Genomic DNA, 72089 nt, shown 5'->3' with positions numbered 1-72089 from the left:
ATAAACCAGTATACAAATCTCGATGCAGTATAGAGGTCTCATAAACCAGTATACAAATCTCGATGCAGTATACAGGTCTCCTAAACCAGTATACAAATCTCAATGCAGTGTGCAGGTCCCATAAACCAGTATACAAATCTCGATGCAGTATAGAGATCTCATAAACCAGTATACAAATCTCGATGCAGTATACAGGTCTCCTAAACCAGTATACAAATCTCGATGCAGTGTGCAGGTCTCATAAACCAGTATACAAATCTCAATGCAGTACAGAGGTCTCATAAACCAGTATACAAATCTCGATGCAGTGTGCAGGTCTCATAAACCAGTATACAAATCTCAATGCAGTGTGCAGGTCTCCTAAACCAGTATACAAATCTCGATGCAGTGTGCAGGTCACATAAACCAGTATACAAATCTCAATGCAGTATAGAGGTCTCATAAACCAGTATACAAATCTCGAAGCAGTGTGCAGGTCTCATAAACCAGTATACAAATCTTGATGCAGTGGGCAGGTCTCATAAACCAGTATACAAATCTCAATGCAGTGTGCAGGTCTCATAAACCAGTATACAAATCTTGATGCAGTATAGAGGTCTCATAAACCAGTATACAAATCTCGATGCAGTATAGAGGTCTCATAAACCAGTATACAAATCTCGATGCAGTATAGAGGTCTCATAAACCAGTATACAAATCTCGATGCAGTATAGAGGTCTCATAAACCAGTATACAAATCTCGATGCAGTATAGAGGTCTCATAAACCAGTATACAAATCTCAATGCAGTATAGAGATCTCATAAACCAGTACACAAATCACGATACAGTATAGAGGTCTCATAAACCAGTATACAAATCTCAATGCAGTGTGCAGGTCTCATAAACCAGTATACAAATCTTGATGCAGTGGGCAGGTCTCATAAACCAGTATACAAATCTAGATGCAGTATAGAGGTCTCATAAACCAGTATACAAATCTCGATGCAGTGTGCAGGTCTCATAAACCAGTATACAAATCTTGATGCAGTGTGCAGGTCTCATAAACCAGTGTACAAATCTTGATGCAGTGGGCAGGTCTCATAAACCAGTATACAAATCTCGGTGCAGTATAGAGGTCTCATAAACCAGTATGCAAATCTCAATGCAGTATAGAGATCTCATAAACCAGTATACAAATCTCAATGCAGTGTGCAGGTCTCATAAACCAGTATACAAATCTCGATGCAGTGTGCAGGTCTCATAAACCAGTATACAAATCTCGATGCAGTATAGAGATCTCATAAACCAGTATACAAATCTCAATGCAGTATAGAGGTCTCATAAACCAGTATACAAATCTCGATGCAGTATAGAGGTCTCATAAACCAGTATACAAATCTCGATGCAGTGTGCAGGTCTCATAAACCAGTATACAAATCTCGATGCAGTATAGAGGTCTCATAAACCAGTATACAAATCTCGATGCAGTGTGCAGGTCTCATAAACCAGTATACAAATCTCGATGCGGTATAGAGGTCTCATAAACCAGTATACAAATCTCAATGCAGTGTGCAGGTCTCATAAAATAGTATACAAATCTCAATGCAGTGTGCAGGTCAAATAAACCAGTATACAAATCTCGATGCAGTATAGAGGTCTCATAAACCAGTATACAAATCTCGATGCAGTATAGAGGTCTCATAAACCAGTATACAAATCTCGATGCAGTATAGAGGTCTCATAAACCAGTATACAAATCTCGATGCAGTGTGCAGGTCTCATAAACCAGTATACAAATCTCGATGCAGTGTGCAGGTCTCATAAACCAGTATACAAATCTCGATGCAGTGTGCAGGTCTCATAAACCAGTATACAAATCTCGATGCAGTATAGAGGTCTCATAAACCAGTATACAAATCTCGATGCAGTGTGCAGGTCTCATAAACCAGTATACAAATCTCGATGCAGTGTGCAGGTCTCATAAACCAGTATACAAATCTCGGTGCAGTATAGAGGTCTCATAAACCAGTATACAAATCTCAATGCAGTGTGCAGGTCTCATAAACCAGTATACAAATCTCGATGCAGTCTCGAGGTCTCATAAACCAGTATACAAATCTCGATGCAGTATAGAGGTCTCATAAACCAGTATACAAATCTTGATGCAGTGTGCAGGTCTCATAAACCAGTATACAAATCTCGGTGCAGTATAGAGGTCTCATAAACCAGTATGCAAATCTCAATGCAGTATAGAGATCTCATAAACCAGTATACAAATCTCAATGCAGTGTGCAGGTCTCATAAACCAGTATACAAATCTCGATGCAGTGTGCAGGTCTCATAAACCAGTATACAAATCTCGATGCAGTATAGAGATCTCATAAACCAGTATACAAATCTCAATGCAGTATAGAGGTCTCATAAACCAGTATACAAATCTCGATGCAGTATAGAGGTCTCATAAACCAGTATACAAATCTCGATGCAGTGTGCAGGTCTCATAAACCAGTATACAAATCTCGATGCAGTATAGAGGTCTCATAAACCAGTATACAAATCTCGATGCAGTGTGCAGGTCTCATAAACCAGTATACAAATCTCGATGCGGTATAGAGGTCTCATAAACCAGTATACAAATCTCAATGCAGTGTGCAGGTCTCATAAAATAGTATACAAATCTCAATGCAGTGTGCAGGTCAAATAAACCAGTATACAAATCTCGATGCAGTATAGAGGTCTCATAAACCAGTATACAAATCTCGATGCAGTATAGAGGTCTCATAAACCAGTATACAAATCTCGATGCAGTATAGAGGTCTCATAAACCAGTATACAAATCTCGATGCAGTGTGCAGGTCTCATAAACCAGTATACAAATCTCGATGCAGTGTGCAGGTCTCATAAACCAGTATACAAATCTCGATGCAGTGTGCAGGTCTCATAAACCAGTATACAAAGCTCGATGCAGTATAGAGGTCTCATAAACCAGTATACAAATCTCGATGCAGTGTGCAGGTCTCATAAACCAGTATACAAATCTCGATGCAGTGTGCAGGTCTCATAAACCAGTATACAAATCTCGGTGCAGTATAGAGGTCTCATAAACCAGTATACAAATCTCAATGCAGTGTGCAGGTCTCATAAACCAGTATACAAATCTCGATGCAGTCTCGAGGTCTCATAAACCAGTATACAAATCTCGATGCAGTATAGAGGTCTCATAAACCAGTATACAAATCTCAATGCAGTATAGAGGTCTCATAAACCAGTATACAAATCTCAATGCAGTGTGCAGGTCTCATAAACCAGTATACAAATCTCAATGCAGTGTGCAGGTCTCATAAACCAGTATACAAATCTCAATGCAGTGTGCAGGTCTCATAAACCAGTATACAAATCTCGATGCAGTCTCGAGGTCTCATAAACCAGTATACAAATCTCAATGCAGTGTGCAGGTCTCATAAACCAGAATACAAATCTCAATGCAGTATAGAGGTCTCATAAACCAGTATACAAATCTCAATGCAGTATAGAGGTCTCATAAACCAGTATACAAATCTCAATGCAGTGTGCAGGTCTCATAAACCAGTATACAAATCTCAATGCAGTATAGAGGTCTCATAAACCAGTATACAAATCTCGATGCAGTGTGCAGGTCTCATAAACCAGTATACAAATCTCAATGCAGTGTGCAGGTCTCATAAACCAGTATACAAATCTCGATGCAGTGTGCAGGTCTCATAAACCAGTATACAAATCTCGATGCAGTGTGCAGGTCTCATAAACCAGTATACAAATCTCAATGCAGTATAGAGGTCTCATAAACCAGTATACAAATCTCAATGCAGTGTGCAGGTCTCATAAACCAGTATACAAATCTCAATGCAGTGTGCAGGTCTCATAAACCAGTATACAAATCTCAATGCAGTGTGCAGGTCTCATAAACCAGTATACAAATCTCAATGCAGTATAGAGGTCTCATAAACCAGTATACAAATCTCGATGCAGTATAGAGGTCTCATAAACCAGTATACAAATCTCAATGCAGTGTGCAGGTCTCATAAACCAGTATACAAATCTCAATGCAGTATAGAGGTCTCATAAACCAGTATACAATTCTCAATGCAGTATAGAGGTCTCATAAACCAGTATACAAATCTCAATGCAGTATAGAGGTCTCATAAACCAGTATACAAATCTCGATGCAGTATAGAGGTCTCATAAACCAGTATACAAATCTCAATGCAGTGTGCAGGTCTCATAAACCAGTATACAAATCTCGATGCAGTATAGAGGTCTCATAAACCAGTATACAAATCTCGATGCAGTATAGAGGTCTCATAAACCAGTATACAAATCTCGAGGCAGTGTGCAGGTCTCATAAACCAGTATACAAATCTCGATGCAGTATAGAGGTCTCATAAACCAGTATACAAATCTCGATGCATTCTCGAGGTCTCATAAACCAGTATACAAATCTCAATGCAGTGTGCAGGTCTCATAAACCAGTATACAAATCTCGATGCAGTGTGCAGGTCTCATAAACCAGTATACAAATCTCAATGCAGTGTGCAGGTCTCATAAACCAGTATACAAATCTCAATGCAGTATAGAGGTCTCATAAACCAGTATACAAATCTCGATGCAGTATAGAGGTCTCATAAACCAGTATACAAATCTCAATGCAGTGTGCAGGTCTCATAAACCAGTATACAAATCTTGATGCAGTGGGCAGGTCTCATAAACCAGTATACAAATCTTGATGCAGTATAGAGGTCTCATAAACCAGTATACAAATCTCAATGCAGTGTGCAGGTCTCATAAACCAGTATACAAATCTTGATGCAGTATAGAGGTCTCATCAACCAGTATACAAATCTCGATGCAGTATAGAGGTCTCATAAACCAGTATACAAATCACGATGCAGTATAGAGGTCTCATAAACCAGTATACAAATCTCAATGCAGTGTGCAGGTCTCATAAACCAGTATACAAATCTCGATGCAGTATAGAGGTCTCATCAACCAGTATACAAATCTCGATGCAGTATAGAGGTCTCATAAACCAGTATACAAATCACGATGCAGTATAGAGGTCTCATAAACCAGTATACAAATCTCAATGCAGTATAGAGATCTCATAAACCAGTATACAAATCTCAATGCAGTGTGCAGGTCTCATAAACCAGTATACAAATCTCGATGCAGTGTGCAGGTCTCATAAACCAGTATACAAATCTCGATGCAGTATAGAGATCTCATAAACCAGTATACAAATCTCAATGCAGTGTGCAGGTCTCATAAACCAGTATACAAATCTCGATGCGGTATAGAGGTCTCATAAACCAGTATACAAATCTCAATGCAGTGTGCAGGTCTCATAAACCAGTATACAAATCTCGATGCAGTATAGAGGTCTCATAAACCAGTATACAAATCTCGATGCAGTCTCGAGGTCTCATAAACCAGTATACAAATCTCGATGCAGTGTGCAGGTCTCATAAACCAGTATACAAATCTCAATGCAGTGTGCAGGTCTCATAAACCGGTATACAAATCTCAATGCAGTATAGAGGTCTCATAAACCAGTATACAAATCTCAAAGCAGTGTGCAGGTCTCATAAACCAGTATACAAATCTCGATGCAGTGTGCAGGTCTCATAAACCAGTATACAAATCTCAATGCAGTGTGCAGGTCTCATAAACCAGTATATAAATCTCAATGCAGTATAGAGGTCTCATAAACCAGTATACAAATCTCGATGCAGTATAGAGGTCTCATAAACCAGTATACAAATCTCAATGCAGTATAGAGGTCTCATAAACCAGTATACAAATCTCGATGCAGTGTGCAGGTCTCATAAACCAGTATATAAATCTCAATGCAGTATAGAGGTCTCATAAACCAGTATACAAATCTCGATGCAGTATAGAGGTCTCATAAACCAGTATACAAATCTCGATGCAGTATAGAGGTCTCATGAACCAGTATACAAATCTCGATGCAGTGTGCAGGTCTCATAAACCAGTATACAAATCTCGATGCAGTGTGCAGGTCTCATAAACCAGTGTACAAATCTCGATGCAGTATAGAGGTCTCATAAACCAGTATACAAATCTCGATGCAGTGTGCAGGTCTCATAAACCAGTATACAAATCTCGATGCAGTGTGCAGGTCTCATAAACCAGTATACAAATCTCAATGCAGTGTGCAGGTCTCATAAACCAGTATACAAATCACGATGCAGTATAGAGGTCTCATAAACCAGCATACAAATCTCAATGCAGTGTGCAGGTCTCATAAACCAGTATACAAATCTCAATGCAGTGTGCAGCTCTCATAAACCAGTATACAAATCTCAATGCAGTGTGCAGGTCTCATAAACCAGTATACAAATCTCGGTGCAGTATAGAGGTCTCATAAACCAGTATACAAATCTCGATGTAGTGTGCAGGTCTCATAAACCAGTATACAAATCTCGATGCAGTATAGAGGTCTCATAAACCAGTATACAAATCTCGATGCAGTATAGAGGTCTCATAAACCAGTATACAAATCTCAATGCAGTGTTCAGCTCTCATAAACCAGTATACAAATCTCGGTGCAGTATAGAGGTCTCATAAACCAGTATACAAATCTCAATGCAGTGTGCAGGTCTCATAAACCAGTATACAAATCTCAATGTAGTGTGCAGGTCTCATAAACCAGTATACAGATCTCGATGCAGTATAGAGGTCTCATAAACCAGTATACAAATCTCGATGCAGTATAGAGGTCTCATAAACCAGTATACAAATCTCAATGCAGTGTGCAGCTCTCATAAACCAGTATACAAATCTCGGTGCAGTATAGAGGTCTCATAAACCAGTATACAAATCTCAATGTAGTGTGCAGGTCTCATAAACCAGTATACAAATCTCGATGCAGTATAGAGGTCTCATAAACCAGTATACAAATCTCAATGCAGTGTGCAGCTCTCATAAACCAGTATACAAATCTCGGTGCAGTATAGAGGTCTCATAAACCAAGTTACAAATCTCAATGTAGTGTGCAGGTCTCATTAACCAGTATACAAATCTCGATGCAGTATAGAGGTCTCATAAACCAGTATACAAATCTCAATGCAGTATAGAGGTCTCATAAACCAGTATACAAATCTCAATGTAGTGTGCAGGTCTCATAAACCAGTATACAAATCTCGAGGCAGTATAGAGGTCTCATAAACCAGTATACAAATCTCGATGCAGTATAGAGGTCTCATAAACCAGTATACAAATCTCAATGCAGTGTGCAGGTCTCATAAACCAGTATGCAAATCTCAATGCAGTGTGCAGGTCTCATAAACCAGTATACAAATCTCAATGCAGTATAGAGGTCTCATAAACCAGTATACAAATCTCGATGCAGTATAGAGGTCTCATAAACCAGTATACAAATCTCGATGCAGTATAGAGGTCTCATAAACCAGTATACAAATCTCGATGCAGTATAGAGGTCTCATAAACCAGTATACAAATCTCGATGCAGTATAGAGGTCTCATAAACCAGTATACAAATCTCAATGCAGTGTGCAGGTCTCATAAACCAGTATACAAATCTCGGTGCAGTGTGCAGGTCTCATAAACCAGTATACAAATCTCGATGCAGTATAGAGGTCTCATAAACCAGTATACAAATCTCGATGCGGTATAGAGGTCTCATAAACCAGTATACAAATCTCAATGCAGTGTGCAGGTCTCATAAACCAGTATACAAATCTCAATGCAGTATAGAGGTCTCATAAACCAGTATACAAATCTCGATGCAGTATAGAGGTCTCATAAACCAGTATACAAATCTCGATGCAGTGTAGAGGTCTCATAAACCAGTATACAAATCTCGATGCAGTATAGAGGTCTCATAAACCAGTATACAAATCTCGATGCAGTATAGAGGTCTCATAAACCAGTATACAAATCTCGATGCAGTGTGCAGGTCTCATAATCCAGTATACAAATCTCGATGCAGTGTGCAGGTCTCATAAACCAGTATACAAATCTCAATGCAGTATAGAGGTCTCATAAACCAGTATACAAATCTCGATGCAGTGTGCAGGTCTCATAAACCAGTATACAAATCTCAATGCAGTGTGCAGGTCTCATAAACCAGTATACAAATCTCGATGCAGTGTGCAGGTCTCATAAACCAGTATACAAATCTCAATGCAGTCTCGAGGTCTCATAAACCAGTATACAAATCTCGATGCAGTATAGAGGTCTCATAAACCAGTGTACAAATCTCGATGCAGTGTGCAGGTCTCATAAACCAGTATACAAATCTCGATGCAGTATAGAGGTCTCATAAACCAGTATACAAATCTCGATGCAGTGTGCAGGTCTCATAAACCAGTATACAAATCTCGATGCAGTATAGAGGTCTCATAAACCAGTATACAAATCTCAATGCAGTATAGAGGTCTCATAAACCAGTATACAAATCTCAATGCAGTATAGAGGTCTCATAAACCAGTATACAAATCTCGATGCAGTATAGAGGTCTCATAAACCAGTATACAAATCTCGATGCAGTGTGCAGGTCTCATAAACCAGTATACAAATCTCGATGCAGTATAGAGGTCTCATAAACCAGTATACAAATCTCGATGCAGTATAGAGGTCTCATAAACCAGTATACAAATCTCAATGCAGTGTGCAGGTCTCATAAACCAGTATACAAATCTCGATGCAGTATAGAGGTCTCATAAACCAGTATACAAATCTCAATGCAGTGTGCAGGTCTCATCAACCAGTATACAAATCTCGATGCAGTGTGCAGGTCTCATAAACCAGTGTACAAATCTCAATGCAGTATAGAGGTCTCATAAACCAGTATACAAATCTCAATGCAGTGTGCAGGTCTCATAAACCAGTATACAAATCTCGATGCAGTATAGAGGTCTCATAAACCAGTATACAAATCTCGATGCAGTATAGAGGTCTCATAAACCAGTATACAAATCTCAATGCAGTATAGAGGTCTCATAAACCAGTGTACAAATCTCAATGCAGTGTGCAGGTCTCATAAACCAGTATATAAATCTCAATGCAGTGTGCAGGTCTCATAAACCAGTATACAAATCTCGATGCAGTGTGCAGGGCTCATAAACCAGTATACAAATCTCAATGCAGTATAGAGGTCTCATAAACCAGTATACAAATCTCAATGCAGTGTGCAGGTCTCATAAATCAGTATACAAATCTTGATGCAGTGGGCAGGTCTCATAAACCAGTATACAAATCTTGATGCAGTATAGAGGTCTCATAAACCAGTATACAAATCTCAATGCAGTGTGCAGGTCTCATAAACCAGTATACAAATCTTGATGCAGTATAGAGGTCTCATCAACCAGTATACAAATCTCGATGCAGTATAGAGGTCTCATAAACCAGTATACAAATCACGATGCAGTATAGAGGTCTCATAAACCAGTATACAAATCTCAATGCAGTGTGCAGGTCTCATAAACCAGTATACAAATCTCGATGCAGTATAGAGGTCTCATCAACCAGTATACAAATCTCGATGCAGTGTGCAGGTCTCATAATCCAGTATACAAATCTCGATGCAGTGTGCAGGTCTCATAAACCAGTATACAAATCTCAATGCAGTATAGAGGTCTCATAAACCAGTATACAAATCTCGATGCAGTGTGCAGGTCTCATAAACCAGTATACAAATCTCAATGCAGTGTGCAGGTCTCATAAACCAGTATACAAATCTCGATGCAGTGTGCAGGTCTCATAAACCAGTATACAAATCTCAATGCAGTCTCGAGGTCTCATAAACCAGTATACAAATCTCGATGCAGTATAGAGGTCTCATAAACCAGTGTACAAATCTCGATGCAGTGTGCAGGTCTCATAAACCAGTATACAAATCTCGATGCAGTATAGAGGTCTCATAAACCAGTATACAAATCTCGATGCAGTGTGCAGGTCTCATAAACCAGTATACAAATCTCGATGCAGTATAGAGGTCTCATAAACCAGTATACAAATCTCAATGCAGTATAGAGGTCTCATAAACCAGTATACAAATCTCAATGCAGTATAGAGGTCTCATAAACCAGTATACAAATCTCGATGCAGTATAGAGGTCTCATAAACCAGTATACAAATCTCGATGCAGTGTGCAGGTCTCATAAACCAGTATACAAATCTCGATGCAGTATAGAGGTCTCATAAACCAGTATACAAATCTCGATGCAGTATAGAGGTCTCATAAACCAGTATACAAATCTCAATGCAGTGTGCAGGTCTCATAAACCAGTATACAAATCTCGATGCAGTATAGAGGTCTCATAAACCAGTATACAAATCTCAATGCAGTGTGCAGGTCTCATCAACCAGTATACAAATCTCGATGCAGTGTGCAGGTCTCATAAACCAGTGTACAAATCTCAATGCAGTATAGAGGTCTCATAAACCAGTATACAAATCTCAATGCAGTGTGCAGGTCTCATAAACCAGTATACAAATCTCGATGCAGTATAGAGGTCTCATAAACCAGTATACAAATCTCGATGCAGTATAGAGGTCTCATAAACCAGTATACAAATCTCAATGCAGTATAGAGGTCTCATAAACCAGTGTACAAATCTCAATGCAGTGTGCAGGTCTCATAAACCAGTATATAAATCTCAATGCAGTGTGCAGGTCTCATAAACCAGTATACAAATCTCGATGCAGTGTGCAGGGCTCATAAACCAGTATACAAATCTCAATGCAGTATAGAGGTCTCATAAACCAGTATACAAATCTCAATGCAGTGTGCAGGTCTCATAAATCAGTATACAAATCTTGATGCAGTGGGCAGGTCTCATAAACCAGTATACAAATCTTGATGCAGTATAGAGGTCTCATAAACCAGTATACAAATCTCAATGCAGTGTGCAGGTCTCATAAACCAGTATACAAATCTTGATGCAGTATAGAGGTCTCATCAACCAGTATACAAATCTCGATGCAGTATAGAGGTCTCATAAACCAGTATACAAATCACGATGCAGTATAGAGGTCTCATAAACCAGTATACAAATCTCAATGCAGTGTGCAGGTCTCATAAACCAGTATACAAATCTCGATGCAGTATAGAGGTCTCATCAACCAGTATACAAATCTCGATGCAGTATAGAGGTCTCATAAACCAGTATACAAATCACGATGCAGTATAGAGGTCTCATAAACCAGTATACAAATCTCAATGCAGTATAGAGATCTCATAAACCAGTATACAAATCTCAATGCAGTGTGCAGGTCTCATAAACCAGTATACAAATCTCGATGCAGTGTGCAGGTCTCATAAACCAGTATACAAATCTCGATGCAGTATAGAGATCTCATAAACCAGTATACAAATCTCAATGCAGTGTGCAGGTCTCATAAACCAGTATACAAATCTCGATGCGGTATAGAGGTCTCATAAACCAGTATACAAATCTCAATGCAGTGTGCAGGTCTCATAAACCAGTATACAAATCTCGATGCAGTATAGAGGTCTCATAAACCAGTATACAAATCTCGATGCAGTCTCGAGGTCTCATAAACCAGTATACAAATCTCGATGCAGTGTGCAGGTCTCATAAACCAGTATACAAATCTCAATGCAGTGTGCAGGTCTCATAAACCGGTATACAAATCTCAATGCAGTATAGAGGTCTCATAAACCAGTATACAAATCTCAATGCAGTGTGCAGGTCTCATAAACCAGTATACAAATCTCGATGCAGTGTGCAGGTCTCATAAACCAGTATACAAATCTCAATGCAGTGTGCAGGTCTCATAAACCAGTATATAAATCTCAATGCAGTATAGAGGTCTCATAAACCAGTATACAAATCTCGATGCAGTATAGAGGTCTCATAAACCAGTATACAAATCTCAATGCAGTATAGAGGTCTCATAAACCAGTATACAAATCTCGATGCAGTGTGCAGGTCTCATAAACCAGTATATAAATCTCAATGCAGTATAGAGGTCTCATAAACCAGTATACAAATCTCGATGCAGTATAGAGGTCTCATAAACCAGTATACAAATCTCGATGCAGTATAGAGGTCTCATGAACCAGTATACAAATCTCGATGCAGTGTGCAGGTCTCATAAACCAGTATACAAATCTCGATGCAGTGTGCAGGTCTCATAAACCAGTGTACAAATCTCGATGCAGTATAGAGGTCTCATAAACCAGTATACAAATCTCGATGCAGTGTGCAGGTCTCATAAACCAGTATACAAATCTCGATGCAGTGTGCAGGTCTCATAAACCAGTATACAAATCTCAATGCAGTGTGCAGGTCTCATAAACCAGTATACAAATCACGATGCAGTATAGAGGTCTCATAAACCAGCATACAAATCTCAATGCAGTGTGCAGGTCTCATAAACCAGTATACAAATCTCAATGCAGTGTGCAGCTCTCATAAACCAGTATACAAATCTCAATGCAGTGTGCAGGTCTCATAAACCAGTATACAAATCTCGGTGCAGTATAGAGGTCTCATAAACCAGTATACAAATCTCGATGTAGTGTGCAGGTCTCATAAACCAGTATACAAATCTCGATGCAGTATAGAGGTCTCATAAACCAGTATACAAATCTCGATGCAGTATAGAGGTCTCATAAACCAGTATACAAATCTCAATGCAGTGTTCAGCTCTCATAAACCAGTATACAAATCTCGGTGCAGTATAGAGGTCTCATAAACCAGTATACAAATCTCAATGCAGTGTGCAGGTCTCATAAACCAGTATACAAATCTCAATGTAGTGTGCAGGTCTCATAAACCAGTATACAGATCTCGATGCAGTATAGAGGTCTCATAAACCAGTATACAAATCTCGATGCAGTATAGAGGTCTCATAAACCAGTATACAAATCTCAATGCAGTGTGCAGCTCTCATAAACCAGTATACAAATCTCGGTGCAGTATAGAGGTCTCATAAACCAGTATACAAATCTCAATGTAGTGTGCAGGTCTCATAAACCAGTATACAAATCTCGATGCAGTATAGAGGTCTCATAAACCAGTATACGAATCTCAATGCAGTGTGCAGCTCTCATAAACCAGTATACAAATCTCGGTGCAGTATAGAGGTCTCATAAACCAGTATACAAATCTCAATGTAGTGTGCAGGTCTCATTAACCAGTATACAAATCTCGATGCAGTATAGAGGTCTCATAAACCAGTATACAAATCTCAATGCAGTATAGAGGTCTCATAAACCAGTATACAAATCTCAATGTAGTGTGCAGGTCTCATTAACCAGTATACAAATCTCGAGGCAGTATAGAGGTCTCATAAACCAGTATACAAATCTCGATGCAGTATAGAGGTCTCATAAACCAGTATACAAATCTCAATGCAGTGTGCAGGTCTCATAAACCAGTATGCAAATCTCAATGCAGTGTGCAGGTCTCATAAACCAGTATACAAATCTCAATGCAGTATAGAGGTCTCATAAACCAGTATACAAATCTCGATGCAGTATAGAGGTCTCATAAACCAGTATACAAATCTCGATGCAGTATAGAGGTCTCATAAACCAGTATACAAATCTCGATGCAGTATAGAGGTCTCATAAACCAGTATACAAATCTCGATGCAGTATAGAGGTCTCATAAACCAGTATACAAATCTCAATGCAGTGTGCAGGTCTCATAAACCAGTATACAAATCTCGGTGCAGTGTGCAGGTCTCATAAACCAGTATACAAATCTCGATGCAGTATAGAGGTCTCATAAACCAGTATACAAATCTCGATGCGGTATAGAGGTCTCATAAACCAGTATACAAATCTCAATGCAGTGTGCAGGTCTCATAAACCAGTATACAAATCTCAATGCAGTATAGAGGTCTCATAAACCAGTATACAAATCTCGATGCAGTATAGAGGTCTCATAAACCAGTATACAAATCTCGATGCAGTATAGAGGTCTCATAAACCAGTATACAAATCTCGATGCAGTATAGAGGTCTCATAAACCAGTATACAAATCTCGATGCAGTATAGAGGTCTCATAAACCAGTATACAAATCTCGATGCAGTGTGCAGGTCTCATAATCCAGTATACAAATCTCGATGCAGTGTGCAGGTCTCATAAACCAGTATACAAATCTCAATGCAGTATAGAGGTCTCATAAACCAGTATACAAATCTCGATGCAGTGTGCAGGTCTCATAAACCAGTATACAAATCTCAATGCAGTGTGCAGGTCTCATAAACCAGTATACAAATCTCGATGCAGTGTGCAGGTCTCATAAACCAGTATACAAATCTCAATGCAGTCTCGAGGTCTCATAAACCAGTATACAAATCTCGATGCAGTATAGAGGTCTCATAAACCAGTGTACAAATCTCGATGCAGTGTGCAGGTCTCATAAACCAGTATACAAATCTCGATGCAGTATAGAGGTCTCATAAACCAGTATACAAATCTCGATGCAGTGTGCAGGTCTCATAAACCAGTATACAAATCTCGATGCAGTATAGAGGTCTCATAAACCAGTATACAAATCTCAATGCAGTATAGAGGTCTCATAAACCAGTATACAAATCTCAATGCAGTGTAGAGGTCTCATAAACCAGTATACAAATCTCGATGCAGTATAGAGGTCTCATAAACCAGTATACAAATCTCGATGCAGTGTGCAGGTCTCATAAACCAGTATACAAATCTCGATGCAGTATAGAGGTCTCATAAACCAGTATACAAATCTCGATGCAGTATAGAGGTCTCATAAACCAGTATACAAATCTCAATGCAGTGTGCAGGTCTCATAAACCAGTATACAAATCTCGATGCAGTATAGAGGTCTCATAAACCAGTATACAAATCTCAATGCAGTGTGCAGGTCTCATCAACCAGTATACAAATCTCGATGCAGTGTGCAGGTCTCATAAACCAGTGTACAAATCTCAATGCAGTATAGAGGTCTCATAAACCAGTATACAAATCTCAATGCAGTGTGCAGGTCTCATAAACCAGTATACAAATCTCGATGCAGTATAGAGGTCTCATAAACCAGTATACAAATCTCGATGCAGTATAGAGGTCTCATAAACCAGTATACAAATCTCAATGCAGTATAGAGGTCTCATAAACCAGTGTACAAATCTCAATGCAGTGTGCAGGTCTCATAAACCAGTATATAAATCTCAATGCAGTGTGCAGGTCTCATAAACCAGTATACAAATCTCGATGCAGTGTGCAGGGCTCATAAACCAGTATACAAATCTCAATGCAGTATAGAGGTCTCATAAACCAGTATACAAATCTCAATGCAGTGTGCAGGTCTCATAAACCAGTATATAAATCTCAATGCAGTGTGCAGGTCTCATAAACCAGTATACAAATCTCAATGCAGTATAGAGGTCCCATAAACCAGTATACAAATCTCGATGCAGTATAGAGGTCTCATAAACCAGTATACAAATCTCAATGCAGTATAGAGGTCTCATAAACCAGTATACAAATCTCGATGCAGTGTGCAGGTCTCATAAACCAGTATACAAATCTCAATGCAGTGTGCAGGTCTCATAAACCAGTATACAAATCTCGATGCAGTGTGCAGGTCTCATAAACCAGTATACAAATCTCAATGCAGTATAGAGGTCTCATAAACCAGTATACAAATCTCAATGCAGTGTGCAGGTCTCATAAACCAGTATACAAATCTCAATGCAGTATAGAGGTCTCATAAACCAGTATACAAATCTCGATGCAGTATAGAGGTCTCATAAACCAGTATACAAATCTCAATGCAGTCTCGAGGTCTCATAAACCAGTTTACAAATCTCGATGCAGTATAGAGGTCTCATAAACCAGTATACAAATCTCGATGCAGTGTGCAGGTCTCATAAACCAGTATACAAATCTCGATGCAGTATAGAGGTCTCATAAACCAGTTTACAAATCTCGATGCAGTATAGAGGTCTCATAAACCAGTATACAAATCTCAATGCAGTCTCGAGGTCTCATAAACCAGTATACAAATCTCGATGCAGTATAGAGGTCTCATAAACCAGTATACAAATCTCAATGCAGTATAGAGGTCTCATAAACCAGTATACAAATCTCGATGCAGTATAGAGGTCTCATAAACCAGTATACAAATCACGATGCAGTATAGAGGTCTCAAAAACCAGTATACAAATCTCAATGCAGTATAGAGGTCTCATAAACCAGTATACAAATCTCGATGCAGTGTGCAGGTCTCATAAACCAGTATACAAATCTCGATGCAGTGTGCAGGTCTCATAAACCAGTATACAAATCTCGATGCAGTATAGAGATCTCATAAACCAGTATACAAATCTCAATGCAGTGTGCAGGTCTCATAAACCAGTATACAAATCTCGATGCGGTATAGAGGTCTCATAAACCAGTATACAAATCTCAATGCAGTGTGCAGGTCTCATAAACCAGTATACAAATCTCGATGCAGTATAGAGGTCTCATAAACCAGTGTACAAATCTCGATGCAGTATAGAGGTCTCATAAACCAGTATACAAATCTCGATGCAGTATAGAGGTCTCATAAACCAGTATACAAATCTCGATGCAGTGTGCAGGTCTCATAAAACAGTATACAAATCTCGATGCAGTGTGCAGGTCTCATAAACCAGTATACAAATCTCAATGCAGTATAGAGGTCTCATAAACCAGTATACAAATCTCGATGCAGTCTCGAGGTCTCATAAACCAGTATACAAATCTCAATGCAGTGTGCAGGTCTCATAAACCAGTATACAAATCTCAATGCAGTGTGCAGGTCTCATAAACCAGTATACAAATCTCAATGCAGTGTGCAGGTCTCATAAACCGGTATACAAATCTCAATGCAGTATAGAGGTCTCATAAACCAGTATACAAATCTCAATGCAGTGTGCAGGTCTCATAAACCAGTATACAAATCTCGATGCAGTGTGCAGGTCTCATAAACCAGTATACAAATCTCAATGCAGTGTGCAGGTCTCATAAACCAGTATATAAATCTCAATGCAGTATAGAGGTCTCATAAACCAGTATACAAATCTCGATGCAGTATAGAGGTCTCATAAACCAGTATACAAATCTCAATGCAGTATAGAGGTCTCATAAACCAGTATACAAATCTCGATGCAGTGTGCAGGTCTCATAAACCAGTATATAAATCTCAATGCAGTATAGAGGTCTCATAAACCAGTATACAAATCTCGATGCAGTATAGAGGTCTCATAAACCAGTATACAAATCTCGATGCAGTATAGAGGTCTCATGAACCAGTATACAAATCTCGATGCAGTGTGCAGGTCTCATAAACCAGTATACAAATCTCGATGCAGTGTGCAGGTCTCATAAACCAGTGTACAAATCTCGATGCAGTATAGAGGTCTCATAAACCAGTATACAAATCTCGATGCAGTGTGCAGGTCTCATAAACCAGTATACAAATCTCGATGCAGTGTGCAGGTCTCATAAACCAGTATACAAATCTCAATGCAGTGTGCAGGTCTCATAAACCAGTATACAAATCTCGATGCAGTATAGAGGTCTCATAAACCAGTATACAAATCTCAATGCAGTGTGCAGGTCTCATAAACCAGTATACAAATCTCAATGCAGTGTGCAGCTCTCATAAACCAGTATACAAATCTCAATGCAGTGTGCAGGTCTCATAAACCAGTATACAAATCTCGGTGCAGTATAGAGGTCTCATAAACCAGTATACAAATCTCGATGTAGTGTGCAGGTCTCATAAACCAGTATACAAATCTCGATGCAGTATAGAGGTCTCATAAACCAGTATACAAATCTCAATGCAGTATAGAGGTCTCATAAACCAGTATACAAATCTCAATGCAGTGTTCAGCTCTCATAAACCAGTATACAAATCTCGGTGCAGTATAGAGGTCTCATAAACCAGTATACAAATCTCAATGCAGTGTGCAGGTCTCATAAACCAGTATACAAATCTCAATGTAGTGTGCAGGTCTCATAAACCAGTATACAGATCTCGATGCAGTATAGAGGTCTCATAAACCAGTATACAAATCTCGATGCAGTATAGAGGTCTCATAAACCAGTATACAAATCTCAATGCAGTGTGCAGCTCTCATAAACCAGTATACAAATCTCGGTGCAGTATAGAGGTCTCATAAACCAGTATACAAATCTCAATGTAGTGTGCAGGTCTCATAAACCAGTATACAAATCTCGATGCAGTATAGAGGTCTCATAAACCAGTATACAAATCTCAATGCAGTGTGCAGCTCTCATAAACCAGTATACAAATCTCGGTGCAGTATAGAGGTCTCATAAACCAGTATACAAATCTCAATGTAGTGTGCAGGTCTCATTAACCAGTATACAAATCTCGATGCAGTATAGAGGTCTCATAAACCAGTATACAAATCTCAATGCAGTATAGAGGTCTCATAAACCAGTATACAAATCTCAATGTAGTGTGCAGGTCTCATAAACCAGTATACAAATCTCGAGGCAGTATAGAGGTCTCATAAACCAGTATACAAATCTCGATGCAGTATAGAGGTCTCATAAACCAGTATACAAATCTCAATGCAGTGTGCAGGTCTCATAAACCAGTATGCAAATCTCAATGCAGTGTGCAGGTCTCATAAACCAGTATACAAATCTCAATGCAGTATAGAGGTCTCATAAACCAGTATACAAATCTCGATGCAGTATAGAGGTCTCATAAACCAGTATACAAATCTCGATGCAGTATAGAGGTCTCATAAACCAGTATACAAATCTCGATGCAGTATAGAGGTCTCATAAACCAGTATACAAATCTCGATGCAGTATAGAGGTCTCATAAACCAGTATACAAATCTCAATGCAGTGTGCAGGTCTCATAAACCAGTATACAAATCTCGGTGCAGTGTGCAGGTCTCATAAACCAGTATACAAATCTCGATGCAGTATAGAGGTCTCATAAACCAGTATACAAATCTCGATGCGGTATAGAGGTCTCATAAACCAGTATACAAATCTCAATGCAGTGTGCAGGTCTCATAAACCAGTATACAAATCTCAATGCAGTATAGAGGTCTCATAAACCAGTATACAAATCTCTATGCAGTATAGAGGTCTCATAAACCAGTATACAAATCTCGATGCAGTATAGAGGTCTCATAAACCAGTATACAAATCTCGATGCAGTATAGAGGTCTCATAAACCAGTATACAAATCTCGATGCAGTATAGAGGTCTCATAAACCAGTATACAAATCTCGATGCAGTGTGCAGGTCTCATAATCCAGTATACAAATCTCGATGCAGTGTGCAGGTCTCATAAACCAGTATACAAATCTCAATGCAGTATAGAGGTCTCATAAACCAGTATACAAATCTCGATGCAGTGTGCAGGTCTCATAAACCAGTATACAAATCTCAATGCAGTGTGCAGGTCTCATCAACCAGTATACAAATCTCGATGCAGTGTGCAGGTCTCATAAACCAGTATACAAATCTCAATGCAGTCTCGAGGTCTCATAAACCAGTATACAAATCTCGATGCAGTATAGAGGTCTCATAAACCAGTGTACAAATCTCGATGCAGTGTGCAGGTCTCATAAACCAGTATACAAATCTCGATGCAGTATAGAGGTCTCATAAACCAGTATACAAATCTCGATGCAGTGTGCAGGTCTCATAAACCAGTATACAAATCTCGATGCAGTATAGAGGTCTCATAAACCAGTATACAAATCTCAATGCAGTATAGAGGTCTCATAAACCAGTATACAAATCTCAATGCAGTATAGAGGTCTCATAAACCAGTATACAAATCTCGATGCAGTATAGAGGTCTCATAAACCAGTATACAAATCTCGATGCAGTGTGCAGGTCTCATAAACCAGTATACAAATCTCGATGCAGTATAGAGGTCTCATAAACCAGTATACAAATCTCGATGCAGTATAGAGGTCTCATAAACCAGTATACAAATCTCAATGCAGTGTGCAGGTCTCATAAACCAGTATACAAATCTCGATGCAGTATAGAGGTCTCATAAACCAGTATACAAATCTCAATGCAGTGTGCAGGTCTCATAAACCAGTATACAAATCTCGATGCAGTGTGCAGGTCTCATAAACCAGTGTACAAATCTCAATGCAGTATAGAGGTCTCATAAACCAGTATACAAATCTCAATGCAGTGTGCAGGTCTCATAAACCAGTATACAAATCTCGATGCAGTATAGAGGTCTCATAAACCAGTATACAAATCTCGATGCAGTATAGAGGTCTCATAAACCAGTATACAAATCTCAATGCAGTATAGAGGTCTCATAAACCAGTGTACAAATCTCAATGCAGTGTGCAGGTCTCATAAACCAGTATATAAATCTCAATGCAGTGTGCAGGTCTCATAAACCAGTATACAAATCTCGATGCAGTGTGCAGGGCTCATAAACCAGTATACAAATCTCAATGCAGTATAGAGGTCTCATAAACCAGTATACAAATCTCAATGCAGTGTGCAGGTCTCATAAACCAGTATATAAATCTCAATGCAGTGTGCAGGTCTCATAAACCAGTATACAAATCTCAATGCAGTATAGAGGTCCCATAAACCAGTATACAAATCTCGATGCAGTATAGAGGTCTCATAAACCAGTATACAAATCTCAATGCAGTATAGAGGTCTCATAAACCAGTATACAAATCTCGATGCAGTGTGCAGGTCTCATAAACCAGTATACAAATCTCAATGCAGTGTGCAGGTCTCATAAACCAGTATACAAATCTCGATGCAGTGTGCAGGTCTCATAAACCAGTATACAAATCTCAATGCAGTATAGAGGTCTCATAAACCAGTATCCAAATCTCAATGCAGTGTGCAGGTCTCATAAACCAGTATACAAATCTCAATGCAGTATAGAGGTCTCATAAACCAGTATACAAATCTCGATGCAGTATAGAGGTCTCATAAACCAGTATACAAATCTCAATGCAGTCTCGAGGTCTCATAAACCAGTTTACAAATCTCGATGCAGTATAGAGGTCTCATAAACCAGTATACAAATCTCGATGCAGTGTGCAGGTCTCATAAACCAGTATACAAATCTCGATGCAGTATAGAGGTCTCATAAACCAGTTTACAAATCTCGATGCAGTATAGAGGTCTCATAAACCAGTATACAAATCTCAATGCAGTCTCGAGGTCTCATAAACCAGTATACAAATCTCGATGCAGTATAGAGGTCTCATAAACCAGTATACAAATCTCAATGCAGTATAGAGGTCTCATAAACCAGTATACCAATCTCGATGCAGTATAGAGGTCTCATAAACCAGTATACAAATCACGATGCAGTATAGAGGTCTCAAAAACCAGTATACAAATCTCAATGCAGTATAGAGGTCTCATAAACCAGTATACAAATCTCGATGCAGTGTGCAGGTCTCATAAACCAGTATACAAATCTCGATGCAGTGTGCAGGTCTCATAAACCAGTATACAAATCTCAATGCAGTGTGCAGGTCTCATAAACCAGTATACAAATCTCAATGCAGTGTGCAGGTCTCATAAACCAGTATAAAAATCTCAATGTAGTGTGCAGGTCTCATAAACCAGTATACAAATCTCAATGCAGTGTGCAGGTCTCATAAACCAGTATACAAATCTCGGTGCAGTATAGAGGTCTCATAAACCAGTATACAAATCTCAATGTAGTGTGCAGGTCTCATAAACCAGTATACAAATCTCGATGCAGTATAGAGGTCTCATAAACCAGTATACAAATCTCAATGCAGTGTGCAGGTCTCATAAACCAGTATACAAATCTCGGTGCAGTGTGCAGGTCTCATAAACCAGTATACAAATCTCGATGCGGTATAGAGGTCTCATAAACCAGTATACAAATCTCAATGCAGTGTGCAGGTCTCATAAACCAGTATACAAATCTCAATGCAGTATAGAGGTCTCATAAACCAGTATACAAATCTCGATGCAGTATAGAGGTCTCATAAACCAGTATACAAATCTCGATGCAGTATAGAGGTCTCATAAACCAGTATACAAATCTCGATGCAGTATAGAGGTCTCATAAACCAGTATACAAATCTCGATGCAGTATAGAGGTCTCATAAACCAGTATACAAATCTCGATGCAGTGTGCAGGTCTCATAATCCAGTATACAAATCTCGATGCAGTGTGCAGGTCTCATAAACCAGTATACAAATCTCAATGCAGTATAGAGGTCTCATAAACCAGTATACAAATCTCGATGCAGTGTGCAGGTCTCATAAACCAGTATACAAATCTCAATGCAGTGTGCAGGTCTCATAAACCAGTATACAAATCTCGATGCAGTGTGCAGGTCTCATAAACCAGTATACAAATCTCAATGCAGTCTCGAGGTCTCATAAACCAGTATACAAATCTCGATGCAGTATAGAGGTCTCATAAACCAGTGTACAAATCTCGATGCAGTGTGCAGGTCTCATAAACCAGTATACAAATCTCGATGCAGTATAGAGGTCTCATAAACCAGTATACAAATCTCGATGCAGTGTGCAGGTCTCATAAACCAGTATACAAATCTCGATGCAGTATAGAGGTCTCATAAACCAGTATACAAATCTCAATGCAGTATAGAGGTCTCATAAACCAGTATACAAATCTCAATGCAGTATAGAGGTCTCATAAACCAGTATACAAATCTCGATGCAGTATAGAGGTCTCATAAACCAGTATACAAATCTCGATGCAGTGTGCAGGTCTCATAAACCAGTATACAAATCTCGATGCAGTATAGAGGTCTCATAAACCAGTATACAAATCTCGATGCAGTATAGAGGTCTCATAAACCAGTATACAAATCTCAATGCAGTGTGCAGGTCTCATAAACCAGTATACAAATCTCGATGCAGTATAGAGGTCTCATAAACCAGTATACAAATCTCAATGCAGTGTGCAGGTCTCATAAACCAGTATACAAATCTCGATGCAGTGTGCAGGTCTCATAAACCAGTGTACAAATCTCAATGCAGTATAGAGGTCTCATAAACCAGTATACAAATCTCAATGCAGTGTGCAGGTCTCATAAACCAGTATACAAATCTCGATGCAGTATAGAGGTCTCATAAACCAGTATACAAATCTCGATGCAGTATAGAGGTCTCATAAACCAGTATACAAATCTCAATGCAGTATAGAGGTCTCATAAACCAGTGTACAAATCTCAATGCAGTGTGCAGGTCTCATAAACCAGTATATAAATCTCAATGCAGTGTGCAGGTCTCATAAACCAGTATACAAATCTCGATGCAGTGTGCAGGGCTCATAAACCAGTATACAAATCTCAATGCAGTATAGAGGTCTCATAAACCAGTATACAAATCTCAATGCAGTGTGCAGGTCTCAGAAACCAGTATATAAATCTCAATGCAGTGTGCAGGTCTCATAAACCAGTATACAAATCTCAATGCAGTATAGAGGTCCCATAAACCAGTATACAAATCTCGATGCAGTATAGAGGTCTCATAAACCAGTATACAAATCTCAATGCAGTATAGAGGTCTCATAAACCAGTATACAAATCTCGATGCAGTGTGCAGGTCTCATAAACCAGTATACAAATCTCAATGCAGTGTGCAGGTCTCATAAACCAGTATACAAATCTCGATGCAGTGTGCAGGTCTCATAAACCAGTATACAAATCTCAATGCAGTATAGAGGTCTCATAAACCAGTATCCAAATCTCAATGCAGTGTGCAGGTCTCATAAACCAGTATACAAATCTCAATGCAGTATAGAGGTCTCATAAACCAGTATACAAATCTCGATGCAGTATAGAGGTCTCATAAACCAGTATACAAATCTCAATGCAGTCTCGAGGTCTCATAAACCAGTTTACAAATCTCGATGCAGTATAGAGGTCTCATAAACCAGTATACAAATCTCGATGCAGTGTGCAGGTCTCATAAACCAGTATACAAATCTCGATGCAGTATAGAGGTCTCATAAACCAGTTTACAAATCTCGATGCAGTATAGAGGTCTCATAAACCAGTATACAAATCTCAATGCAGTCTCGAGGTCTCATAAACCAGTATACAAATCTCGATGCAGTATAGAGGTCTCATAAACCAGTATACAAATCTCAATGCAGTATAGAGGTCTCATAAACCAGTATACCAATCTCGATGCAGTATAGAGGTCTCATAAACCAGTATACAAATCACGATGCAGTATAGAGGTCTCAAAAACCAGTATACAAATCTCAATGCAGTATAGAGGTCTCATAAACCAGTATACAAATCTCGATGCAGTGTGCAGGTCTCATAAACCAGTATACAAATCTCGATGCAGTGTGCAGGTCTCATAAACCAGTATACAAATCTCAATGCAGTGTGCAGGTCTCATAAACCAGTATACAAATCTCAATGCAGTGTGCAGGTCTCATAAACCAGTATAAAAATCTCAATGTAGTGTGCAGGTCTCATAAACCAGTATACAAATCTCGATGCAGTGTGCAGGTCTCATAAACCAGTATACAAATCTCGATGCAGTGTGCAGGTCTCATAAACCAGTATACAAATCTCAATGCAGTGTGCAGGTCTCATAAACCAGTATACAAATCTCGGTGCAGTATAGAGGTCTCATAAACCAGTATACAAATCTCAATGTAGTGTGCAGGTCTCATAAACCAGTATACAAATCTCGATGCAGTATAGAGGTCTCATAAACCAGTATACAAATCTCAATGTAGTGTGCAGGTCTCATAAACCAGTATACAAATCTCGATGCAGTATAGAGGTCTCATAAACCAGTATACAAATCTCGATGCAGTATAGAGGTCTCATAAACCAGTATACAAATCTCGATGCAGTATAGAGGTCTCATAAAACAGTATACAAATCTCAATGTAGTGTGCAGGTCTCATAAACCAGTATACAAATCTCGATGCAGTGTGCAGGTCTCATAAACCAGTATACAAATCTCGATGCAGTATAGAGGTCTCATAAACCAGTATACAAATCTCGATGCAGTATAGAGGTCTCATAAACCAGTATACAAATCTCGATGCAGTATAGAGGTCTCCTAAACCAGTATACAAATCTCGATGCAGTGTGCAGGTCTCATAAACCAGTATACAAATCTCGATGCCGTGTGCAGGTCTCATAAACCAGTATACAAATGTCAATGCAGTATAGAGGTCTCATAAACCAGTATACAAATCTCGATGCAGTATAGAGGTCTCATAAACCAGTATACAAATCTCAATGTAGTGTGCAGGTCTCATAAACCAGTATACAAATCTCGATGCAGTATAGAGGTCTCATAAACCAGTATACAAATCTCGATGCAGTATAGAGGTCTCATAAACCAGTATACAAATCTCGATGCAGTGTGCAGGTCTCATAAACCAGTATACAAATCTCAATGCAGTATAGAGGTCTCATAAACCAGTATACAAATCTCGATGCAGTATAGAGGTCTCATAAACCAGTATACAAATCTCGATGCAGTATAGAGGTCTCATAAACCAGTGTACAAATCTCGATGCAGTGTGCAGGTCTCATAAACCAGTATACAAATCTCAATGCAGTGTGCAGGTCTCATAAACCAGTATACAAATCTCGATGCAGTGTGCAGGTCTCATAAACCAGTATACAAATCTCGATGCAGTGTGCAGGTCTCATAAACCAGTATACAAATCTCAATGCAGTATAGAGGTCTCATAAACCAGTATACAAATCTCGATGCAGTGTGCAGGTCTCATAAACCAGTATACAAATCTCGATGCAGTGTGCAGGTCTCATAAACCAGTATACAAATCTCGATGCAGTATAGAGGTCTCATAAACCAGTATATAAATCTCGATGCAGTATAGAGGTCTCATAAACCAGTATACAAATCTCAATGCAGTGTGCAGGTCTCATAAACCAGTATACAAATCTCGATGCAGTATAGAGGTCTCATAAACCAGTATACAAATCTCGATGCAGTATAGAGGTCTCATAAACCAGTATACAAATCTCGATGCAGTGTGCAGGTCTCATAAACCAGTATACAAATCTCAATGCAGTATAGAGGTCTCATAAACCAGTATACAAATCTCGATGCAGTGTGCAGGTCTCATAAACCAGTATACAAATCTCGATGCAGTGTGCAGGTCTCATAAACCAGTATACAAATCTCGATGGAGTATAGAGGTCTCATAAACCAGTATACAAATCTCAATGCAGTGTGCAGGTCTCATAAACCAGTATACAAATCTCGATGCAGTGTGCAGGTCTCATAAACCAGTATACAAATCTCGATGCAGTGTGCAGGTCTCATAAACCAGTATACAAATCTCAATGCTGTGTGCAGGTCTCATAAACCAGTATACAAGTCTCGATGCAGTATAGAGGTCTCATAAACCAGTGTACAAATCTCGATGCAGTGTGCAGGTCTCATAAACCAGTATACAAATCTCGATGCAGTATAGAGGTCTCATAAACCAGTATACAAATCTCGATGCAGTGTGCAGGTCTCATAAACCAGTATACAAATCTCGATGCAGTATAGAGGTCTCATAAACCAGTATACAAATCTCAATGCAGTATAGAGGTCTCATAAACCAGTATACAAATCTCAATGCAGTATAGAGGTCTCATAAACCAGTATACAAATCTCGATGCAGTATAGAGGTCTCATAAACCAGTATACAAATCTCGATGCAGTGTGCAGGTCTCATAAACCAGTATACAAATCTCGATGCAGTATAGAGGTCTCATAAACCAGTATACAAATCTCGATGCAGTATAGAGGTCTCATAAACCAGTATACAAATCTCAATGCAGTGTGCAGGTCTCATAAACCAGTATACAAATCTCGATGCAGTATAGAGGTCTCATAAACCAGTATACAAATCTCAATGCAGTGTGCAGGTCTCATAAACCAGTATACAAATCTCGATGCAGTGTGCAGGTCTCATAAACCAGTGTACAAATCTCAATGCAGTATAGAGGTCTCATAAACCAGTATACAAATCTCAATGCAGTGTGCAGGTCTCATAAACCAGTATACAAATCTCGATGCAGTATAGAGGTCTCATAAACCAGTATACAAATCTCGATGCAGTATAGAGGTCTCATAAACCAGTATACAAATCTCAATGCAGTATAGAGGTCTCATAAACCAGTGTACAAATCTCAATGCAGTGTGCAGGTCTCATAAACCAGTATATAAATCTCAATGCAGTGTGCAGGTCTCATAAACCAGTATACAAATCTCGATGCAGTGTGCAGGGCTCATAAACCAGTATACAAATCTCAATGCAGTATAGAGGTCTCATAAACCAGTATACAAATCTCAATGCAGTGTGCAGGTCTCAGAAACCAGTATATAAATCTCAATGCAGTGTGCAGGTCTCATAAACCAGTATACAAATCTCAATGCAGTATAGAGGTCCCATAAACCAGTATACAAATCTCGATGCAGTATAGAGGTCTCATAAACCAGTATACAAATCTCAATGCAGTATAGAGGTCTCATAAACCAGTATACAAATCTCGATGCAGTGTGCAGGTCTCATAAACCAGTATACAAATCTCAATGCAGTGTGCAGGTCTCATAAACCAGTATACAAATCTCGATGCAGTGTGCAGGTCTCATAAACCAGTATACAAATCTCAATGCAGTATAGAGGTCTCATAAACCAGTATCCAAATCTCAATGCAGTGTGCAGGTCTCATAAACCAGTATACAAATCTCAATGCAGTATAGAGGTCTCATAAACCAGTATACAAATCTCGATGCAGTATAGAGGTCTCATAAACCAGTATACAAATCTCAATGCAGTCTCGAGGTCTCATAAACCAGTTTACAAATCTCGATGCAGTATAGAGGTCTCATAAACCAGTATACAAATCTCGATGCAGTGTGCAGGTCTCATAAACCAGTATACAAATCTCGATGCAGTATAGAGGTCTCATAAACCAGTTTACAAATCTCGATGCAGTATAGAGGTCTCATAAACCAGTATACAAATCTCAATGCAGTCTCGAGGTCTCATAAACCAGTATACAAATCTCGATGCAGTATAGAGGTCTCATAAACCAGTATACAAATCTCAATGCAGTATAGAGGTCTCATAAACCAGTATACCAATCTCGATGCAGTATAGAGGTCTCATAAACCAGTATACAAATCACGATGCAGTATAGAGGTCTCAAAAACCAGTATACAAATCTCAATGCAGTATAGAGGTCTCATAAACCAGTATACAAATCTCGATGCAGTGTGCAGGTCTCATAAACCAGTATACAAATCTCGATGCAGTGTGCAGGTCTCATAAACCAGTATACAAATCTCAATGCAGTGTGCAGGTCTCATAAACCAGTATACAAATCTCAATGCAGTGTGCAGGTCTCATAAACCAGTATAAAAATCTCAATGTAGTGTGCAGGTCTCATAAACCAGTATACAAATCTCGATGCAGTGTGCAGGTCTCATAAACCAGTATACAAATCTCGATGCAGTGTGCAGGTCTCATAAACCAGTATACAAATCTCAATGCAGTGTGCAGGTCTCATAAACCAGTATACAAATCTCGGTGCAGTATAGAGGTCTCATAAACCAGTATACAAATCTCAATGTAGTGTGCAGGTCTCATAAACCAGTATACAAATCTCGATGCAGTATAGAGGTCTCATAAACCAGTATACAAATCTCAATGTAGTGTGCAGGTCTCATAAACCAGTATACAAATCTCGATGCAGTATAGAGGTCTCATAAACCAGTATACAAATCTCGATGCAGTATAGAGGTCTCATAAACCAGTATACAAATCTCGATGCAGTATAGAGGTCTCATAAAACAGTATACAAATCTCAATGTAGTGTGCAGGTCTCATAAACCAGTATACAAATCTCGATGCAGTGTGCAGGTCTCATAAACCAGTATACAAATCTCGATGCAGTATAGAGGTCTCATAAACCAGTATACAAATCTCGATGCAGTATAGAGGTCTCATAAACCAGTATACAAATCTCGATGCAGTATAGAGGTCTCCTAAACCAGTATACAAATCTCGATGCAGTGTGCAGGTCTCATAAACCAGTATACAAATCTCGATGCCGTGTGCAGGTCTCATAAACCAGTATACAAATGTCAATGCAGTATAGAGGTCTCATAAACCAGTATACAAATCTCGATGCAGTATAGAGGTCTCATAAACCAGTATACAAATCTCAATGTAGTGTGCAGGTCTCATAAACCAGTATACAAATCTCGATGCAGTATAGAGGTCTCATAAACCAGTATACAAATCTCGATGCAGTATAGAGGTCTCATAAACCAGTATACAAATCTCGATGCAGTGTGCAGGTCTCATAAACCAGTATACAAATCTCAATGCAGTATAGAGGTCTCATAAACCAGTATACAAATCTCGATGCAGTATAGAGGTCTCATAAACCAGTGTACAAATCTCGATGCAGTATAGAGGTCTCATAAACCAGTGTACAAATCTCGATGCAGTGTGCAGGTCTCATAAACCAGTATACAAATCTCAATGCAGTGTGCAGGTCTCATAAACCAGTATACAAATCTCGATGCAGTGTGCAGGTCTCATAAACCAGTATACAAATCTCGATGCAGTGTGCAGGTCTCATAAACCAGTATACAAATCTCAATGCAGTATAGAGGTCTCATAAACCAGTATACAAATCTCGATGCAGTGTGCAGGTCTCATAAACCAGTATACAAATCTCGATGCAGTGTGCAGGTCTCATAAACCAGTATACAAATCTCGATGCAGTATAGAGGTCTCATAAACCAGTATATAAATCTCGATGCAGTATAGAGGTCTCATAAACCAGTATACAAATCTCAATGCAGTGTGCAGGTCTCATAAACCAGTATACAAATCTCGATGCAGTATAGAGGTCTCATAAACCAGTATACAAATCTCGATGCAGTATAGAGGTCTCATAAACCAGTATACAAATCTCGATGCAGTGTGCAGGTCTCATAAACCAGTATACAAATCTCAATGCAGTATAGAGGTCTCATAAACCAGTATACAAATCTCGATGCAGTGTGCAGGTCTCATAAACCAGTATACAAATCTCGATGCAGTGTGCAGGTCTCATAAACCAGTATACAAATCTCGATGGAGTATAGAGGTCTCATAAACCAGTATACAAATCTCAATGCAGTGTGCAGGTCTCATAAACCAGTATACAAATCTCGATGCAGTGTGCAGGTCTCATAAACCAGTATACAAATCTCGATGCAGTGTGCAGGTCTCATAAACCAGTATACAAATCTCAATGCTGTGTGCAGGTCTCATAAACCAGTATACAAGTCTCGATGCAGTATAGAGGTCTCATAAACCTGTATACAAATCTCGATGCAGTCTCGAGGTCTCATAAACCAGTATACAAATCTCGATGCAGTATAGAGGTCTCATAAACCAGTATACAAATCTCAATGCAGTGTGCAGGTCTCATAAACCAGTATACAAATCTCGATGCAGTGTGCAGGTCTCATAAACCAGTATACAAATCTCGATGCAGTGTGCAGGTCTCATAAACCAGTATACAAATCTCAATGCTGTGTGCAGGTCTCATAAACCAGTATACAAATCTCGATGCAGTCTCGAGGTCTCATAAACCAGTGTACAAATCTCGATGCAGTGTGCAGGTCTCATAAACCAGTATACAAATCTCGATGCAGTCTCGAGGTCTCATAAACCAGTATACAAATCTCGATGCAGTGTGCAGGTCTCATAAACCAGTATACAAATCTCAATGCAGTATAGAGGTCTCATAAACCAGTGTACAAATCTCAATGCAGTATAGAGGTCTCATAAACCAGTATACAAATCTCAATGCAGTATAGAGGTCTCATAAACCAGTGTACAAATCTCAATGCAGTATAGAGGTCTCATAAACCAGTATACAAATCTCGATGCAGTCTCGAGGTCTCATAAACCAGTATACAAATCTCGATGCAGTGTGCAGGTCTCATAAACCAGTATACAAATCTCGATGCAGTGTGCAGGTCTCATAAACCAGTATACAAATCTCAATGCAGTATAGAGGTCTCATAAACCAGTATACAAATCTCGATGCAGTCTCGAGGTCTCATAAACCAGTATACAAATCTCGATGCAGTGTGCAGGTCTCATAAACCAGTATACAAATCTCGGTGCAGTATAGAGGTCTCATAAACCAGTATACAAATCTCGATGCAGTCTCGAGGTCTCATAAACCAGTATACAAATCTCGATGCAGTGTGCAGGTCTCATAAACCAGTTTACAAATCTCGATGCAGTGTGCAGGTCTCATAAACCAGTATACAAATCTCGATGCAGTGTGCAGGTCTCATAAAACAGTATACAAATCTCGATGCAGTGTGCAGGTCTCATAAACCAGTATACAAATCTCGATGCAGTGTGCAGGTCTCATAAACCAGTATACAAATCTCAATGCAGTATAGAGGTCTCATAAACCAGTATACAAATCTCAATGCAGTGTGCAGGTCTCATAATCCAGTATACAAATCTCGGTGCAGTATAGAGGTCTCATAAACCAGTGTACAAATCTCGATGCAGTATAGAGGTCTCATAAACCAGTATACAAATCTCAATGCAGTGTGCAGGTCTCATAAACCAGTATACAAATCTCAATGCAGTGTGCAGGTCTCATAAACCAGTATACAAATCTCGGTGCAGTATAGAGGTCTCATAAACCAGTATACAAATCTCGATGCAGTGTGCAGGTCTCATAAACCAGTATACAACTGTCAATGCAGTGTGCAGGTCTCATAAACCAGTATACAAATCTCAATGCAGTATAGAGGTCTCATAAACCAGTTTACAAATCTCGATGCAGTGTGCAGGTCTCATAAACCAGTATACAAATCTCAATGCAGTATAGAGGTCTCATAAACCAGTATACAAATCTCGATGCAGTGTGCAGGTCTCATAAACCAGTATACAAATCTCAATGCAGTATAGAGGTCTCATAAACCAGTATACAAATCTCGATGCAGTGTGCAGGTCTCATAACCCAGTATACAAATCTCAATGCAGTGTGCAGGTCTCATAAACCAGTATACAAATCTCGATGCAGTATAGAGGCCTCATAAACCAGTATACAAATCTCAATGCAGTGTGCAGGTCTCATAAACCAGTATACAAATCTCGATGCAGTGTGCAGGTCTCATAAACCAGTATACAAATCTCGATGCAGTGTGCAGGTCTCATAAACCAGTATACAAATCTCAATGCAGTATAGAGGTCTCATAAACAAGTATACAAATCTCAATGCAGTATAGAGGTCTCATAAACAAGTATACAAATCTCAATGCAGTGTGCAGGTCTCATAAACCAGTATACAAATCTCAATGCAGTATAGAGGTCTCATAAACCAGTATACAAATCTCAATGCAGTATAGAGGTCTCATAAACCAGTATACAAATCTCGATGCAGTGTGCAGGTCTCATAAACCAGTATACAAATCTCGGTGCAGTATAGAGGTCTCATAAACCAGTATACAAATCTCGATGCAGTGTGCAGGTCTCATAAACCAGTATACAACTGTCAATGCAGTGTGCAGGTCTCATAAACCAGTATACAAATCTCAATGCAGTATAGAGGTCTCATAAACCAGTTTACAAATCTCGATGCAGTGTGCAGGTCTCATAAACCAGTATACAAATCTCAATGCAGTATAGAGGTCTCATAAACCAGTATACAAATCTCGATGCAGTGTGCAGGTCTCATAAACCAGTATACAAATCTCAATGCAGTATAGAGGTCTCATAAACCAGTATACAAATCTCGATGCAGTGTGCAGGTCTCATAACCCAGTATACAAATCTCAATGCAGTGTGCAGGTCTCATAAACCAGTATACAAATCTCGATGCAGTATAGAGGCCTCATAAACCAGTATACAAATCTCAATGCAGTGTGCAGGTCTCATAAACCAGTATACAAATCTCGATGCAGTGTGCAGGTCTCATAAACCAGTATACAAATCTCGATGCAGTGTGCAGGTCTCATAAACCAGTATACAAATCTCAATGCAGTATAGAGGTCTCATAAACAAGTATACAAATCTCAATGCAGTATAGAGGTCTCATAAACAAGTATACAAATCTCAATGCAGTGTGCAGGTCTCATAAACAAGTATACAAATCTCAATGCAGTGTGCAGGTCTCATAAACCAGTATACAAATCTCGATGCAGTGTGCAGGTCTCATAAACCAGTATACAAATCTCAATGCAGTGTGCAGGTCTCATAAACCAGTATACAAATCTCGATGCAGTGTGCAGGTCTCATAAACCAGTGTACAAATCTCAATGCAGTGTGCAGGTCTCATAAACCAGTATACAAATCTCAATGCAGTGTGCAGGTCTCATAAACCAGTATACAAATCTCAATGCAGTGTGCAGGTCTCATAAACCAGTGTACAAATCTCAATGCAGTGTGCAGGTCTCATAAACCAGTATACAAATCTCGATGCAGTATACAGGTCTCATAAACCAGTATACAAATCTCGATGCAGTATAGAGGTCTCATAAACAAGTATACAAATCTCAATGCAGTATAGAGGTCTCATAAACCAGTATACAAATCTCGATGCAGTATAGAGGTCTCATAAACAAGTATACAAATCTCAATGCAGTGTGCAGGTCTCATAAACAAGTATACAAATCTCAATGCAGTATAGAGGTCTCATAAACAAGTATCCAAATCTCAATGCAGTATAGAGGTCTCATAAACAAGTATACAAATCTCAATGCAGTGTGCAGGTCTCATAAACCAGTATACAAATCTCGATGCAGTATACAGGTCTCATAAACCAGTATACAAATCTCGATGCAGTATAGAGGTCTCATAAACAAGTATACAAATCTCAATGCAGTATAGAGGTCTCATAAACCAGTATACAAATCTCGATGCAGTATAGAGGTCTCATAAACAAGTATACAAATCTCAATGCAGTGTGCAGGTCTCATAAACCAGTATACAAATCTCAATGCAGTATAGAGGTCTCATAAACAAGTATACAAATCTCAATGCAGTATAGAGGTCTCATAAACAAGTATACAAATCTCAATGCAGTGTGCAGGTCTCATAAACCAGTATACAAATCTCGATGCAGTATGCAGGTCTCATAAACCAGTATACAAATCTCGATGCAGTATAGAGGTCTCATAAACCAGTATACAAATCTCAATGCAGTATAGAGGTCTCATAAACCAGTATACAAATCTCAATGCAGTGTGCAGGTCTCATAAACCAGTATACAAATCTCGATGCAGTATAGAGGTCTCATAAACCAGTATACAAATCTCGATGCAGTGTGCAGGTCTCATAAACCAGTATACAAATCTCGATGCAGTATAGAGGTCTCATAAACCAGTATACAAATCTCGATGCAGTGTGCAGGTCTCATAAACCAGTATACAAATCTCGGTGCAGTATAGAGGTTTCATAAACCAGTATACAAATCTCAATGCAGTATAGAGGTCTCATAAACCAGTATACAAATCTCGATGCAGTATAGAGGTCTCATAAACCAGTTTACAAATCTCGATGCAGTGTGCAGGTCTCATAAACCAGTATACAAATCTCAATGCAGTGTGCAGGTCTCATAAACCAGTATACAAATCTCGGTGCAGTATAGAGGTCTCATAAACCAGTATACAAATCTCAATGCAGTATAGAGGTCTCATAAACCAGTATACAAATCTAGATGCAGTGTGCAGGTCTCATAAACCAGTATACAAATCTCGATGCAGTATAGAGGTCTCATAAACCAGTATACAAATCTCGATGCAGTGTGCAGGTCTCATAAACCAGTATACAAATCTCGGTGCAGTATAGAGGTCTCATAAACCAGTATACAAATCTCAATGCAGTATAGAGGTCTCATAAACCAGTATACAAATCTCGATGCAGTATAGAGGTCTCATAAACCAGTTTACAAATCTCGATGCAGTGTGCAGGTCTCATAAACCAGTATACAAATCTCGATGCAGTGTGCAGGTCTCATAAACCAGTATACAAATCTCGGTGCAGTATAGAGGTCTCATAAACCAGTATACAAATCTCAATGCAGTATAGAGGTCTCATAAACCAGTTTACAAATCTCGATGCAGTGTGCAGGTCTCATAAACCAGTATACAAATCTCAATGCAGTGTGCAGGTCTCATAAACCAGTATACAAATCTCAATGCAGTATAGAGGTCTCATAAACCAGTATACAAATCTCAATGCAGTATAGAGGTCTCATAAACCAGTATACAAATCTCGATGCAGTGTGCAGGTCTCATAAACCAGTATACAAATCTCGGTGCAGTATAGAGGTCTCATAAACCAGTTTACAAATCTCGATGCAGTGTGCAGGTCTCATAAACCAGTATACAAATCTCGATGCAGTATAGAGGTCTCATAAACCAGTATACAAATCTCAATGCAGTATAGAGGTCTCAAAAACCAGTATACAAATCTCAATGCAGTATAGAGGTCTCATAAACCAGTATACAAATCTCGATGCAGTGTGCAGGTCTCATAAACCAGTATACAAATCTCAATGCAGTGTGCAGGTCTCATAAATCAGTATACAAATCTCAATGCAGTATAGAGGTCTCATAAACCAGTATACAAATCTCGATGCAGTGTGCAGGTCTCATAAACCAGTATACAAATCTCAATGCAGTGTGCAGGTCTCATAAACCAGTATACAAATCTCAATGCAGTATAGAGGTCTCATAAACCAGTTTACAAATCTCAATGCAGTGTGCAGGTCTCATAAACCAGTATACAAATCTCAATGCAGTGTGCAGGTCTCATAAACCAGTATACAATTCTCAATGCAGTATAGAGGTCTCATAAACCAGTTTACAAATCTCGATGCAGTATAGAGGTCTCATAAACAAGTATACAAATCTCAATGCAGTATAGAGGTCTCATAAACAAGTATACAAATCTCAATGCAGTATAGAGGTCTCATAAACAAGTATACAAATCTCAATGCAGTGTGCAGGTCTCATAAAGCAGTATACAAATCTCGATGCAGTATGCAGGTCTCATAAACCAGTATACAAATCTCGATGCAGTATAGAGGTCTCATAAACCAGTATACAAATCTCGATGCAGTGTGCAGGTCTCATAAACCAGTATACAAATCTCGATGCAGTGTGCAGGTCTCATAAACCAGTATACAAATCTCGATGCAGTATAGAGGTCTCATAAACCAGTATACAAATCTCAATGCAGTATAGAGGTCTCATAAACCAGTATACAAATCTCAATGCAGTATAGAGGTCTCATAAACCAGTATACAAATCTCGATGCAGTGTGCAGGTCTCATAAACCAGTATACAAATCTCGATGCAGTATAGAGGTCTCATAAACCAGTATACAAATCTCGATGCAGTGTGCAGGTCTCATAAACCAGTATACAAATCTCGATGCAGTATAGAGGTCTCATAAACCAGTTTACAAATCTCGATGCAGTGTGCAGGTCTCATAAACCAGTATACAAATCTCGATGCAGTATAGAGGTCTCATAAACCAGTATACAAATCTCAATGCAGTATAGAGGTCTCATAAACCAGTATACAAATCTCAATGCAGTATAGAGGTCTCATAAACCAGTATACAAATCTCGATGCAGTGTGCAGGTCTCATAAACCAGTATACAAATCTCGGTGCAGTATAGAGGTCTCATAAACCAGTATACAAATCTCGATGCAGTGTGCAGGTCTCATAAACCAGTATACAAATCTCAATGCAGTGTGCAGGTCTCATAAACCAGTATACAAATCTCAATGCAGTATAGAGGTCTCATAAACCAGTATACAAATCTCAATGCAGTATAGAGGTCTCATAAACCAGTATACAAATCTCAATGCAGTGTGCAGGTCTCATAAACCAGTATACAAATCTCGATGCAGTGTGCAGGTCTCATAAACCAGTTTACAAATCTCGATGCAGTGTGCAGGTCTCATAAACCAGTATACAAATCTCGATGCAGTATACAGGTCTCATAAACCAGTATACAAATCTCAATGCAGTATAGAGGTCTCATAAACCAGTATACAAATCTCAATGCAGTATAGAGTTCTCATAAACCAGTATACAAATCTCAATGCAGTGTGCAGGTCTCATAAACCAGTGTACAAATCTCAATGCAGTATAGAGGTCTCATAAACCAGTATACAAATCTCGATGCAGTATAGAGGTCTCATAAACCAGTATACAAATCTCAATGCAGTGTGCAGGTCTCATAAACCAGTATACAAATCTCGATGCAGTGTGCAGGTCTCATAAACCAGTATACAAATCTCAATGCAGTGTGCAGGTCTCATAAACCAGTATACAAATCTCAATGCAGTGTGCAGGTCTCATAAACCAGTATACAAATCTCAATGCAGTATAGAGGTCTCATAAACCAGTTTACAAATCTCGATGCAGTATAGAGGTCTCATAAACAAGTATACAAATCTCAATGCAGTGTGCAGGTCTCATAAACCAGTATACAAATCTCAATGCAGTGTGCAGGTCTCATAAACCAGTATACAAATCTCAATGCAGTATAGAGGTCTCATAAACCAGTTTACAAATCTCGATGCAGTATAGAGGTCTCATAAACAAGTATACAAATCTCAATGCAGTATAGAGGTCTCATAAACAAGTATACAAATCTCAATGCAGTGTGCAGGTCTCATAAACCAGTATACAAATCTCGATGCAGTGTGCAGGTCTCATAAACCAGTATACAAATCTCGATGCAGTGTGCAGGTCTCATAAACCAGTTTACAAATCTCGATGCAGTGTGCAGGTCTCATAAACCAGTATACAAATCTCGATGCAGTGTGCAGGTCTCATAAAACAGTATACAAATCTCGATGCAGTGTGCAGGTCTCATAAACCAGTATACAAATCTCGATGCAGTGTGCAGGTCTCATAAACCAGTATACAAATCTCAATGCAGTATAGAGGTCTCATAAACCAGTATACAAATCTCAATGCAGTGTGCAGGTCTCATAAACCAGTATACAAATCTCGGTGCAGTATAGAGGTCTCATAAACCAGTGTACAAATCTCGATGCAGTATAGAGGTCTCATAAACCAGTATACAAATCTCAATGCAGTGTGCAGGTCTCATAAACCAGTATACAAATCTCAATGCAGTGTGCAGGTCTCATAAACCAGGATACAAATCTCAATGCAGTATAGAGGTCTCATAAACCAGTATACAAATCTCAATGCAGTATAGAGGTCTCATAAACCAGTATACAAATCTCAATGCAGTATAGAGGTCTCATAAACCAGTATACAAATCTCGATGCAGTGTGCAGGTCTCATAAACCAGTATACAAATCTCGGTGCAGTATAGAGGTCTCATAAACCAGTATACAAATCTCGATGCAGTGTGCAGGTCTCATAAACCAGTATACAACTGTCAATGCAGTGTGCAGGTCTCATAAACCAGTATACAAATCTCAATGCAGTATAGAGGTCTCATAAACCAGTTTACAAATCTCGATGCAGTGTGCAGGTCTCATAAACCAGTATACAAATCTCAATGCAGTATAGAGGTCTCATAAACCAGTATACAAATCTCGATGCAGTGTGCAGGTCTCATAAACCAGTATACAAATCTCAATGCAGTATAGAGGTCTCATAAACCAGTATACAAATCTCGATGCAGTGTGCAGGTCTCATAAACCAGTATACAAATCTCAATGCAGTGTGCAGGTCTCATAAACCAGTATACAAATCTCGATGCAGTATAGAGGCCTCATAAACCAGTATACAAATCTCAATGCAGTGTGCAGGTCTCATAAACCAGTATACAAATCTCGATGCAGTGTGCAGGTCTCATAAACCAGTATACAAATCTCGATGCAGTGTGCAGGTCTCATAAACCAGTATACAAATCTCAATGCAGTATAGAGGTCTCATAAACAAGTATACAAATCTCAATGCAGTATAGAGGTCTCATAAACAAGTATACAAATCTCAATGCAGTGTGCAGGTCTCATAAACAAGTATACAAATCTCAATGCAGTGTGCAGGTCTCATAAACCAGTATACAAATCTCGATGCAGTGTGCAGGTCTCATAAACCAGTATACAAATCTCAATGCAGTGTGCAGGTCTCATAAACCAGTATACAAATCTCGATGCAGTGTGCAGGTCTCATAAACCAGTGTACAAATCTCAATGCAGTGTGCAGGTCTCATAAACCAGTATACAAATCTCAATGCAGTGTGCAGGTCTCATAAACCAGTATACAAATCTCAATGCAGTGTGCAGGTCTCATAAACCAGTGTACAAATCTCAATGCAGTGTGCAGGTCTCATAAACCAGTATACAAATCTCGATGCAGTATACAGGTCTCATAAACCAGTATACAAATCTCGATGCAGTATAGAGGTCTCATAAACAAGTATACAAATCTCAATGCAGTGTGCAGGTCTCATAAACCAGTATACAAATCTCAATGCAGTATAGAGGTCTCATAAACAAGTATCCAAATCTCAATGCAGTATAGAGGTCTCATAAACAAGTATACAAATCTCAATGCAGTGTGCAGGTCTCATAAACCAGTATACAAATCTCGATGCAGTATACAGGTCTCATAAACCAGTATACAAATCTCGATGCAGTATAGAGGTCTCATAAACAAGTATACAAATCTCAATGCAGTATAGAGGTCTCATAAACCAGTATACAAATCTCGATGCAGTATAGAGGTCTCATAAACAAGTATACAAATCTCAATGCAGTGTGCAGGTCTCATAAACCAGTATACAAATCTCAATGCAGTATAGAGGTCTCATAAACAAGTATACAAATCTCAATGCAGTATAGAGGTCTCATAAACAAGTATACAAATCTCAATGCAGTGTGCAGGTCTCATAAACCAGTATACAAATCTCGATGCAGTATGCAGGTCTCATAAACCAGTATACAAATCTCGATGCAGTATAGAGGTCTCATAAACCAGTATACAAATCTCAATGCAGTATAGAGGTCTCATAAACCAGTATACAAATCTCAATGCAGTGTGCAGGTCTCATAAACCAGTATACAAATCTCGATGCAGTATAGAGGTCTCATAAACCAGTATACAAATCTCGATGCAGTGTGCAGGTCTCATAAACCAGTATACAAATCTCGATGCAGTATAGAGGTCTCATAAACCAGTATACAAATCTCGATGCAGTGTGCAGGTCTCATAAACCAGTATACAAATCTCGGTGCAGTATAGAGGTCTCATAAACCAGTATACAAATCTCGATGCAGTATAGAGGTCTCATAAACCAGTTTACAAATCTCGATGCAGTGTGCAGGTCTCATAAACCAGTATACAAATCTCAATGCAGTGTGCTGGTCTCATAAACCAGTATACAAATCTCGGTGCAGTATAGAGGTCTCATAAACCAGTATACAAATCTCAATGCAGTATAGAGGTCTCATAAACCAGTATACAAATCTCGATGCAGTGTGCAGGTCTCATAAACCAGTATACAAATCTCGATGCAGTATAGAGGTCTCATAAACCAGTATACAAATCTCGATGCAGTGTGCAGGTCTCATAAACCAGTATACAAATCTCGGTGCAGTATAGAGGTCTCATAAACCAGTATACAAATCTCAATGCAGTATAGAGGTCTCATAAACCAGTATACAAATCTCGATGCAGTATAGAGGTCTCATAAACCAGTTTACAAATCTCGATGCAGTGTGCAGGTCTCATAAACCAGTATACAAATCTCGATGCAGTGTGCAGGTCTCATAAACCAGTATACAAATCTCGGTGCAGTATAGAGGTCTCATAAACCAGTATACAAATCTCAATGCAGTATAGAGGTCTCATAAACCAGTTTACAAATCTCGATGCAGTGTGCAGGTCTCATAAACCAGTATACAAATCTCAATGCAGTGTGCAGGTCTCATAAACCAGTATACAAATCTCAATGCAGTATAGAGGTCTCATAAACCAGTATACAAATCTCAATGCAGTATAGAGGTCTCATAAACCAGTATACAAATCTCGATGCAGTGTGCAGGTCTCATAAACCAGTATACAAATCTCGGTGCAGTATAGAGGTCTCATAAACCAGTTTACAAATCTCGATGCAGTGTGCAGGTCTCATAAACCAGTATACAAATCTCGATGCAGTATAGAGGTCTCATAAACCAGTATACAAATCTCAATGCAGTATAGAGGTCTCATAAACCAGTATACAAATCTCAATGCAGTATAGAGGTCTCATAAACCAGTATACAAATCTCGATGCAGTGTGCAGGTCTCATAAACCAGTATACAAATCTCAATGCAGTGTGCAGGTCTCATAAACCAGTATACAAATCTCAATGCAGTATAGAGGTCTCATAAACCAGTATACAAATCTCGATGCAGTGTGCAGGTCTCATAAACCAGTATACAAATCTCAATGCAGTGTGCAGGTCTCATAAACCAGTATACAAATCTCAATGCAGTATAGAGGTCTCATAAACCAGTATACAAATCTCGATGCAGTATAGAGGTCTCATAAACCAGTATACAAATCTCAATGCAGTATAGAGGTCTCATAAACCAGTTTATAAATCTCGATGCAGTATAGAGGTCTCATAAACCAGTATACAAATCTCGATGCAGTATAGAGGTCTCATAAACCAGTATACAAATCTCAATGCAGTGTGCAGGTCTCATAAACCAGTATACAAATCTCGATGCAGTGTGCAGGTCTCATAAACCAGTATACAAATCTCAATGCAGTGTGCAGGTCTCATAAACCAGTATACAAATCTCAATGCAGTGTGCAGGTCTCATAAACCAGTATACAAATCTCAATGCAGTATAGAGGTCTCATAAACCAGTTTACAAATCTCAATGCAGTATAGAGGTCTCATAAACCAGTATACAAATCTCGATGCAGTATAGAGGTCTCATAAACCAGTATACAAATCTCAATGCAGTGTGCAGGTCTCATAAACCAGTATACAAATCTCGATGCAGTGTGCAGGTCTCATAAACCAGTATACAAATCTCAATGCAGTGTGCAGGTCTCATAAACCAGTATACAAATCTCAATGCAGTGTGCAGGTCTCATAAACCAGTATACAAATCTCAATGCAGTATAGAGGTCTCATAAACCAGTTTACAAATCTCGATGCAGTATAGAGGTCTCATAAACAAGTATACAAATCTCAATGCAGTGTGCAGGTCTCATAAACCAGTATACAAATCTCAATGCAGTGTGCAGGTCTCATAAACCAGTATACAAATCTCAATGCAGTATAGAGGTCTCATAAACCAGTTTACAAATCTCGATGCAGTATAGAGGTCTCATAAACAAGTATACAAATCTCAATGCAGTATAGAGGTCTCATAAACAAGTATACAAATCTCAATGCAGTGTGCAGGTCTCATAAACCAGTATACAAATCTCGATGCAGTGTGCAGGTCTCATAAACCAGTATACAAATCTCGATGCAGTGTGCAGGTCTCATAAACCGGTTTACAAATCTCGATGCAGTGTGCAGGTCTCATAAACCAGTATACAAATCTCGATGCAGTGTGCAGGTCTCATAAAACAGTATACAAATCTCGATGCAGTGTGCAGGTCTCATAAACCAGTATACAAATCTCGATGCAGTGTGCAGGTCTCATAAACCAGTATACAAATCTCAATGCAGTATAGAGGTCTCATAAACCAGTATACAAATCTCAATGCAGTGTGCAGGTCTCATAAAACAGTATACAAATCTCGGTGCAGTATAGAGGTCTCATAAACCAGTGTACAAATCTCGATGCAGTATAGAGGTCTCATAAACCAGTATACAAATCTCAATGCAGTGTGCAGGTCTCATAAACCAGTATACAAATCTCAATGCAGTGTGCAGGTCTCATAAACCAGGATACAAATCTCAATGCAGTATAGAGGTCTCATAAACCAGTATACAAATCTCAATGCAGTATAGAGGTCTCATAAACCAGTATACAAATCTCAATGCAGTATAGAGGTCTCATAAACCAGTATACAAATCTCGATGCAGTGTGCAGGTCTCATAAACCAGTATACAAATCTCGGTGCAGTATAGAGGTCTCATAAACCAGTATACAAATCTCGATGCAGTGTGCAGGTCTCATAAACCAGTATACAACTGTCAATGCAGTGTGCAGGTCTCATAAACCAGTATACAAATCTCAATGCAGTATAGAGGTCTCATAAACCAGTTTACAAATCTCGATGCAGTGTGCAGGTCTCATAAACCAGTATACAAATCTCAATGCAGTATAGAGGTCTCATAAACCAGTATACAAATCTCGATGCAGTGTGCAGGTCTCATAAACCAGTATACAAATCTCAATGCAATATAGAGGTCTCATAAACCAGTATACAAATCTCGATGCAGTGTGCAGGTCTCATAAACCAGTATACAAATCTCAATGCAGTGTGCAGGTCTCATAAACCAGTATACAAATCTCGATGCAGTATAGAGGCCTCATAAACCAGTATACAAATCTCAATGCAGTGTGCAGGTCTCATAAACCAGTATACAAATCTCGATGCAGTGTGCAGGTCTCATAAACCAGTATACAAATCTCGATGCAGTGTGCAGGTCTCATAAACCAGTATACAAATCTCAATGCAGTATAGAGGTCTCATAAACAAGTATACAAATCTCAATGCAGTATAGAGGTCTCATAAACAAGTATACAAATCTCAATGCAGTGTGCAGGTCTCATAAACAAGTATACAAATCTCAATGCAGTGTGCAGGTCTCATAAACCAGTATACAAATCTCGATGCAGTGTGCAGGTCTCATAAACCAGTATACAAATCTCAATGCAGTGTGCAGGTCTCATAAACCAGTATACAAATCTCGATGCAGTGTGCAGGTCTCATAAACCAGTGTACAAATCTCAATGCAGTGTGCAGGTCTCATAAACCAGTATACAAATCTCAATGCAGTGTGCAGGTCTCATAAACCAGTATACAAATCTCAATGCAGTGTGCAGGTCTCATAAACCAGTGTACAAATCTCAATGCAGTGTGCAGGTCTCATAAACCAGTATACAAATCTCGATGCAGTATACAGGTCTCATAAACCAGTATACAAATCTCGATGCAGTATAGAGGTCTCATAAACAAGTATACAAATCTCAATGCAGTATAGAGGTCTCATAAACCAGTATACAAATCTCGATGCAGTATAGAGGTCTCATAAACAAGTATACAAATCTCAATGCAGTGTGCAGGTCTCATAAACCAGTATACAAATCTCAATGCAGTATAGAGGTCTCATAAACAAGTATCCAAATCTCATTGCAGTATAGAGGTCTCATAAACAAGTATACAAATCTCAATGCAGTGTGCAGGTCTCATAAACCAGTATACAAATCTCGATGCAGTATACAGGTCTCATAAACCAGTATACAAATCTCGATGCAGTATAGAGGTCTCATAAACAAGTATACAAATCTCAATGCAGTATAGAGGTCTCATAAACCAGTATACAAATCTCGATGCAGTATAGAGGTCTCATAAACAAGTATACAAATCTCAATGCAGTGTGCAGGTCTCATAAACCAGTATACAAATCTCAATGCAGTATAGAGGTCTCATAAACAAGTATACAAATCTCAATGCAGTATAGAGGTCTCATAAACAAGTATACAAATCTCAATGCAGTGTGCAGGTCTCATAAACCAGTATACAAATCTCGATGCAGTATGCAGGTCTCATAAACCAGTATACAAATCTCGATGCAGTATAGAGGTCTCATAAACCAGTATACAAATCTCAATGCAGTATAGAGGTCTCATAAACCAGTATACAAATCTCAATGCAGTGTGCAGGTCTCATAAACCAGTATACAAATCTCGATGCAGTATAGAGGTCTCATAAACCAGTATACAAATCTCGATGCAGTGTGCAGGTCTCATAAACCAGTATACAAATCTCGATGCAGTATAGAGGTCTCATAAACCAGTATACAAATCTCGATGCAGTGTGCAGGTCTCATAAACCAGTATACAAATCTCGGTGCAGTATAGAGGTCTCATAAACCAGTATACAAATCTCGATGCAGTATAGAGGTCTCATAAACCAGTTTACAAATCTCGATGCAGTGTGCAGGTCTCATAAACCAGTATACAAATCTCAATGCAGTGTGCTGGTCTCATAAACCAGTATACAAATCTCGGTGCAGTATAGAGGTCTCATAAACCAGTATACAAATCTCAATGCAGTATAGAGGTCTCATAAACCAGTATACAAATCTCGATGCAGTGTGCAGGTCTCATAAACCAGTATACAAATCTCGATGCAGTATAGAGGTCTCATAAACCAGTATACAAATCTCGATGCAGTGTGCAGGTCTCATAAACCAGTATACAAATCTCGGTGCAGTATAGAGGTCTCATAAACCAGTATACAAATCTCAATGCAGTATAGAGGTCTCATAAACCAGTATACAAATCTCGATGCAGTATAGAGGTCTCATAAACCAGTTTACAAATCTCGATGCAGTGTGCAGGTCTCATAAACCAGTATACAAATCTCGATGCAGTGTGCAGGTCTCATAAACCAGTATACAAATCTCGGTGCAGTATAGAGGTCTCATAAACCAGTATACAAATCTCAATGCAGTATAGAGGTCTCATAAACCAGTTTACAAATCTCGATGCAGTGTGCAGGTCTCATAAACCAGTATACAAATCTCAATGCAGTGTGCAGGTCTCATAAACCAGTATACAAATCTCAATGCAGTATAGAGGTCTCATAAACCAGTATACAAATCTCAATGCAGTATAGAGGTCTCATAAACCAGTATACAAATCTCGATGCAGTGTGCAGGTCTCATAAACCAGTATACAAATCTCGGTGCAGTATAGAGGTCTCATAAACCAGTTTACAAATCTCGATGCAGTGTGCAGGTCTCATAAACCAGTATACAAATCTCGATGCAGTATAGAGGTCTCATAAACCAGTATACAAATCTCAATGCAGTATAGAGGTCTCATAAACCAGTATACAAATCTCAATGCAGTATAGAGGTCTCATAAACCAGTATACAAATCTCGATGCAGTGTGCAGGTCTCATAAACCAGTATACAAATCTCAATGCAGTGTGCAGGTCTCATAAACCAGTATACAAATCTCAATGCAGTATAGAGGTCTCATAAACCAGTATACAAATCTCGATGCAGTGTGCAGGTCTCATAAACCAGTATACAAATCTCAATGCAGTGTGCAGGTCTCATAAACCAGTATACAAATCTCAATGCAGTATAGAGGTCTCATAAACCAGTTTACAAATCTCAATGCAGTGTGCAGGTCTCATAAACCAGTATACAAATCTCAATGCAGTGTGCAGGTCTCATAAACCAGTATACAAATCTCAATGCAGTATAGAGGTCTCATAAACCAGTTTACAAATCTCGATGCAGTATAGAGGTCTCATAAACAAGTATACAAATCTCAATGCAGTATAGAGGTCTCATAAACAAGTATACAATTCTCAATGCAGTATAGAGGTCTCATAAACAAGTATACAAATCTCAATGCAGTGTGCAGGTCTCATAAACCAGTATACAAATCTCGATGCAGTATGCAGGTCTCATAAACCAGTATACAAATCTCGATGCAGTATAGAGGTCTCATAAACCAGTATACAAATCTCGATGCAGTGTGCAGGTCTCATAAACCAGTATACAAATCTCGATGCAGTGTGCAGGTCTCATAAACCAGTATACAAATCTCGATGCAGTATAGAGGTCTCATAAACCAGTATACAAATCTCAATGCAGTATAGAGGTCTCATAAACCAGTATACAAATCTCAATGCAGTATAGAGGTCTCATAAACCAGTATACAAATCTCGATGCAGTGTGCAGGTCTCATAAACCAGTATACAAATCTCGATGCAGTATAGAGGTCTCATAAACCAGTATACAAATCTCGATGCAGTGTGCAGGTCTCATAAACCAGTATACAAATCTCGATGCAGTATAGAGGTCTCATAAACCAGTTTACAAATCTCGATGCAGTGTGCAGGTCTCATAAACCAGTATACAAATCTCGATGCAGTATAGAGGTCTCATAAACCAGTATACAAATCTCAATGCAGTATAGAGGTCTCATAAACCAGTATACAAATCTCAATGCAGTATAGAGGTCTCATAAACCAGTATACAAATCTCGATGCAGTGTGCAGGTCTCATAAACCAGTATACAAATCTCGGTGCAGTATAGAGGTCTCATAAACCAGTATACAAATCTCGATGCAGTGTGCAGGTCTCATAAACCAGTATACAAATCTCAATGCAGTGTGCAGGTCTCATAAACCAGTATACAAATCTCAATGCAGTATAGAGGTCTCATAAACCAGTATACAAATCTCAATGCAGTATAGAGGTCTCATAAACCAGTATACAAATCTCAATGCAGTGTGCAGGTCTCATAAACCAGTATACAAATCTCGATGCAGTGTGCAGGTCTCATAAACCAGTTTACAAATCTCGATGCAGTGTGCAGGTCTCATAAACCAGTATACAAATCTCGATGCAGTATACAGGTCTCATAAACCAGTATACAAATCTCAATGCAGTATAGAGGTCTCATAAACCAGTATACAAATCTCAATGCAGTATAGAGGTCTCATAAACCAGTATACAAATCTCAATGCAGTGTGCAGGTCTCATAAACCAGTGTACAAATCTCAATGCAGTATAGAGGTCTCATAAACCAGTATACAAATCTCGATGCAGTGTGCAGGTCTCATAAACCAGTATACAAATCTCAATGCAGTGTGCAGGTCTCATAAACCAGTATACAAATCTCAATGCAGTGTGCAGGTCTCATAAACCAGTATACAAATCTCAATGCAGTATAGAGGTCTCATAAACCAGTTTACAAATCTCGATGCAGTATAGAGGTCTCATAAACAAGTATACAAATCTCAATGCAGTGTGCAGGTCTCATAAACCAGTATACAAATCTCAATGCAGTGTGCAGGTCTCATAAACCAGTATACAAATCTCAATGCAGTATAGAGGTCTCATAAACCAGTTTACAAATCTCGATGCAGTATAGAGGTCTCATAAACAAGTATACAAATCTCAATGCAGTATAGAGGTCTCATAAACAAGTATACAAATCTCAATGCAGTGTGCAGGTCTCATAAACCAGTATACAAATCTCGATGCAGTGTGCAGGTCTCATAAACCAGTATACAAATCTCGATGCAGTATGCAGGTCTCATAAACCAGTATACAAATCTCGATGCAGTATAGAGGTCTCATAAACCAGTATACAAATCTCGATGCAGTGTGCAGGTCTCATAAACCAGTATACAAATCTCGATGCAGTGTGCAGGTCTCATAAACCAGTATACAAATCTCGATGCAGTATAGAGGTCTCATAAACCAGTATACAAATCTCAATGCAGTATAGAGGTCTCATAAACCAGTATACAAATCTCAATGCAGTATAGAGGTCTCATAAACCAGTATACAAATCTCGATGCAGTGTGCAGGTCTCATAAACCAGTATACAAATCTCAATGCAGTGTGCAGGTCTCATAAACCAGTATACAAATCTCAATGCAGTATAGAGGTCTCATAAACCAGTTTACAAATCTCGATGCAGTATAGAGGTCTCATAAACAAGTATACAAATCTCAATGCAGTATAGAGGTCTCATAAACAAGTATACAAATCTCAATGCAGTGTGCAGGTCTCATAAACCAGTATACAAATCTCGATGCAGTGTGCAGGTCTCATAAACCAGTATACAAATCTCGATGCAGTATGCAGGTCTCATAAACCAGTATACAAATCTCGATGCAGTATAGAGGTCTCATAAACCAGTATAGAAATCTCGATGCAGTGTGCAGGTCTCATAAACCAGTATACAAATCTCGATGCAGTGTGCAGGTCTCATAAACCAGTATACAAATCTCGATGCAGTATAGAGGTCTCATAAACCAGTATACAAATCTCAATGCAGTATAGAGGTCTCATAAACCAGTATACAAATCTCGATGCAGTGTGCAGGTCTCATAAACCAGTATACAAATCTCAATGCAGTATAGAGGTTCCATAAACCAGTATACAAATCTCGATGCAGTATAGAGGTCTCATAAACCAGTATACAAATCTCGATGCAGTATAGAGGTCTCATAAACCAGTATACAAATCTCGATGCAGTATAGAGGTCTCATAAACCAGTATACAAATCTCGATGCAGTATAGAGGTCTCATAAACCAGTATACAAATCTCGATGCAGTGTGCAGGTCTCATAAACCAGTATACAAATCTCGGTGCAGTATAGAGGTCTCATAAACCAGTTTACAAATCTCGATGCAGTGTGCAGGTCTCATAAACCAGTATACAAATCTCGATGCAGTATAGAGGTCTCATAAACCAGTATACAAATCTCGATGCAGTATAGAGGTCTCATAAACCAGTATACAAATCTCGATGCAGTGTGCAGGTCTCATAAACCAGTATACAAATCTCGGGCAGTATAGAGGTCTCATAAACCAGTTTACAAATCTCGATGCAGTGTGCAGGTCTCATAAACCAGTATACAAATCTCGATGCAATGTGCAGGTCTCATAAACCAGTATACAAATCTCGATGCAGTGTGCAGGACTCATAAACCAGTATACAAAGCTCGATGCAGTATAGAGGTCTCATAAACCAGTATACAAATCTCAATGCAGTATAGAGGTCTCATAAACCAGTATACAAATCTCAATGCAGTATAGAGGTCTCATAAACCAGTATACAAATCTCGATGCAGTGTGCAGGTCTCATAAACCAGTATACAAATCTCGATGCAGTATAGAGGTCTCATAAACCAGTATACAAATCTCGATGCAGTATAGAGGTCTCATAAACCAGTATACAAATCTCGATGCAAAGTGCAGGTCTCATAAACCAGTATACAAATCTCGGTGCAGTATAGAGGTCTCATAAACCAGTATACAAATCTCAATGCAGTATAGAGGTCTCATAAACCAGTATACAAATCTCGATGCAGTATAGAGGTCTCATAAACTAGTTTACAAATCTCGATGCAGTGTGCAGGTCTCATAAACCAGTATACAAATCTCGATGCAGTGTGCAGGTCTCATAAACCAGTATACAAATCTCGGTGCAGTATAGAGGTCTCATAAACCAGTATACAAATCTCAATGCAGTATAGAGGTCTCATAAACCAGTTTACAAATCTCGATGCAGTGTGCAGGTCTCATAAACCAGTATACAAATCTCAATGCAGTGTGCAGGTCTCATAAACCAGTATACAAATCTCAATGCAGTATAGAGGTCTCATAAACCAGTATACAAATCTCAATGCAGTATAGAGGTCTCATAAACCAGTATACAAATCTCGATGCAGTGTGCAGGTCTCATAAACCAGTATACAAATCTCGGTGCAGTATAGAGGTCTCATAAACCAGTTTACAAATCTCGATGCAGTGTGCAGGTCTCATAAACCAGTATACAAATCTCGATGCAGTATAGAGGTCTCATAAACCAGTATACAAATCTCAATGCAGTATAGAGGTCTCATAAACCAGTATACAAATCTCAATGCAGTATAGAGGTCTCATAAACCAGTATACAAATCTCGATGCAGTGTGCAGGTCTCATAAACCAGTATACAAATCTCGGTGCAGTATAGAGGTCTCATAAACCAGTATACAAATCTCGATGCAGTGTGCAGGTCTCATAAACCAGTATACAAATCTCAATGCAGTGTGCAGGTCTCATAAACCAGTATACAAATCTCAATGCAGTATAGAGGTCTCATAAACCAGTATACAAATCTCGATGCAGTGTGCAGGTCTCATAAACCAGTATACAAATCTCAATGCAGTGTGCAGGTCTCATAAACCAGTATACAAATCTCAATGCAGTATAGAGGTCTCATAAACCAGTTTACAAATCTCAATGCAGTGTGCAGGTCTCATAAACCAGTATACAAATCTCAATGCAGTATAGAGGTCTCATAAACCAGTATACAAATCTCAATGCAGTATAGAGGTCTCATAAACCAGTATACAAATCTCAATGCAGTGTGCAGGTCTCATAAACCAGTATACAAATCTCAATGCAGTATAGAGGTCTCATAAACCAGTTTACAAATCTCGATGCAGTATAGAGGTCTCATAAACAAGTATACAAATCTCAATGCAGTATAGAGGTCTCATAAACAAGTATACAAATCTCAATGCAGTATAGAGGTCTCATAAACAAGTATACAAATCTCAATGCAGTGTGCAGGTCTCATAAACCAGTATACAAATCTCGATGCAGTATGCAGGTCTCATAAACCAGTATACAAATCTCGATGCAGTATAGAGGTCTCATAAACCAGTATACAAATCTCGATGCAGTGTGCAGGTCTCATAAACCAGTATACAAATCTCGATGCAGTGTGCAGGTCTCATAAACCAGTATACAAATCTCGATGCAGTATAGAGGTCTCATAAACCAGTATACAAATCTCGATGCAGTATAGAGGTCTCATAAACCAGTATACAAATCTCGATGCAGTGTGCAGGTCTCATAAACCAGTATACAAATCTCGATGCAGTATAGAGGTCTCATAAACCAGTTTACAAATCTCGATGCAGTGTGCAGGTCTCATAAACCAGTATACAAATCTCGATGCAGTGTGCAGGTCTCTTAAACCAGTATACAAATCTCGATGCAGTATAGAGGTCTCATAAACCAGTTTACAAATCTCGATGCAGTGTGCAGGTCTCATAAACCAGTATACAAATCTCGATGCAGTATAGAGGTCTCATAAACCAGTATACAAATCTCAATGCAGTATAGAGGTCTCATAAACCAGTATACAAATCTCAATGCAGTATAGAGGTCTCATAAACCAGTATACAAATCTCGATGCAGTGTGCAGGTCTCATAAACCAGTATACAAATCTCGGTGCAGTATAGAGGTCTCATAAACCAGTATACAAATCTCGATGCAGTGTGCAGGTCTCATAAACCAGTATACAAATCTCAATGCAGTGTGCAGGTCTCATAAACCAGTATACAAATCTCAATGCAGTATAGAGGTCTCATAAACCAGTATACAAATCTCGATGCAGTATAGAGGTCTCATAAACCAGTATACAAATCTCAATGCAGTATAGAGGTCTCATAAACCAGTATACAAATCTCAATGCAGTGTGCAGGTCTCATAAACCAGTTTACAAATCTCGATGCAGTGTGCAGGTCTCATAAACCAGTATACAAATCTCGATGCAGTATACAGGTCTCATAAACCAGTATACAAATCTCAATGCAGTATAGAGGTCTCATAAACCAGTATACAAATCTCAATGCAGTATAGAGGTCTCATAAACCAGTATACAAATCTCAATGCAGTGTGCAGGTCTCATAAACCAGTGTACAAATCTCAATGCAGTATAGAGGTCTCATAAACCAGTATACAAATCTCGATGCAGTGTGCAGGTCTCATAAACCAGTATACAAATCTCAATGCAGTGTGCAGGTCTCATAAACCAGTATACAAATCTCAATGCAGTGTGCAGGTCTCATAAACCAGTATACAAATCTCAATGCAGTATAGAGGTCTCATAAACCAGTTTACAAATCTCGATGCAGTATAGAGGTCTCATAAACAAGTATACAAATCTCAATGCAGTGTGCAGGTCTCATAAACCAGTATACAAATCTCAATGCAGTGTGCAGGTCTCATAAACCAGTATACAAATCTCAATGCAGTATAGAGGTCTCATAAACCAGTTTACAAATCTCGATGCAGTATAGAGGTCTCATAAACAAGTATACAAATCTCAATGCAGTATAGAGGTCTCATAAACAAGTATACAAATCTCGATGCAGTGTGCAGGTCTCATAAACCAGTATACAAATCTCGATGCAGTATGCAGGTCTCATAAACCAGTATACAAATCTCGATGCAGTATAGAGGTCTCATAAACCAGTATACAAATCTCGATGCAGTGTGCAGGTCTCATAAGCCAGTATACAAATCTCGATGCAGTGTGCAGGTCTCATAAACCAGTATACAAATCTCGATGCAGTATAGAGGTCTCATAAACCAGTATACAAATCTCGATGCAGTATAGAGGTCTCATAAACCAGTATACAAATCTCGATGCAGTGTGCAGGTCTCATAAACCAGTATACAAATCTCAATGCAGTGTGCAGGTCTCATAAACCAGTATACAAATCTCAATGCAGTATAGAGGTCTCATAAACCAGTTTACAAATCTCGATGCAGTATAGAGGTCTCATAAACAAGTATACAAATCTCAATGCAGTATAGAGGTCTCATAAACAAGTATACAAACCTCAATGCAGTGTGCAGGTCTCATAAACCAGTATACAAATCTCGATGCAGTGTGCAGGTCTCATAAACCAGTATACAAATCTCGATGCAGTATGCAGGTCTCATAAACCAGTATACAAATCTCGATGCAGTATAGAGGTCTCATAAACCAGTATACAAATCTCGATGCAGTGTGCAGGTCTCATAAACCAGTATACAAATCTCGATGCAGTGTGCAGGTCTCATAAACCAGTATACAAATCTCGATGCAGTATAGAGGTCTCATAAACCAGTATACAAATCTCAATGCAGTATAGAGGTCTCATAAACCAGTATACAAATCTCGATGCAGTGTGCAGGTCTCATAAACCAGTATACAAATCTCAATGCAGTATAGAGGTCTCATAAACCAGTATACAAATCTCGATGCAGTATAGAGGTCTCATAAACCAGTATACAAATCTCGATGCAGTATAGAGGTCTCATAAACCAGTATACAAATCTCGATGCAGTATAGAGGTCTCATAAACCAGTATACAAATCTCGATGCAGTATAGAGGTCTCATAAACCAGTATACAAATCTCGATGCAGTATAGAGGTCTCATAAACCAGTTTACAAATCTCGATGCAGTGTGCAGGTCTCATAAACCAGTATACAAATCTCGATGCAGTATAGAGGTCTCATAAACCAGTATACAAATCTCGATGCAGTATAGAGGTCTCATAAACCAGTATACAAATCTCGATGCAGTGTGCAGGTCTCATAAACCAGTATACAAATCTCGGTGCAGTATAGAGGTCTCATAAACCAGTTTACAAATCTCGATGCAGTGTGCAGGTCTCATAAACCAGTATACAAATCTCGATGCAGTGTGCAGGTCTCATAAACCAGTATACAAATCTCGATGCAGTGTGCAGGTCTCATAAACCAGTATACAAATCTCGATGCAGTGTGCAGGTCTCATAAACCAGTATACAAATCTCGATGCAGTGTGCAGGTCTCATAAACCAGTATACAAATCTCGATGCAGTATAGAGGTCTCATAAACCAGTTTACAAATCTCGATGCAGTGTGCAGGTCTCATAAACCAGTATACAAATCTCGGTGCAGTATAGAGGTCTCATAAACCAGTATACAAATCTCGATGCAGTATAGAGGTCTCATAAACCAGTATACAAATCTCGATGCAGTGTGCAGGTCTCATAAACCAGTATACAAATCTCAATGCAGTGTGCAGGTCTCATAAACCAGTATACAAATCTCAATGCAGTATAGAGGTCTCATAAACCAGTATACAAATCTCGATGCAGTGTGCAGGTCTCATAAACCAGTATACAAATCTCGGTGCAGTATAGAGGTCTCATAAACCAGTATACAAATCTCGATGCAGTGTGCAGGTCTCATAAACCAGTATACAAATCTCAATGCAGTGTGCAGGTCTCATAAACCAGTATACAAATCTCAATGCAGTATAGAGGTCTCATAAACCAGTATACAAATCTCGATGCAGTGTGCAGGTCTCATAAACCAGTATACAAATCTCAATGCAGTGTGCAGGTCTCATAAACCAGTATACAAATCTCAATGCAGTATAGAGGTCTCATAAACCAGTTTACAAATCTCAATGCAGTGTGCAGGTCTCATAAACCAGTATACAAATCTCAATGCAGTATAGAGGTCTCATAAACCAGTATACAAATCTCAATGCAGTATAGAGGTCTCATAAACCAGTATACAAATCTCAATGCAGTGTGCAGGTCTCATAAACCAGTATACAAATCTCAATGCAGTATAGAGGTCTCATAAACCAGTTTACAAATCTCGATGCAGTATAGAGGTCTCATAAACAAGTATACAAATCTCAATGCAGTATAGAGGTCTCATAAACAAGTATACAAATCTCAATGCAGTATAGAGGTCTCATAAACAAGTATACAAATCTCAATGCAGTGTGCAGGTCTCATAAACCAGTATACAAATCTCGATGCAGTATGCAGGTCTCATAAACCAGTATACAAATCTCGATGCAGTATAGAGGTCTCATAAACCAGTATACAAATCTCGATGCAGTGTGCAGGTCTCATAAACCAGTATACAAATCTCGATGCAGTGTGCAGGTCTCATAAACCAGTATACAAATCTCGATGCAGTATAGAGGTCTCATAAACCAGTATACAAATCTCGATGCAGTATAGAGGTCTCATAAACCAGTATACAAATCTCGATGCAGTGTGCAGGTCTCATAAACCAGTATACAAATCTCGATGCAGTATAGAGGTCTCATAAACCAGTTTACAAATCTCGATGCAGTGTGCAGGTCTCATAAACCAGTATACAAATCTCGATGCAGTGTGCAGGTCTCATAAACCAGTATACAAATCTCGATGCAGTATAGAGGTCTCATAAACCAGTTTACAAATCTCGATGCAGTGTGCAGGTCTCATAAACCAGTATACAAATCTCGATGCAGTATAGAGGTCTCATAAACCAGTATACAAATCTCAATGCAGTATAGAGGTCTCATAAACCAGTATACAAATCTCAATGCAGTATAGAGGTCTCATAAACCAGTATACAAATCTCGATGCAGTGTGCAGGTCTCATAAACCAGTATACAAATCTCGGTGCAGTATAGAGGTCTCATAAACCAGTATACAAATCTCGATGCAGTGTGCAGGTCTCATAAACCAGTATACAAATCTCAATGCAGTGTGCAGGTCTCATAAACCAGTATACAAATCTCAATGCAGTATAGAGGTCTCATAAACCAGTATACAAATCTCGATGCAGTATAGAGGTCTCATAAACCAGTATACAAATCTCAATGCAGTATAGAGGTCTCATAAACCAGTATACAAATCTCAATGCAGTGTGCAGGTCTCATAAACCAGTTTACAAATCTCGATGCAGTGTGCAGGTCTCATAAACCAGTATACAAATCTCGATGCAGTATACAGGTCTCATAAACCAGTATACAAATCTCAATGCAGTATAGAGGTCTCATAAACCAGTATACAAATCTCAATGCAGTATAGAGGTCTCATAAACCAGTATACAAATCTCAATGCAGTGTGCAGGTCTCATAAACCAGTGTACAAATCTCAATGCAGTATAGAGGTCTCATAAACCAGTATACAAATCTCGATGCAGTGTGCAGGTCTCATAAACCAGTATACAAATCTCAATGCAGTGTGCAGGTCTCATAAACCAGTATACAAATCTCAATGCAGTGTGCAGGTCTCATAAACCAGTATACAAATCTCAATGCAGTATAGAGGTCTCATAAACCAGTTTACAAATCTCGATGCAGTATAGAGGTCTCATAAACAAGTATACAAATCTCAATGCAGTGTGCAGGTCTCATAAACCAGTATACAAATCTCAATGCAGTGTGCAGGTCTCATAAACCAGTATACAAATCTCAATGCAGTATAGAGGTCTCATAAACCAGTTTACAAATCTCGATGCAGTATAGAGGTCTCATAAACAAGTATACAAATCTCAATGCAGTAGAGAGGTCTCATAAACAAGTATACAAATCTCGATGCAGTGTGCAGGTCTCATAAACCAGTATACAAATCTCGATGCAGTATGCAGGTCTCATAAACCAGTATACAAATCTCGATGCAGTATAGAGGTCTCATAAACCAGTATACAAATCTCGATGCAGTGTGCAGGTCTCATAAGCCAGTATACAAATCTCGATGCAGTGTGCAGGTCTCATAAACCAGTATACAAATCTCGATGCAGTATAGAGGTCTCATAAACCAGTATACAAATCTCGATGCAGTATAGAGGTCTCATAAACCAGTATACAAATCTCGATGCAGTGTGCAGGTCTCATAAACCAGTATACAAATCTCAATGCAGTGTGCAGGTCTCATAAACCAGTATACAAATCTCAATGCAGTATAGAGGTCTCATAAACCAGTTTACAAATCTCGATGCAGTATAGAGGTCTCATAAACAAGTATACAAATCTCAATGCAGTATAGAGGTCTCATAAACAAGTATACAAACCTCAATGCAGTGTGCAGGTCTCATAAACCAGTATACAAATCTCGATGCAGTGTGCAGGTCTCATAAACCAGTATACAAATCTCGATGCAGTATGCAGGTCTCATAAACCAGTATACAAATCTCGATGCAGTATAGAGGTCTCATAAACCAGTATACAAATCTCGATGCAGTGTGCAGGTCTCATAAACCAGTATACAAATCTCGATGCAGTGTGCAGGTCTCATAAACCAGTATACAAATCTCGATGCAGTATAGAGGTCTCATAAACCAGTATACAAATCTCAATGCAGTATAGAGGTCTCATAAACCAGTATACAAATCTCGATGCAGTGTGCAGGTCTCATAAACCAGTATACAAATCTCAATGCAGTATAGAGGTCTCATAAACCAGTATACAAATCTCGATGCAGTATAGAGGTCTCATAAACCAGTATACAAATCTCGATGCAGTATAGAGGTCTCATAAACCAGTATACAAATCTCGATGCAGTATAGAGGTCTCATAAACCAGTATACAAATCTCGATGCAGTATAGAGGTCTCATAAACCAGTATACAAATCTCGATGCAGTATAGAGGTCTCATAAACCAGTTTACAAATCTCGATGCAGTGTGCAGGTCTCATAAACCAGTATACAAATCTCGATGCAGTATAGAGGTCTCATAAACCAGTATACAAATCTCGATGCAGTATAGAGGTCTCATAAACCAGTATACAAATCTCGATGCAGTGTGCAGGTCTCATAAACCAGTATACAAATCTCGGTGCAGTATAGAGGTCTCATAAACCAGTTTACAAATCTCGATGCAGTGTGCAGGTCTCATAAACCAGTATACAAATCTCGATGCAGTGTGCAGGTCTCATAAACCAGTATACAAATCTCGATGCAGTGTGCAGGTCTCATAAACCAGTATACAAATCTCGATGCAGTGTGCAGGTCTCATAAACCAGTATACAAATCTCGATGCAGTGTGCAGGTCTCATAAACCAGTATACAAATCTCGATGCAGTATAGAGGTCTCATAAACCAGTTTACAAATCTCGATGCAGTGTGCAGGTCTCATAAACCAGTATACAAATCTCGGTGCAGTATAGAGGTCTCATAAACCAGTATACAAATCTCGATGCAGTATAGAGGTCTCATAAACCAGTATACAAATCTCGATGCAGTGTGCAGGTCTCATAAACCAGTATACAAATCTCAATGCAGTGTGCAGGTCTCATAAACCAGTATACAAATCTCAATGCAGTATAGAGGTCTCATAAACCAGTATACAAATCTCGATGCAGTGTGCAGGTCTCATAAACCAGTATACAAATCTCAATGCAGTATAGAGGTCTCATAAACCAGTATACAAATCTCGATGCAGTGTGCAGGTCTCATAAACCAGTATACAAATCTCAATGCAGTATAGAGGTCTCATAAACCAGTATACAAATCTCGATGCAGTGTGCAGGTCTCATAAACCAGTATACAAATCTCGATGCAGTATAGAGGTCTCATAAACCAGTTTACAAATCTCAATGCAGTGTGCAGGTCTCATAAACCAGTATACAAATCTCGGTGCAGTATAGAGGTCTCATAAAACAGTATACAAATCTCGATGCAGAATAGAGGTCTCATAAACCAGTATACAAATCTCAATGCAGTATAGAGGTCTCATAAACCAGTATACAAATCTCGGTGCAGTATAGAGGTCTCATAAACCAGTATACAAATCTCAATGCAGTGTGCAGGTCTCATAAACCAGTATACAAATCTCGATGCAGTATAGAGGTCTCATAAACCAGTATACAAATCTCAATGTAGTGTGCAGGTCTCATAAACCAGTATACAAATCTCGGTGCAGTATAGAGGTCTCATAAACCAGTATACAAATCTCGATGCAGTGTGCAGGTCTCATAAACCAGTTTACAAATCTCGATGCAGTGTGCAGGTCTCATAAACCAGTATACAAATCTCAATGCAGTATAGAGGTCTCATAAACCAGTATACAAATCTCGATGCAGTGTGCAGGTCTCATAAACCAGTATACAAATCTCAATGCAGTATAAAGGTCTCATAAACCAGTATACAAATCTCGATGCAGTGTGCAGGTCTCATAAACCAGTATACAAATCTCGATGCAGTATAGAGGTCTCATAAACCAGTTTACAAATCTCAATGCAGTGTGCAGGTCTCATAAACCAGTATACAAATCTCAATGCAGTATAGAGGTCTCATAAACCAGTATACAAATCTCGATGCAGTGTGCAGGTCTCATAAACCAGTATACAAATCTCGATGCAGTATAGAGGTCTCATAAACCAGTTTACAAATCTCAATGCAGTGTGCAGGTCTCATAAACCAGTATACAAATCTCAATGCAGTATAGAGGTCTCATAAACCAGTATACAAATCTCAATGCAGTGTGCAGGTCTCATAAACCAGTATACAAATCTCAATGCAGTATAGAGGTCTCATAAACCAGTATACAAATCTCGATGCAGTATAGAGGTCTCATAAACCAGTATACAAATCTCGATGCAGTGTGCAGGTCTCATAAACCAGTATACAAATCTCGATGCAGTATACAGGTCTCATAAACCAGTATACAAATCTCGATGCAGTTACCCCCTTGGCCCCTTCAGAGTCTGGAAATACTTTTCCTTCTAAAATTTATTCAGTGACTCGGCCTCCGTGTCCTCTGTGGTGGAAAATCCCACGGGTTCACCAGCCTCCGGGTGAAGGACTTCCTCCTCGGCTCAGTCCTCAATGGCCTGTCCCTGTATCCTGAGACTGTGACCCCCCGTGGTTCTAGAACCTTCCGTCCAGAGGAAACAACATCCACTCGCCGAGTCTGTCCGGCCCGCTCACCATTTTATCCGTTTCCCTCAGATCCCCTCCTCATTCTTCTAACCTCCAGGCAGCACGGGCCCAGTCGACCCAATCTCGCCTCATCCGAAAATCCCGCCGCCCCAGGAACCAGCCTGGTCAACCTTCGCTGCGCTCCCTCTACGGCAAGTATATCCTTTCTTAGAAAGAGAGACGCAGACTCCAGGTGTAGCCTCACCAAGGCCCTGTACAGCTGCCGTAAGGTTGCTGGGCTCAAGTCCTCTGGCAATGAAGGCCAACAGTACCATTTACCTCCTTAACCCTTTCTCAAATTCTCCCTCGATCTACTTCGTCACCATCTGTCGTCCAATTACCCTGCTGCTCTTCGCCCATCGCCTCTATCGTCCCCCCTTTCCCCTCCCTGTCTCTCTCTGTCTCTCTCCGCCCTGCCCTGCCTCCTTCTCAGCCTCTCCCACTTTCCACCTCTATTCCTCTCTTCCCCACCCCCCCCCCCCCCCGTCCCCCAGCGCTGTGCCTGTCTCCGCGACCCCCGCCCATCAGCGACTTCCCTCCTCCTCCTCCTCCCCCCCCCCCCGGTACCTTCACTGGTGTTGCCGTTGGCGAGCAGGGTGAGCATGGGGTTGAGGGTGCCGATGAACAGGTAGTGGCGGAGCTGCATGATGGAGATCCAGAGTAGGTGGGTGAGGAAGAGCTTGGACAGGACGCAGCTCCTGAACGAGCGAACCTTTTCTTCCTTCGCGTCGGAGCCTGCATCGGCAGGGGGGGGGGGGGGGGGGGGGGGGGGGGCAGACGAACAGGTCAAGGGTCAATCAGTTAGTCACATTCCCAAACAACCACCCCCCCCAATCTCCATATTTGGAGTCATTATTCAAACTACTTCTGTCACCTTTCACTCAGAACGTGGGGACATCAGAACCCGGAGCAGGAATGTCGACGATCCTGGCCCTCCAACCTCCCTCCGCCTTTCGACACGGTCATGGCTGATCCCATTCCGGCCTCATCGCCACCTTCCTGCCCGCTGCCCGCGGACCCTCCAGCCCGTTAGTTAAAGACCTCTCCACCTCCTCACGTTACGCACCCTGGGCTCGAGGATGCCCCAGACTCGCCCGCCCTGTGAGTGACGAGGAAAGGGGCGACGGATCGGAAGGCGGGAAGCAGAGGGGAACCGCTCTCTCCCAGTCGCGGGCTTGACCAACCATGACACCCGGGAGGCCGCCGTTCAAATATTCTCCCAGTCTCCCAACCCCCTTCCCGCACCGAGCGCTCACACTATCTTCGGAGCTGGGAGTTCCCGCAACAGACGGCTAGTCTGTCGCCCGGGGCTTTTACCGCTTGCTCCGCGCCAAGCGTGGCTGACCACAAGCCTCTCCCGCTGGGAGAGAGGGAGAGAGGGGGAGGGGGAGTGGGAGAGGGAAGAGAGGGATGGGGAGGGGGGAGAGGGAAGGGGAGGGGGGAAGGGGAAGGGGACGGGGGAGGGGGAAGGGGGAGGGGGAGACAGGGTGGGAGGGGCAGAGAGGGGGAGGGGAGAGAGGGGGAGGGTGGGAGGGGGAGAGAGCGGGGGAGGGGGGAGAGAAGGATGGGGAGGGGGAGGGGGAGGTGGGAGGGGGGCAGAGGGGGTGGTGGGAGGGGGCAGAGGTGATGGGGGAGGGGAGGAGGGAGAGGGGGAGGGGTGGGGGAGAGGGGGGGAGGGGGCAGAGTGGGTGGGGGAGGGGGAGGGATGGGGGGAGAGGGGGGAGGGGGGCAGTGGGTGGGGGAGGGGAGGGAGGAACGGGAGGGGGAGGGGGGGTGTGGGGGAGAGGGAAGGGGAGGTGGAGGGGGAGAGGGATGGGGAGGGAGAGGGGGGGAGAGGGGAGGGGAGGGGGAGAGGAATGGGGGAGGGGGAGTGGAATGGGGGGGAGGGAGAGAGGGATGGGAAGGGGAGAGGGAAGGGGAGGGGTGAGAGGGATGGGAAGGGGGAGAGAGGGATGGGAAGGGGGAGAGAGGGATGGGGAGGAGGAGAGAGGGATGGGGAGGGGGAGGGAACCAAGGGGGTGGGGGGGAAGGGGGTGGGGGGAGGGGGCAGAGGTGGTGGGGGGAGGGGTGGAGGGGGAGGGGGGGTGGGGGAGGGGGAGGGGGGTGACGTGGGTGGTGGAGGGGGAGGGGAAGGGGAGGGGACGGGGGGTGGGGGTGGTGGAGGGGGAGGGGGGACGGGAAGAGGTGGTGGGAGGAGGGGGAGGGGGAGGGTGGAGGGGAGAGGGAGTGGGAGAGGGAAGGGGAGGGGGTGGGGGAGAGGGAAGGGGAGGGGGAGGGGGAAGGGGAGGGGGGAGAGAGATGGGTAGGGGAGAGAGGGATGGGATGGGGAAGGGGGAGGGAAGGGGAGGGGGGAGAGGGATGGGGAGGGGGGAGAGAGGGATGGGAAGGGGGGAGAGAGGGATGGAGAGGAGGGGAGAGAGGGGAGGAGGAGGGGGAGAGGGGGATGGGGAGGGGGGGAGAGAGAGGGAGGGGGAGGAGAGGGAGGGGGGAGAGAGGGAGGGGGGGCCCACTTCCCCACCCTCACCCATAACCCCACCAAACCTGCACATCTCTGGACTGTGGGAGGAAACCGGAGCACCCGGAGGAAAACCCACGCACACACGGGGAGGATGTGCAGCCTCCGCACAGACAGTGACCCAAGCCGGGAATCGAACCTGGGATTACAGAGGGGAGGATTGGTAGAGCACCTTTTGCCACCTGGAGCTGTGGGTTGAGACTATCCAGAGAGCCCATCTCTTCCTGAAGCACCCTCCTCCAGCGTTTCCTCTCTCCTCGCTCAGTCGGGTCAGCTCCTCGTAGGGGTTTGGTCTGTCTGCCCGTCTTCTCCTCTCCGCGTACTGATCCTCCCAAAACCTTGCCTCCTGCAACTCAACCTGTCCCCAACACGGCGAGAATCGTTAAAGATCAAAATGTTAACAATCAAAACATCAAACCCACGGGACAATTCCGATCGTCAGCCCCCCCGCCCCCCCCCCCCACCCCCACCCCACCCCACCCCACCCCACCCCCCCCGCCAGAGTTCACACCACCCTGTGCTGACACCATCTCTAGGTTCCAACCTTCAATTGACTCTTTGCTATTATATGTTGTAAAGCACAACCTCTGACCACTAGGTGGCAGTGTCAACCCACCACGTGACCCTATGGCTGGGGAGTGGGGAGTGGGTCGTGCTAGGAGACAGACGTAGTTTGCAATAAACTCTACGACAATAAGAAACACATAAATCCTGAGATTCCAGCCTGAGAACTCGACAAGGAATAGTCTTCGATGTTTTAATCCCCTTGATCAGAATTCCAGTCTCTTGCAGGCTCCCAACTATTGGCTGTTCCGAACCGAATAAATCCAATCCCCCCCCCACCCCCCCCCCCCCCCCTCGATCCCATGCCAGCCTGTGACTCAATCGCAGATATCTGTTACTCGCTTTACAGGGAGGGAACACATCTCTGAGGTCCCCAGCTTCAAATCCCGCCACTGCAGTCTGGAATTAAAAGTCTACCGATGATCATGAGTTGGTTGTCGTGGGTGGGGAAATGTCATGTTCCGTAGATTGGCCAAAGTGAATGATGAACTACAGAACATCTAGTTTAAAGAATTTATTATTAAACAACTGCGTGATAAAGATAACTGGAATAAAGAAAATACTAAATGACTACGTCTGTCTCCTAGCACGACCCACTCCCCACTCCCCAGGCCACCGGGGTCACGTGGTGGGTTTACACTGCCACCTAGTGGGTCGGAGGTTGTGCTTTACATTATGTACAGGCTTGCTTTATGCATATCATCACAGGGGAGGCGATTGGGGGGGGGATTGCTGTTCGCTGGCGGTAAGGTCCTATACTCCCGCCGCTTGTCAATAGGATATTGCATCGAAGCCACCCCCACATCATCGCAAAAACTCACGCGCACCACAGGTGGGACCAGAGAACCGCGTGGGCGGACGGGGTGACGGGACCCTTCAGCTTAACTGCGAGATGGGGGGGGGGGGCGCCCTTTACAAAGGGTGCCCCCCATCTCTGAGGAACCGGTCTTGTCGGCATCTTGGGTTCCCCACTCCAGAAAAAAATTCCATGTGTGGGAGAATTCAGCGAGGATCTCCCCAAGTTCCCCCCCCCCCCCCAAAATGAAACCCAAGGAGCGGGATTCTGCGTTGGCCGACCGCCGAAATCGGCAAATCGCAATTCTCCGTCACCTCGAATCACGGACCGGACGAATCCCCCACCGTTGGAATCGATTGTGTTCCACGTGGCCCCGGTGCTAGCCCCTCCACAGTCGCTGATTCAATCCAGGTTCAGCGCCAGCTGTGCTGTCGTGAAAGTACACGAATCCTGCCCCGGCGTCCACACTTCGTCTCAGAAACAGAGAGTGGCCTACTTCTGTTACGATGTCTTTGGGTCTTCTGGCCCTGTTGATCTCCTTTGTTTCGAGAGGCACCAGCCTAACCTTGGAGCTGAAGAGCCCTCTGCCCTGGAACCATTCTGGTCAATCTCCTCAGCAAACCCCTCGAGGGTCCTCATCAGCCTCCTAAAGAGTGGCGACGAGGACGGAGTACAATACTGTCCTGGGGGCCTAACCAGAACTTGGGGAACATTCAATGTTAACTATCCGACTTTTATACCCCACACCACCACCTAGGAAACCCCAAGGTCCCACCTACGTTGTTCTCTTCAATGTGTCCTGCCGATTTGAAAGATGGACACATGCCTCAGCCTGTAAGTCACTGGCATGTGTATCTCTTGCCCCAATATAAACTAGCCGAATGCTTCATCCAGCAATCTGCCTCAGCATATCTGCCATTCTTTACACAAACGACCCAACTCTTCGGTTGGATTCCATTCTGCATCTGAAACCCCTGTTGTTAGTTATGACAAATATAAGCACTCCCTCCCCGATAGGATTAGATTCCAAACTATTCCGGGAGATCTGTTATTCTTCATTCAGCTGAAACCCACGATTGAAATCCAGCCTTTAACCCACTCCGGCTATCTGGCTATTGCACTTGTGAATTCGATTGATTAGAATTAACAACCTTGCAATTCATTCCTGCAAAGACTGTCACGCAATGTACTAAAACGCTCCAAACCCCCGATCAGATTCCTGTCTGTAAATCACTTCCAGGAATCTGTTTGTTAGATTTCTCGTCTAAGTGTTGTGCAATATATAAACCTCCCGAAACCTTTAATTGGATTGCAGCCAGGAACACTTGGCTAGATGGCTGCGATCATGTTTAAAAACACCCCCAGTCCCTCAATTAATTCTTTAACTCACACCAACCTTTTTATCTTTCTACACATACGTAACCCTGGGTTAAATCACCTGCAGGTGTCGAGATAAGGGACCATTATTTGTGCAATTTTTACGCAAGTGTATCAGCACTCGAAACCCACAGCCAGAATTGTAACTTGTATCTACATTTAAAAAAACACATACACAACACGCACAGACCACACACAGACACACATGTACAGAGGCACACTGCACACACAGATACACACGGACACACGCAGACATGCACAGACACACACAGACACAAACACATCACGCACATACACACATGTGCAACATGCCACATGTACAGACACACAGGCACATGCACACACACCTCACACATACAAACGCACATGTACACAACACAGTCACACCACACAAAAACATGCAGACACACACACGCAGACACACGTACACACAGAACAAAGAACAAAGAACAAAGAAGAGTACAGCACAGGAACAGGCCCTTCGGCCCTCCAAGCCCGTGCCGACCATGCTGCCCGACTAAACTACAATCTTCTACACTTCCTGGGTCCGTATCCCTCTATTCCCATCCTATTCATGTATTTGTCAAGATGCCCCTTAAATGTCACTATCGTCCCTGCTTCCACCACCTCCTCCGGCAGCGAGTTTCCAGGCACCCACTACCCTCTGTGTAAAAAACTTGCCTCGTACATCTCCTCTAAACCTTGCCCCTCTCACCTTAAACCTATGCCCCCTAGTAATTGACCCCTCTACCCTGGGGAAAAGCCTCTGACTATCCTGTCTATGCCCCTCATAATTTTGTAGACCTCTATCAGGTCTCCCCTCAACCTCCGTCGTTCCAGTGAGAATAAACCAAGTTTATTCAACCGCTCCTCATAGCTAATGCCCTCCATACCAGGCAACATTCTGGTAAATCTCTTCTGCACCCTCTCTACAGCCTCCACATCCTTCTGGTAGTGTTGCGACCAGAATTGAACACTATACTCCAAGTGTGGCCTAACTAAGGTTCTATACAGCTGCAACATGACTTGCCAATTCTTATACTTAATGCCCCGGCCCAATGAAGGCAAGCATGCCGTATGCCTTCTTGACTACCTTCTCCACCTGTGTTGCCCCTTTCAGTGACCTGTGGACCTGTATACCTAGATCTCTCTGACTTTCAATACTCTTGAGGGTTCTACCATTCACTGTATATTCCCTACCTGCATTAGACCTTCCAAAATGCATTACTTCACATTTGGTCCGGATTAAACTCCATCTGCCATCTCTCCACCCAAGTCTCCAAACAATCTAAATCCTGCTGTATCCTCTGACAGTCCTCATCGCTATCTGCAATTCCACCAACCTTTGTGTCGTCTGCAAACTTACTAATCAGACCAGTTACATTTTCCTCCAAATCATTTATATATACTACAAACAGCAAAGGTCCCAGCACTGATCCCCTGCGGAACACCACTGGTCACAGCCCTCCAATTAGAAAAGAATCCTTCCATTGCTACTCTCTGCCTTCTATGACCTAGGCCAGTTCTATATCCACCTTGCCAGCTCACCCCTGATCCCGTGTGACTTCACCTTTTGTACTAGTCTACCATGAGGGACCTTGTCAAAGGCCTTGCTGAAGTCCATATAGACAAACATCCACTGCCCTACCTGCATCAATCATCTTAGTGACCTCCTCGAAAAACTCGATCAAGTTAGTGAGACACACTGCCACACAACATGCACAGACATACACACATCACTTGCATGCACACATGTGCAATATGCACATGTACAGACACACAGGCACATGCACACACACCACGCACAGACTGCATACATGCACAAATGTGCAACATGCACATGTACAAACACTACATGCACACACGCACACACACCACACACACATACACACCATGCACATGTACACGCACACAACACACATTGTACAGGCTCACAGATACATGCACACACATTAAAAACCCTGATAAATTTCAACCTACAATTCCCCAAGTATTTGTTATCCAGATGTCTTAAAAATGGTCAAACCCCTCAATGTTTAGCTTGTAATTCACTTCAAATATCTGTTAATCTGTATGCAGACCAGTAATTGAAATGCGAGTGTCTGTTACAATGGTCGATGTTAGGCTGTATCTTGTAACACAGCCTTGGGTATTATTATGCTGCCTACAACCAACCCATGGATTAGACTAAATGCCGGATGCTTGCTGATTTAATTCCAACCTGGAATGAACTCTTGGTGTCTGTATTACAATATATAAACCTGCCAAACTCCAGGACGTCCCGCATGGCCAGATAGCCGTGATTCCAATTAGACTACAGTTAGCAATGCGACCTCCAACCAGCTGGTGGCGATAGACATCTATCACGTGACTTGAGACGCCCGCCAGTGGGTAGTGTGGTGATGTGCCTGTGGGCGGTATCACAGTTTGGAAGGCGTGCGACCTCCAACCAGCAGGTGGCGGTACAGACGCACCATGCGGTCTCCGATATAAAGGGCCGACACGTCCGACCATCTTCAGAAGAAGATCGAGAGGGTAATAAGGCGTTGATGTGAAAGGTCAGTGCTAGGTATAAGTTCCAGAGGAGTAGTTAGCAGACTCCACGATCACGTGCTCTGTATCAGATTGCTATCTTACAACACGAGACTCAATAAAAGATTCTGGTTTGGACAAGTCAAAGTGTTTGGCGGATTCCTTCATAAAGTATAAAGGGGCAACAGAACAGGTAGTAAGACGTACAAGAGAATAGTCGCACTTAGAGTTGCTCCAGGAGAATTCACTGAGTTCCTTTAATAGCCATCGTCTGTATTATAGTTTGTTAGTTATCTTTCCAAGTGTTTGTTAATAAATCATCTTTCTAGTCAAACAACTAAATGTTCTGCATCCGTCATTACAACAGTTATAACACAGAACACAACATGGTACCAGGAGTGCAGAATACATAAAGCTGACAACGGAGAAGACGGGGCGAAATGGGCTGAAGAACGAAAAGAGAAGGTTCTTCCGCTGACCTGGTGAACTACGGCCATTGGCGATTCAACGCAACAAACGACGGTGAAGTTCGAGATTGAAGGCACCTCACCAACTTCAAGTCTCGGGGGAATGTCGATGAAAATTGGCGTGCTGTTAAGCAGCAATTCGGACTCCATGTTGTAGCCCTTGGCCTGCAGACACAGCCTGACGAGAGGCGTATTGCGTTGCTGCTCACGACAGCAGGTCCTCACGCAATAAAAATTCCCAATACCTTCGCTTGCGACGGGAAAAGTAAAGGAAGAGCTGCGATGCAGCAATACAGTACTTTGATCGGCATTGCGCTCAGAAGAAAAATCAAACGTGTGAACATTATATATTCCGTACACGGACCCAAAAAGAACAGATTCAATTAGAAAACCTTCTCAAGAGCTGGCATGCAAGTGAGCGAGCTGCACAGTACGCTCAACCTAAAAGACGGTGGTGCCAATCTGGAAGAGGATGCCAACACCATCAGCGCTGTGATGCAGGTGAATAAGTAACGTGGTCTCCGTGTGAGGGCGGCCATTTTAAGTGGCTGACCGGGCTGCCATTTTGCGCCAGCAACGTAGCAATTGACACGGGGCCCACGGCAATGTCCAGCATTTGGGAAGGCGCGCTCCAAGTGTGGCCCAACAAATCACTTTGCGAAAGCAATGCTTTTCCGGTCCAGCAGTGATGATGATTACGATGATGATAATTACGGTGATGATGATTACGGCGACGATAATTACGGAGATGCTGATTATGATGAGAATGATTATGGTGATGCTGATTATGATGATGATGACACTGATTACGATGATGATAATTACGGTGATGCTGATTATGATGAGGATGATTACGATGACGCTGATTACGATGATGATAATTACGGCGATGATGATTACAATGGTGATGATTACGGTGATGCTGATTATGATGAGGATGATTACGATGATGATGATTACAATGATGGTGATTATGATGATGATAATTACGGAGATGCTTATTATGATGGTGATGATTATAATGATGCTGATTATGATGATGATGATTATGATGACGCTGATTACGATGATGATAATTACGGCGATGATGATTACAATGATTGATGATTAAGGTGATGCTGATTATGATGAGGATGATTACGATGACACTGATTACGATGATGATAATTACGGCGATGATGATTACAATGATGATGATTACGGTGATGCTGATTATGATGAGGATGATTACAGCGATGCTGATTATGATGAGGATGATTACAGCGATGCTGATTATGATGAGGATGATTACGATGACGCTGATTACGATGATGATAATTACGGCGATGATGATTACAATGATGATGATTACGGTGATGCTGATTATGATGAGGATGATTACGGTGATGCTGATTATGATGAGGATGATTACGATGATGATGATTACGATGATGATGATTACGGTGATGCTGATTATGATGAGGATGATTACAGCGATGCTGATTATGATGAGGATGATTACGATGACGCTGATTATGATGAGGATGATTACAGCGATGCTGATTATGATGAGGATGATTACGATGACGCTGATTACGATGATGATAATTACGGAGATGCTGATTATGATGATGATGATTATAGTGATGTTGATTATGATGAGGACGATTACGATGATGCTGATTACGATGATGATAATTACGGAGATACTGATTATGATGAGGATGATTACAGCGATGCTGATTATGATGAGGATGATTACGATGACGCTGATTACGATGATGATAATTACGGCGATGATGATTACAATGATGATGATTACGGTGATGCTGATTATGATGAGGATGATTACGGTGATGCTGATTATGATGAGGATGATTACGATGATGATGATTACGATGATGATGATTACGATGATGATGATTATGATGAGGATGATTTACAGTGATGCTGATTATGATGAGGATGATTACGATGATGATAGTTACAGCGATGATGATTACGATGATGATGATTATGATGAGGAGGGTGAAGAAACAGCTGATGAACCAGAAAAGAAGACCCGGAAAATGTATTAAGCTTATTTGACATTGATGACGGGGAAAGTTTATTTACTTTATTTGATATTAATGACGAGGTGATAACAAGGAATGTCCAGTTTGCGAAGGATAACGATAAGTGTGAAAGCTCCAAGGTGGCGTATGCAGAGGCTGAAAGTGAGATTGTAGCAGCAGACACATCAGATGACTGCAACCCAGCTGCGAACTGACCGGTGACTGAAGAAATAATCCCCATTCTGGAGAAACTGACTCCAGAGGCACACGGTGAATCTTCTCAGGCCCACAAAACGGTTCCTGTAGCGGACTCCCCAACACCCGAGGCCACTACACCGAGAGACGTGCTAGAAGAGCAGGAGGAAGAGCCGGCACAGCAGACGGTCCCACAAGCAAATAGTCCCACGGCGCAGGTCCAGTGGCATGGCGGGTGTTATGGGCCAGGGTTTGGAGAACCCCAAAGTGTGTCATGGAGTTCACCTGACCCACAACTTTTAATACATTGTGGTACGGGGAGCACACGGCCCACTCTACACGTGTGGGACAGCAGAAATGGAAAAGTATTTTTTAAGACAAAACAATGTTTATTCTATGAACTCAAGTTAACCTTTTTAAAACATACAGTGAACATCTTAGCAACCATTAATTCAAATACAACCCCCAAAGAATACAACACTAAGTAATGCTTAATAACTTCCCAAACAACATCCAGAAGACACAAGGAACACCTTTTAACAGAAGCACGTTAAGGTTTACATTCACTACTGAGAACGTTTATAATTCTGAATTCACCAAATGATCAAGAGATAGTTTTTTCATGGCAGAGAGATCAACAGTACACCTGCTCGGTCTGGCTTCAGCTCCAACACTGAAAACGAAACTAAAGCACACCCTGCAGCAAACAGCCTAAAACAAAAGTAAAAAGCTGACAGGCAGCCCAGCTCCACCCACTCTCTGACATCACTGCAGTAGTAAACACCCGTTTCTTAAAGGTACTGCCACATGACACGGCTGCCACCAAAGCAAAAAAGAAGCGCGGTCAAAAGGTCCCTCCTGTGAAAGGGAAGAGAGAGGGAGGGCGGAGGATACCATGGGTACTGAAGAGGGAGGCATCGGCCAACACGCCAGAAAGCACACAACGCTGGAGCATCGCGGTAGAAGATTTTAAAAGCTGGTGGCACAGGGAAGACCAGCAGGAAAACCGGGGCTTCCGGACACAGCTCAGCAAAGGCCAAACAAGCTGATAATACACAACAGGCCTGCCAGGAAAACGTTCTGGAAGTTAAAGCGACATCGCGCAGCCGATAAAAGCTCGGAACACCAATGGGGCGACGTCGTTGTGAATGTTCAATAAGCTGTGCCCCAGGGACAAGTTCATCAGGCAGATCCTGCTGTGTGAGGCACGGGTGCACGAGAACCCTTGGGACCCCTGTCCCAAGCCCAGCCCAGCGTTTACCTCACTGCTCTGTATGTTATTCCATAGATATCCCAGACCCACTCCTCAATTGGATTCGGGCCCGTAGTTGACCTGTTAACCTGTACACAGACCTCCCCGATTCGATTCCAGTCCGGCGCTCAAA

The sequence above is a fragment of the Scyliorhinus torazame genome, chromosome 4 (genome assembly GCF_047496885.1).
Source record: "Scyliorhinus torazame isolate Kashiwa2021f chromosome 4, sScyTor2.1, whole genome shotgun sequence".
NCBI classification, from domain to species: Eukaryota; Metazoa; Chordata; class Chondrichthyes; order Carcharhiniformes; family Scyliorhinidae; genus Scyliorhinus; species Scyliorhinus torazame.
The sequence above is the reverse complement of the archived record's forward strand: the minus strand, read 5'-3'. Positions refer to the sequence as shown.